We start from the raw sequence: 72089 nt of genomic DNA, 5'->3' as shown, positions 1-72089 counted from the left end.
ACAATATCTGCTCTGTCATGAGAACTATGAAGTTAAAACAATCAGGAATATCTGACTTTCCCTGAAGGATCACACAATCTTCTTAGAAATACCATACACAGAGATTCAAGCTGCTAGAGAACAGATCAATGCCATACCTAAAAGAATGTGATGGTTAATCAATCAGGGCTCAGTGCGAAGTTTTCATTTCTTTCCCTGTTCCATGACTCCTGTAGTGGGTGAAACTCTGTGTTAGTCTGTTTTTATGTTGCTGATAATGACATGCTCAAAACCGGGCAATTTGTGAAGAAAAGTAGTTTAATGGACTCACAGTTTCATCTGTCTGGGGAGGCCTCACAATCATCGCAGAAGGCAAAGGCATATCTTTCATGATGGCAGGCAAGGGAAAGAATGAGAGCCAAGTGAAAGGGGAAAGCCCTTATAAAATCATCAGATCTCATGCGAATTATTCACTACCACATATGAGAGAAACTGACCCCATGATTGAATTATCTCCCACAGGGTCCCTCCCACAGCAGGTGAGAATTATGGGAGCTACAATTCAAGATGAGATTTGGGTGGGGACACAGTCAAACCATATCACTATTTAATTTTACTTTTTCAAGAACATCTGTGCTTTTCCCGTACTATGAAGCCAATTACTTGGGTATATGGAAAAAACACAAGATGTCTTAAAACTTTTATTCTAAGGATTAAGATTTAGTGTAAAGAACCAGAAATTTTTCTCTATAAAGTGTCAGGTACTACTTTAGGCTTTGCAGGCTACAGGTCTCTGTTGCAACTACTCAACTCTGAAGCTGTAGCATGAAAGTGGCCATAGACAACATCATGAGAACACCAAGGGGGAAATCTGCCCCCGTGATCCCATCACCTCCCACCAGGTCTCTCCTCCAACACTGAGGGTTACAATTTGACATGAGATTTGGGTGGAGACACAAATCCAAACCATATCACCAGGTTATCTGATTTGTATGAAGTTTTCCAGAGGCTTCCTTGCATTTTTTGTACTTTTCCTCCATGTTATAAAATAAGTCAAAAGCAGTCTTGAAATTGAAACCTTTCAGCCAGCTTGTCTGATGTCACTTTGGTTTTTGGCATCTTCTAAGTAGTTTTCCTCATTATCTGGTGCTGGTTTGGAAGCAATCATCTCCATCAAGTCATCTTCAGTTAAATCCTCTGGTGTGGTGTCTATCAGTTCTTGAATTCTCCAAGATCTGTGTCTTGAAACCCTTCACTCCCCTTTTTTTGCCATATCTGCAGTCTCTTTCATGATTGCCTTGATCAACTTGGCCATAAATCCTGTGAAGTCATGCACACCATATAGATGCCTTTTTTATCCAGCAAGAATTTATTGCTTCAGGCTTGATAGCTTTCATGGCATTTTCTATAAAAATGATGACATCTTTAATGGCATAATTCTTCTAGATTTTTATGTTGTTCCCTCTATTGGGGCTCTCTTCCTTAGTATTGGGAATCCCTTCCATAGAATACCATGTAGAATGAACCTTAAAGGTTCTTATGACCCCCAGTATAGAGACTGAAGTAGGGAGATTGTGTTTGGGGATAAGGAGACCACATTGACGCCTTCCCATGTTGAATTATGGGGTTCTGGGTGCCCAGAAACATTGTCAATATCAAACTTTAAAAGGCAGTCATTTACTGGCAAGGTAGTTCCCAACTTTAAGGACAAAGCATTGATGGAATCAATTCAGTAAAAGGGTTCTCATTGTCCAGACTTTCTTGTTGTACAACTAAAGACTGGCAGCTGGTATTTATCTTTCCCCTAGAAGACTCAGAGATTAGCAGTTTTATAGATAAGGGCAGTCCGACAGCATTTGCACAAAACTGTAGAATTGGCCTATTCCTTCCTGCCTTAAATCCTGGTGCTTGATTCTCTTCCTTAGCAACAGACATCCTTTGTGACACTTTTATCTGTGTTAAAAATCTGTTCAGAAAGATATCCTTTGTCCTCAATGATTTTCTTAATGGCATCTGGGGATTTGTTTGTTTCCTCTTGATCAGCAGAAGCTGCTTCTCTTGTTATCTTTACATGTTTTAAGCCAGGCCTCTTTTTAAAAATATCAAGCCATCCTTTGCTGGCATTATATTACCCAGATTTGGATCCTCCACCTTCCTTTAGCATGAAGTTGTCATACAATGATTTCACTTTTTCTGGAATCACATTAGAATCTGCGAGTATGTCTTTTCCGAGCAATTCTGCACCTATGTAGAAGCTCCATTTTCAGTACAAGATAGAAAGGCATTTTGCAAGAAGTGTAAGGTTTTTGATCCCACTGGTATAGCTTCAGTGATGGTTTCACAAATTTCCTTTTCTATTTTAACATTTGTCTTTGTACCGAATTCATTTATCTTGAAATGATGGGCAGCCACAGATACAGATCTTAATCTATGGCATATATCAGAACAACTTTTTATTATAATGTCATGAGTTTTCTCTGCTTCTTGGGAGCACCTCCAGCATCACTAGTGGCAGTTTGTATGGGTTCCATGGTATTATTCAAGGTTTACAGTATTGAATTAAACTCGATTGAAAACACACAAGGACAGTGAGTGATCAGTTTTTACCGGGATATCCAGTTTACTGAAGAGATGAACTGCTCACACAGAGATAATTAGTGTCATAGGACATTTTTAAGAAGATGCTTGCAACACTTGGGCTCACCGCAATAGCAACAGGAGGGGGCTAAGAAATAATTACAGTTGTGTAGTATTACTACATTTAATTGTATGTAGTTATGATTTAATATTATATCTTCAAATTTGTTTACCTTTCTCTACACTGCAAATAGTGTCATGTATGGTTTGTATTTATATGAAATATTTACACTCATGTGAAGTGCCAAACATATAGTAAGGATTCATTAACTATTATTAGTAGTAGTATTTTATATTTCATTGCATAAACCCAAGACCAGTCCCACTCCACAACCTTAAATGTTCTGCTTATAATACTTTAATTTTCTTTTTCCCCAATATTCTATATTGCTTATTACGAGGTGGAAGCTGAGTAACAGGGAAAAAGATCATCACCAGATCAGTCATTATTGAGGCAGAGGCTGTGGAAACCAGGCCTTTATGCTTCATAGTGTCCCATTAAGCTACAACAAAATATAATTAGTTTGGAAAATTAAGCTTTTAGATATAAGTTTTTGAAAATATGATTGTCATATATATATACATATATATATATCTGGAAACAGAAACATATTGAAGTTTGCTTTTTAAATATTTTTTGTCAAAGTGCAGATTATTAAAACTGGATATAGTACAATCTAGAATGGAGAGCATGTGCTGGCATCAGTAGAAAATTTGAAACTTTAACACGCATTATGTTTTTCATTAACTTCTAATCTGCAATATAACTTTGTACAAATAAGATTTACAACTTGATGCATACTTCTACATTCATACCTAGTTGCATAAATAGGCTTATTAACGTATTGTCTTGACTCAAAAGAATGATGGCAATGCCAATCATAAATTTCATAATGCAACAATTTTATTGTTCTTTTATAAATGTTTTCTATTTTCTTTTTCGTTCTTCCTATATTTCACTCTTTTTTACTCTTTCCTCTTTTTTTACTTGGTAAGATACTTAAAATTTATTTTGTCTAAGTTAATGCCATGCTATCTTATATGAATTGTAAAATTGTATAAAATAATTTTATGTAGAAAATAGCATCAGTTACACATGGCATCATGTCGTAATAACTCAGAAAGCCAGGGCATATTCTCACATTACATCTCTGCCAAATTGGTTTCCATGCTGGTAAATGGAAGAATGATTGATCTGCTGCTGCCTAAAAATCTACAGCCTTTTTTCTGTCCTAAGGGTGACAAGATGTCTCAATAAGCAAATTTTCATTGCTAGTAAAATAATGCAGAAACTAGAATAAAAAGAACTCTGATGAGGATGATTTCACTAGACAAGAAATCAAATAAATTGCTGTGGAAGAGAGAATCAAAATAACAGATGAATCTTAAAATGCAAATGCATTATCCATGCAAAATATGTCTGGAGAGGACCAAGTCGCAGCTGGACCTGCACAGTGGCAGAAAAGGCACTTAAATCTGGAGAATGCAATAAAAGACTATTTTTACTGTATTTATCAAGTAGTGACAGACTTAAATTCTCAGACATACTGTAAGTGTTGAGATAGTATCTAAAAAGACATCAAAATCCTAAGTGAATTAACACAAGAAGAGACAATCAAATACCGCATGTTCTCACTTATGAGGTGTTCCCTCCCCCCACCCCTCACCCATAATAGGTGAATAAATGGTGATGCAGAGATGATGATGATATCCCATTTGAAAGTACCACATCCTGAGAACTAAGCTCTTGCCAGAATTGCAAAGGGCAAATTCATAAAATTCATAGGCCTCTCTTCCCTAAGGTAAACATGGAATTTTTGAAATAGATCTTTTCCTAGAAATATATCAGCTTGGAGGAAGCATTTAAAAAGGCAATTGAGAAAAACACCAGTAGAAGAAAATGCGTATTTATTTTCTGACTTTTCTAAAATATATCTTTAAATTTATCTACTTTAGCAAAATTAGAAAATATGTAGGGAAATCTGCATCATCAAATCATGTCTATACAGTATCTACCAGTATTATCCTTGCCAAACAAGGATGAAGAGAGTTGCTATAAAAAGTAGAATACTGAGAATGAGATGCAGGAAATACTAGGCAATGTAGCAATAAAATTCTATTTATAGATTCCCTTTGTATATCTTTCTCTACCTAGCATTTCATCAGATGTTTAAATCTAATTTTGTTTTTTTGAAAAACCTGAACTTTGAGTATACTAGTTAATCTCAACTATGATCACACAAATACACAAAACAAATAAATAAGCGTGTGTCTATTAATATTATACATTCATTCCTATGCAATCTAAATATATTTGGACATTAAAAAAGATATACCAAAATATTAATTTTAAAAGAGTAAATAAATGTTCAAATGGTTTTCCTACAATGACTTGTATTTTCTTAAATACTGACTGAGTTATTGCAGCCTAATTTGGAGGTTGTTATCTACCATTTGTGGGATTTAAGAAGGAGACAATCAAGATGAGACAGAAGAGGCTGTAAGGAGTGTAGGCATTTGCTGAACAGGGGTCCATAAAAATAATTAACTCTGTGTAACTAGTGAGGAGTTCACAACACATATGCTGGACTTGTTTTCCCAGACATCCCAACTTTGCTTTTCCATAGATCAAAAGATCATCTTACTTCCTGTTACCAAAGTGTGATCAAGGAGGGGGCTTAATAATCTCCTGGTATATTTAAAGGAAGTGAAGTATGTGCATGAGCAAAATTTCAGTGACATATGACTGAAATATTACTGCCCAAGTAAGTACCTACTGCTGGATTACCTAGAAAGAAATTCAAAGAACACGGGCTGATGTTTTTCCCTGCACTGATGATCTTGCATGTTCTCCAATGGCAAAACTATTTTCCAACTATTAGCTCTGCTTCCAAGTTGGCTGTAATTTAAGTCTCTCCCTAGTAAAGAGCAGCAAATAGGCTCAGCATTGTGAAGATACTAACCGTCATCTACTGTTCCCAAGTCATTATTTCTGTTTATGAACATTCAGACACACATGTCCCTGAAAATTAAGTCATATGTATATTTATCATAATTCTAACCCAAGTAACCTATTCTAGACTTCTCACTGTAAACACATAAAAATGTACTTGCTTTACTCCCTTTCCAATTCTGCTGTTAAATTAGAAACTCAGATTACCTAAATCTAAAACTAAAAGTTCCCCTTTTGTTATTATTTAATTTCCCAATCTAACAATTTAATTTTGGGCATTGTTGCCTTTACATCAGCTCCTTTATACAGATCATGAAATTTTTAAAGTTGAGCTCTTCTGTCACAGATCTAAAATAAGTTCAACACCAGAAATTATTTAAACAATGATATATCCAAATGGCTTACAGAAATCACCTACATATTTTTAAAGAGATTGGTTTATATAAGAATTTTTCCCCAGGGTATGCATAAATATAGTTTATTGAACTCAACACAAAGCAAGTGGGTGGTATTTTAAAGAGCAAATTTACATAGGTATATAAAAATCTGATGACTTAATAGACACAGTCTTTGAAAATAAAATACTGATAATGGGAGCATAAATTTTTGTCTCTTTCAAACAAATAGATTCTAGAGGACAAATATTAAAAATAAATTAGACTTCCTTACAGGAATAAAACATAGCTTTAAGCAAGAATTTCAAAATATGATCTGTAGAAAAGGGAGCAGGATTCAAAGATTTTATTATAAATTAATTCCAGATAGTGTTTTGTAGGTCTGTCTTTTCTTGAAACTTTGTGAAACATGTCTATTTAAAGCTCTGATGTTTGTTTTTACATTACAACCTGAATCTTAAAATGCTTTATTTTTACTTCAATGGTGTATTTCTTAATGTCCTAGATAGTAAAGTTATGTGTATCTTGGTTTAAGTTCCATCAAGCAAATGCAGATACATGAGGTAAAGTGCAAGAAAATGATCAATGGTGACTCTGTAAAAGGGTTCTTTCAAATTGATTACTCATTTCAATTGTGATTTAGTTGCTTTTAACAAGAAAGGCATCTACTTATTCTCCATGGAAGTGGTACCACATTTGTTGCCTTAAAAATATATAAGGAAATTGATTGTGTCCCCGCCAACATTCCACTTACAAATACTATCATTTCTGATACTCGCTTATATTATTAAATAAAGGATTTTTTTTCTGTCAAGCCCTCCATTTGTTAGATTTTGATATGTATTATTTTAAGTTATGTGCTTGTTTTATTGAAGAAAGTTGGAAGCACAGGGCATTGCAACTGGTGACAATTATTTTACTAATTTTATTCTCTCTGCCTAAATGCCTTCTCCCATACACATTAGTAATTCCCATGGCTTCCTCTCTCCCCTCTTTCAGGGCTTCTGGTTCAAATGTCGTTTTATCACTGATGTTTTTCCTGACTTCTCACTTCTAACGGCAAACTTACCCATAGGATGTTGTATTCTGACAAGCTATCCCTTTTCTGCGGTTTTCTTGATCAGAAATCGTGATTACCAAGTAGATTCTAAACTCCATTGAGCCAAATGTCTTGCATCAAATGCTTTTGTCTGAAAGCTCTTTTCTAAATTAGTTGTAGCTGCATTCATCGCTTCTCCCAACCTTGCCTCATTTCAGAGACAAGCCATGGGTGGGTGAGAGATGACAGCTGCTACTCGTCAGGAGCCCCCTGAGTTTCTCTTTACCATGGATGACTGTAGCCCCAAGTACACATTCTTTATGTGTTGATTGGGGTTGATCAGATTGAGGTTCTAGTCTCTCTTCTACTTGATACAAACAGACATCTGCTGGGCCAACATGCGGTTATGTGAACACCTTCTCTTACCCATCTCCACCCTTCCAATGCTTACTGTAAAAAGAAGAAGTAAACCAAGTTTACACATATTTATATGTGGCTATGAATAGCTGTAGACAACTATATTACCAGGACAGATACCCAGTATAAAGTCTCCACATAGGAAATAATTCTATGGTATTTTTTTCCTTTATCTATATTGATTCTCTCCCTGCTTTTATGTCTTTCTTTTATGAAGATTTTACATAAATTTGAAAAGAAAATACATTTATCAACAGTAACATTTGAAAAAGGAGAGACAATTCTCTCTGCCAGAAGTGTCAGGGAAGTATGCTGCATGAGATGAATTTCGAACATCATTTTGAAAGAAGTCAGTGTTAGAAGGAGAATTCTAAAGCTAATCTTCTCTCTTCCATATTTCATCTGGAGCTTGCCCAGTAGACAATTACATGCATTGACCAATGTGTCTGGAATGTGACTCAGACAGACATAAACTTGCCTTTGAGGGTCGGTGATGAAGACCATCAAATCTAATATGTCAGCTCTTTTATGTTGTGATTGGTCTAGTATTTACTGAAGATTTTATCTTCTGTAGATAAACAGGAATGTTTTCTAAAAGAAACAACTTGATATCTGTGGTAGTGTTTTATATACAAAAGAAACTCAATCAATAATTTTAAGCTTTCCGCTACAGTACCTGTGCAATCACCTGTAAACCTCTAAAAATTAAAAATTCTAGATACCTATATCTGTGCACGTTTGTATTTTTGCATATCTGTCAAATGTAACTCACACATATCTCACAATATTATTTGGGTTGCTATTTATCTTGTTTGAATTATGTCTGCAAACATGAGGGCCATAAAATGATAATAAACTGAGCTTTTTGAGGCTTACCTATGTCAAAATATGCTAATAAGTTATCTCTGTATTTACCAAAAAAATGCACCTTATAACTGTATGCAAGCAAAAAGAATAAGTTTAACAATATGGCAATTAGTTTAGAAAAGAGAGCAACTCTGACCCAGTCAGAATGTCTTCATATGATAAGAGGTTTGGACTTGTGAGAGTTAATGGGGCCTCTCCAGCTGTTGAGAAGATCTAATATTCACTGCCCTGGAGGGCCTCACTCCACACACACCGCCTTGTCCATTAGGCCCCTGGGAATAGCAAAGAGACATCAGGGAGCCCTGTCTCCTTAATATGCATTTTTAAATACTGTATTTATACTTTGCACTCCAATTTGTTTGCTTGATGGAAAAGGAGATTAACATAGTCTGAAAACAGGTCCAGTTGCCCATTTGCTTCAATTTTCAAAACTGGACTACCTAAGCTGACTCTCAAAGCTAGTGCTAAAATGATAGTGATGACCTCGTCATGTGAAAGAATGAGTTAAATGAGACGTTATAAGTTAAGACCTTTATTCAGCCCTTAAATATCACTAATAAATATTTTTTCTTGTTGTTACTATTGTTAAAAGTAATTTAACAACATATTACAGTGAAATTGTTTTTTCTATATGTCGAATATTGGTAGGGAAGGGTATATAAATGTATTTCATTAATTTGTTAGTGATAGATTTGCGGTAAGTTTTCCAATATTCTCCACAATATTATTAATAGAAGCATACAATTTTCCTAAAATCTTAATGTCTTTCAGGATTTAAGTAGCCTATATGAAAATGAATATGTCCCATTACCCCACATAAACATTAATATAATCTGAGTGAGAAATTTGAACCAATTCAAATTATTGAGATATCTTTTACAAGACACTTATAGGCATAGTGACAAATTCAAAAATGGAAAAGACTTAGTACTACCATTGAAAGGGCTCTTGTTTTAGCAATAAAAATGCCCAATAAAAAGCAAAAAGAACATGTTCTGTTACGTTAAGGTGAGGCTAACAGCTTGCTTCTCAATAGCTTTTACAGATATTTACTAAAATCATGGGGTTGGAACTTGCTATAAAATGGTTTCAATTCAATGTTAGGTAGGGTGATATTCTCTCACCTCTTTTCCTCTCTAGAGTTTGCTATCATTCATTCTAATCTTGCTTTCTCTCCCTCTTTCCTGATCTCTGCCAAGGTTTAGATTTAAAATTATACTCTGTGGTTATGCTTCAGTAGATTTAAAATTACTAAGCCTATATGTTATGATTTCACATGGTCAGTTATCGATGGGAGATTAGTTTATCCTCCATTACCTTCAAAGAGAACTTTGACTAAAGTATTTCTAATATAAAATCCAATGTAAAGCTACAGTTTTTCCCATTATTTTAAAAAGCTGAACACTCTTATCTTTCTCTATTAGCCACTGTTAGTTTAAATGACCTCAATACTACAGCCATAAAGACACTTCCAACAAAAGAAAAATAATTTTACTTTATGTATTTTTTCTCACTAAAATCGGATTCATTTGAACCACTTTGAAATGGGTTTAATGGTATTACCTTCAATTTCCACTTGATTTTGGAGGTTATTGTACAAAGTAAATTTATCTGATTCAAATTGCTTACAACTTTTTGAATTGGAGCTAGCTTAACCTCAAAAGTTAATATACCCTAAAATGTTCTAAAACGTTTTTCTAATTTAATAACACAACTATAAAGCATGTTCTTACAGAAGTGAATTTGTAATCTGTCTTTACAATTTACAGACTGAAAAAAGTTTGCTATAATCTCTATTGAAAATCATTGATTTTGTTTATGTAATGTCTCTCTGAATGCAAAATTTGCTCTGAGGTAAACAAAGAAATTTGTAAGTAACGAACTATTTAGACTCTAATCAAAAAAGAAATGACACTATTGTATCTGCAAATTACAAATAACCACATATCAGATTCCACTTACGTAAGCGTCTGTAGTTAATTTTTATCTCTTTTGCATAAATCAACTTATCTTATCAGGAGCATATATTATGTAGTAGAGAAAGTTTAAATAGCTCATCCAAGGGCATGGTTTTGGTAGAGTTGGAACCAGAGACTAGGCTGTCTTGCTGTATAATTCCATTAGGTTCTTAATCAACATATGCTGATTTCTAGCCTGAACATTTCCAGGCTGGTGCCCTTTCAACTAGACCAAAATACCTCTCAATTATAGTAATCAATGTGTTATATAAAAAATCCTTCAGCATTCTGATGGATTACGTCAGTAGCCAAACCCATTCAATATCTTCTAAATTATACTCGTAAGTGGTGTCTTAAAATCAACTTATTGATATACTTATGCCAACTTAGGAATAGCAGGATACTTGTTTTACCTTGCAATATTTACTTAGAGTTGTATGTCTTACAATGGCTATTATAACAAAAAGGTGGACTCGCTGGGATAATATCCAAGAAGAGTTTGCACTTCAGTCATTGCTGTGGTTTGAAAGTGTCTCTCAGACTTAATCCCCTATGTGACAGCGTTGGGAGGTGGGGCCTGCTAAGAGATTATTAGGTCATCAGGCAGAGTCCCTGTGATGGATTAATGTCCTTACCATGAATGGGTTAGCTATCAGCAGTGGGCTTGTTATAAAAGCTAGCGGGATTCCCTCTTGCTGTTGCAAACATGATCTCCTGCCCTTCCGCCTTCCACTGTGGAATGATGAGGCGAAGAGTCCTTCACGTGATGTGAGAACCCCCACCTTTGACTTCCCAGCCTCTAGAACTATAGGAAAAAATGAAATAAATGTATATTCTTTAAAAATTACCCTGTCTGTGGTGTTCTGTTATAGGAACACAAGGCAGCCAACCCATATAATTTTTTAATATGAATGTCATATTTTATTTTATTGAAACTATTTTCAGAATGTCTCCCTTAGATAAAAAGTTAAAATAATCTAATGACAAGGCTCTTCAATGATAGTCTGGTAACAGTGAATTTGCAAGCTGATATTCAAATCAAAGTGAAAAGTGCTGATGGCTGTCACTGCTGCTGATGTTACTGTATGTGTTGAAACTTGAGGGATGCAAGGTTAATATTTGTAGAAACAGGCAAATGTGACTCAATTTTTTTATCCCATTCTGTCCTCCTATATGCAGGAAATTTTAGGCATCAGCTGTTTCTGCCATTGTTGTAGTTGCCTGAAAAATGCAGTTTTTTTATACTCTGTGTATAATTGTACGAAATGACACATAGCAGTAGGTATTTGGTAATACCTCATACAAACTTCCTGCCTTCAGTTTATTGTGGATCCTTCAGAAAATTAGGTTAGCAATCTAGATGTGAGAAGGATGCAGATATAAGCAAAGGTGGTACACAGACGCACAATACCAGGACTTCCTGTTAATCTGTCTGTGTTGGTTAAATTAAGCTTGAAAATGCTACAAGCCTTGGAAATTGAGCTGCTCACTGGTTTGAAATCATTGCATATGAAATACTATAGACGGTAATTTTAAAGAAGCATTTGCTTTGAAAAGAGAGGGAAAACCCTGGCTATGTAAAGTCAGAGTAGCAGGACAAATATTTTATAACAATTAGAGAAAATTGATGGAGGTAAAATGAATTGTTGCAAACTCAAGGTATAACCATCAAGATGGGAGACTCTACACAGAAAAAAGGGGTAGCCAATAAATAAATCCTAATTTTGGTGTGTTAGGCCAGAGAGATTTTGGCTAAGTTAGAAACACTGGTGTTTACAGAAACACCAGTTGTATCCTGGAATTGGAGAATTACACTGGAGTTCAGGAAGCTAAGATTACGGATTTCTTTGAGAAATCTGCAATCACACAGAAGAATAGAGAGAATTGTTATTTACCAAGACTAAATCTAAAAATTTAAATGTAGGAATGAAATGGCCAGAGAATAAAAACACGAGGCTCATAGACAGTAACATTTGATGCTTTCAGTTGTGAATATGCATTTGAGTAATAAGAAATTATGCATCTGTCACTCATCTAAATTGAATAATTCTTTCACTCAGACACTTTATTTTTAAAAAATCCTGTTAAGAAAAACAATTATGTTGAAAATAATAGTTTGTTGTACATTGTTATGCAAACTGACAAAGTAGAGCAAGGCATGCAGTAGTGTGAAAAGGTTGCTAGAAAGCAGATTCACAACCTAAAATAAAAGGACAATTTCTGGAAATAAATATCAAAAAAACTATTATTTAAATATACATCTGTATTTTGTAATCCAAGGGGTTGGACAACACATGACATTTTCAGTGTAATTTCTTTTTACATAGTATTGTAGATATTTTTATATTTCAATGATTATGTAAGTCATAATTTTGATGGCTCTGTAGTGTGTCATTGTATCCCATAATGAATTCAATCTCATTTTTTTTTTTTTTTTTTTTTTTTTTTGAGACAGAGTCTCACTCTATCGCCCTAGTTGGAGTACAGTGTCAAAATCTCAACTCACTGCAACCTCCACCTCCCAGGTTCAAACGATTCTCCTGCCTCAGCCACCTGAGTAGCTGGGACTACAGGTGCCTGCCACCACGCCTGGTTAATTTTTGTATTTTCAGTAAAAACAGGGTTTCACCATATTGGCCAGGCTGGTTTTGAACTCCTGACATAAATTGTCCCCTTAATAGTTACCTAGTGACTATCTTTGACTCTCATAAGAATTTTGGACTGAAAGATTATTTGGTTGAATGTTAGGATAGACATTAAGGCCCTCATTTGATGACTATTTGCACAGAATATCTTTTTTTATTTTCCACCTATTTTTGTTTGTGGATCTAAAGTTAATTTCTTGTTCACAGCATATAGATGGATCATGAATTTTTAAATTCATTCTGCCAATCTCTGCCTTTTGATTGCAGTTTAATCCATTTACATTTGAAGTAATTACAATTAAGATAGGACCAAATTCTACTCTTGTTCTGTTTGTTTTCTGTATATCTCATAACTTTTCTCATTCCTCATTTCCTCCATTACTGTTATGTATTATATTAAATTGACTTTTATAATTTACCATTGTAATTCCTCTTTCAATTGCTTTTGTGTATGTTTTTAATATTTTCATAGTTATTACCATGATGATTAAAATTAACATCTTAAACTCATAATTATCTAATTTGCATTTTAACAACTTAACTTCAACAGCATACAAAAATTAAATTCTCCTATTTTTCTCCAATACTGTCCCCCACTCCCCACATTCTTATGGTCACATTTATATCTTCAAACATTTTGTGATTTTTAATATAAATTTAAAAATAATGTAGCAAATTAAAGCAGAGTACAAACTAAATATACATTAATGCTGGTTTTTATATTTGCCCATGTATTTTTCCATACCACACTTCTTTTTTTCTTTATAATGCTTTGGGTAACTGTCTAGTGTCCCTTCATTTCATCCTGAAAAACTGCCTTTACCATTTTTTTCAAGGAAGATCTACTGGCAATAATCTCCCTCAGCTTTTGTATATCTACAAGTGTCTTCATTTCTCTTTCCTATTTGAAGAATAAGTTAGATGGATACAAAATTTTCTGTTAACATTCTTTTTTCTTTTAGCAGTTTAAAAATGTCACTCCACTGTTTTCTAGCCTCCTGCTTTCGGATGACAAGCTGGCTATTAATCTCATGCAGCATTGCTTTTACGTTAGTTGTCTCTTCTCTATTGGTGCTTTAAAGAATCTTTCCATTTTTGTCTTTCAATAATTTAATTATAATATGTCTCAGAGTAGATCTTTTTGTGTTTTTCCTTTTCAGAGTTTGTTGATAATTTTGGATTACAGATTCATGCTTTTTTTCACGTTGTTGAAATTTTCAACTATTTATATTCTAATATTTTTTCTGTCCTTTTCTTTAGTCACACTTTTAGGACTCCTATTATGTGTATTTACTACACTTAATAATGTTCACTGGTCTCTTAAACTTTCTTTTTCTTTATTCTTCCTGTTGGCTCCTCAGTCTGAGTAATTCCAACTGAACTTTCTTCTAATCCACTTACTCTTTCCTCTGCATATTCAAAACTGGTATTGAAATCCTGGGGTACATTTTTCATTTCAGTTATTGTATTTCTTAGTTCCAAAATACCTGGTTCATTTTTCTATATCTTTATTCATGTTCACTATTTGTTCATACTTCATTCTCCTAGTTCATTTAGCTATTTGTCCATAATTTCTTTTTGAGCTTTTTAAGAATATTTCAGAGTTGATTTAAAATATTTGTTTAGTAAGTCCAATATCTGTGCTTCTTCAGGGTAGGTTTTGTTAATTTCTGCTGTCAGTAAGACATTATGCAATGTTTCCTGTCTTGCTTCATAATATTTTGTTGAAAATTGAACATTTTGAATTTTATATTGTCGTCATTTTCTTCAGGGTTCATTTTTGTTGTTTGCTGTGGGTTGTCACTATTTATTTAGTGACTTTTAAAATTTATTTCTGTTAAGTCTATATTTTTGGTATTATGTGGTCTCTGCAGTCTCTATTTCTTGAGATTTTGTTCAGGTGCTATTTATAGTTTTTATTTTTTTTTTAATTTTAATTTTAATTTTTTTGAATGTGGGGAGCTAAAGAAAGAAAGAAGGGAAAGAAGAAAAAAGAGAGAGAAACAAGAAATGAAAGAAAACAAAAAGAAACTTCTCTTCATTGCCTCTTGGCTTTTTTTCTGGGTCATTCCTTCAACACTTATCCGGGCTACTTAAAACTCTAACTCAGCCTTCGTTTTCTATCTGTGCTAAGCTAGAGATCAGGTAGGGGTGAAAGCTTCAGGTTCTCTCAGATCTTTTTGAGACTACATCGTTCCCTGGGCATGTGCGTGGCTTTCTAAATTTCCCACTGTATTTGGGCTGCTTTTGAATATCCTCATTTCTCATATCTTCTACTTGCTTTTCCTCTCAGGCCTTTAGTGCTTTATCATTACCTCACCTGAAATGTTTGACCTCAGGTAGCAGTGGGTTGTTCCTTTACCTTAAAGTATGTTTAAAGAATACCTCTGCTTTTTTGCCCTGACTGAGTTCTAAATGAGGCAAAACAAAGGCAAGCTGCTTGTGCCAGTCATTCAGGCAACAGCCAGAATGATCAGACACTGGAAGCACAGTTTTTTCACAGGAAGATCTGCTGTGCTCCCTGCTGACTCGGGGATTAGGGTCCCACACTGCAAATGTGGGCTCCTGTCTTCAAGATTAATTTGGAACTGGACGTGATGCAGAGAGGCAAGGGCATGGAAAATTGCACGATTTCAATCGATTTTTTAGTTGTCTTTATTTGGATTCAGTGATTTCCCTGGTTGTTGAAAACTTTAGACTGTTTTCCAGAGTTCTGACCACTGAATTTTGACAGTTTTTGCTTCATTTTTAAAGTTCTTAAAGAGGGATGGGTTTTTGGAGCTAACTACTACACCATTTTCACTGCTATCATTCTTGTTATCCATTACTGGTTACAAAAATTATGTGAAAGTATAGACACACACACACACACATATATATAAAATATGTATTGGTATACTTTATATACCAGTAATTTACATAATCTATATTGTATGGTACTAATACACATACTATAAAATATACAAACATCTATATATTATGTTTAATATATATAAAATATACATATATAAAAATATATATTAGTGTATTATATATAGTAGTAATATATAATTATATGGTAGTAATATATACTATATAATATATATACCTACATCTATATATTAAGTGTATTTAATGTATATATGTTATTGTGTATAGTCAATATTATATGTTTGACATAATTTTATATAGTAAATAATAAAATAATTTGAGATTTTGGAGACATGCTTTTAATTGTGGATCTACAATTGCCATGACATTTATGGTAAAGTGACTTCCTATTGAAAGTAGCATTTTAGTCCATTCGTTCTTTAAAATGACAGTTATTTACTTTACCTCTACATTCTACACGGCAAACATGCTGTATGTCAGAGCACTTGTGTGATCAAATTTCAGTTTGTCACTGCAGGTTTATACCAGACATTTTCAGCACCACCAACCCTTAGTTCTTAGCAGCAAATGGTGTGCTTTTGCATGGCACCATTTTAAAAGTCCATTCATTATATTACCAAATATGGAAAACAGTTTGTTCCATAGATTGGCAAAACAGAGAAGTGTTAGAGTTGCCTTTGAATTGCATGAGTCATGAAAATATGAAAACTAAGTAATGTATTCTGAATAAGCTAGTCTTAGCAGTAATGACTATTCATTTATAAATGTGGTGTGAAAAAGCCCATGCAATTCATTTAAATCCTCCTAAGTAAACTTAAAGTCTAGTTTATGTGAAACATTTTGAAATAAACTACAACATAATTTTCTATTTGAATCATCTCAGTGGTTTACTTTTCCATCTTATTGTTTTAAATTTTTACTCTATATATAAGCAGAGCAGTACCTAGCATGAAGAAATTACACAAGGAATACATATCTTGTAAAGTCATCTTTAAATCATGTCTTATTCAGAATTATGTTCCAAGAAATGAACACTGCAAAACTAAATATTAAATTCCTTTAATATTACAAAAAATTGATAGTCTATTTTAATTCCATTATTAGAGCATTTTCAAAATGTGCCATAAATAATTGACCATTGTAAGAAGCAGCCAGTTGAAATTTTGCTCTATCAACAAAAGCATGTAGTATTCATATTAGCAGTAGGATATCCACACATTTAATTATGAATAGGGCATATATGTAAGACTTGGCCCATAGTATATATCAACAAATGCCTCTGAAAGAATGAATCAATGAATTAAAAATAGGTAAACAAAGAAAACACATAATCCTTATCAAATTACTTCATACTCATAAATAAAATGTTTCCTTTATTTATCCTTTTTTTTCAAAATATTGATTTTATAGTGCTGTAAATTTTAAATTCTTTAACATTGATTAATGTATAAGGTATTGAAAATTTCGGCCGGGCGCGGTGGCTCAAGCCTGTAATCCCAGCACTTTGGGAGGCTGAGACGGGCGGATCACGAGGTCAGGAGATCGAGACCATCCTGGCTAACACGGTGAAACCCCGTCTCTACTAAAAAATACAAAAAATTAGCCGGGCGAGGTGGCGGGCGCCTGTAGTCCCAGCTACTCGGGAGGCTGAGGCAGGAGAATGGCGTAAACCCGGGAGGCGGAGCTTGCAGTGAGCTGAGATCCGGCCACTGCACTCCAGCCTGGGGACAGAGCAAGACTCCGTCTCAAAAAAAAAAAAAAAAAAAAAAAGAAAATTTCAAGAGGAATTAGACACATTTTATCTGAATTATATATGAAAATGAAATTCACTTGAGAAGTTAAACTCTCCAAAATAAAATATTAAGTATATAAGAACATAGATTTTCTGTTACATGACTATTCTATTGTGTTCAGATAGAAGAAACAAAATATTGATGGAAAAGCTATTCCATGCTATTGTTATAACTGTGTTCAATGACTTCCTTTAATTTAGAATGCAGAAATTCTAAGGCATCATTGCCCTCATGTTATTATTTTATACGCCAACAATTATTAAGGGAATTTTCTGTGTCGTCTAGTTAGTGATGAATATCTAAACATCTTCTATTTCATTAAGATGGACATTGCACTCTTAAGGGAAAAAGCTCTGTTCTTTCCACTTTAACAAGATAGATGCCATGTATGAGCAGGTGGCATATAAAGAAAATTTTCATGTCAGGAATGAAAGAAGCAAATGAGAATATAATAGATCAAAGTTCAGTTTAACTAAGGAACAGTGAGTTGATAAATGGCTAGTTTACACTAGTTATTCTAGATTTAATATATGCCACAAAATGTAATGTCATCAAAATTTATTAGTACTAAAGTTAAAGAAAGCAATGAGATACTATTGAAATATTTAAAAGTACTACTTTTTAGCTAATATACATTGAAGTATATAAAACAGAAGAGAGATAAAAAATAAAAAAAAGTCTCCCATAGTTTTATATATCAAGAGGAAGAATTCACCACTGAAAACATAATACAATTTTACATTTCATTGTCTAAAATTTTGTCTGTAAAACACTTTTGTGTACTGCTTTTTGCTTTTGATTATGTTATGCTTTTGTACTTACTAGGAGTTCATTCATTCACTCATTGCATAATATGTGTGTTTAGTACTTGCTTTGGAAAGAACCATAGATGACTAGATAGTATCTAATTTAGCCAATGACAAAAAATAAAAATAAAAAATATACAAATATTCATAGCAAAGACTAAAAATGAGATAGAATCTTTGAGCTCAAAGTTTTAAGAATCTTCAATACTTGCATCTCGCATACTTTTCCCAGAACTTCTTACCAACCTATCAAAATTAGCCAAGCCCCATTCACACTGTAACTTCAAATGCAGTCCTTCAGATCATTGAGTTTATGATTCTCTTAGCACTGACGATTATCTCAGATAATCTTGTGTATTTCATCATTTACTTCTGCATTTTCCCTCTGCTCCCATTTGGAATATAAACTCTGTATATTAGATAATCTTATTTCTCTCACTTCTGTGTGTTTAACTCCAATAAAACTTCCCAAAGCAGCCAGGTACGTCGTCTCATGCCTATAATCCCAGCACTTTGGGAGGCTAAGGTAGGAGGATTGCTTGAGCCCAGGAATTTGAGACCAGACTGGGGAACACAGCGAAACTTCGTCTCACGACATAGATGATACATTAGACATATATGATTATATATATTTATTAAATAAGTAAATATGTACTTAATATTGAAAATTAGGAAGTTGTTTTATGTATACATGATATCACATATATATGACAGCAGATCTGTTATATCTGCAGACATCTGCTGTCTTATATATATATATATATCATATATCTGTATAAAATAATTTCCTAATTTTCAACATTAAATGCATATTTACTTATTTAATAAATCAAATGAAAAATATAAGACATGCTCACATACTACCACAATACAAGAGCTTATGTATTAGTTGCTACAAAGAAACTAGAAAGTGACAGCATCTTGCAATTTCAGAGCAAGGTTTGAAACGTTTTAGCTTTACTAATACTATTCATCAATCCAGGGAGAGTTTAAATGTAGATGGTTTTGACCTACAGCAGAGCAGAAGACAGTCTGCAGAAGCGAAGAAATGAAATAATAGGTTTGAGTGTACCACTTTAAAAAGTGGGAAAGTATTTCAGGGTAGCTTTTGTGAAGAATGCAATAGTATGATAATAAAGACATGCCGACTAGGAGAGCTGAACAAAAGTGAGGGTTTAGCTGAGGCTAGACAGCCAGACTTGCTGGTAAGCACACTTTCGTTCATTTATTCAAAATGCAATGGACATCTCCTTTATTATGAACTATCCTGTCCAATTGCTTCTTTCTTTTCCAGAGTTTTAAATCTATGCCCAAATGGTCCTCATTATTTGCTAGACAGACACTCAAAAACTAAGAATATTAGACTTTATATTTGAACATAAATATGTGACAGGTGCTATACCGTGTCTTTGGAAAGGGTTCTGAAGCAATGAATGATTACTAAATAACTTTATATAGTGTATTTTTATAAGCATATCAAATTTTAGTGAGTTTATTCTTTAAAACGCTATAGAGACTCTAAAGTAGAAACGCTTGTTATCATAATTTAGCTTTACAGTTGTTTCCTTGAACATAAATGTATCTATTTCAAGGTGCCCATAAAATAAATTCATCAGTGTTCTCTCTTGTGATGTATATTTACCATTTTACGCACCGAAATAAAGAGAAGCTTGCTCAGTCTGTCTCCATCTCTTTCTCTCTGTGTGTCTTGGCGAGAGTCACATGCTGGAATAAATGGCTGGGGGGAAGCTGTACATATCACTGGATTTGGATGCTACAAATAAGAGAAATGGGAAGACTTTTTGCCGGAGAAATAGACTAAAGCATAAACATCATTTGGAAAGAAGAAATGACAAGACAGGAAGGCACAGGAGTACAGTCTTTCAGAATGACTGAAAAAGGAAAAGGTGGCAATGTTTTGTCTGGTGGGCTCAGACAATACTCAGGTATGCATATAGATAGAGTTCGATGTCCTCTCTGAACTCACATCTACTGATGCCATGTCTTTCTTCCTTTCCCGGTACTTGTTTACTCACAAGTGAATGTTTTGCAGTATTTTCCGCTACTAATTACACTGAGTTTGTTTTTGCAGGCCCGGGGATTCTCTGAAAGGAATGCTGCAACTGTCTTATACAACGTGGCCCTTATCACCTCTGAGCACTTCCCCTTGCTCCTTCCCTTGTTCATGGATCTTTCCAGAACACTGGCCTCCTTCTGTACTTAGTATATAAGAGGCGGCTTTCTATGGCCTTCTCTTCCCGCTCTCTGGAATACTCCCCTGCCAGAGAGCCACAAGACTTACTTCCCTATCCGGGGCTTCCTGAAAAAGAAACAAATGAGGGAGGGGAAGGTTAAACAGAGGAAAATACTAAAGAATGGAATATTGCTGGGGTTGCCGCTAGGCCCTGCCTAGACACGTTCAGAAGGGCTCCAAGAACTGTCTGCCTAAGTCATCCACCGGAGGCTTCCGTCTCTGGTTGGATGAAGGCTTCTGCTATGATGGAGAAGGCCCTGGCACAGAAAGTCCGACTCACAACTAGTGCTGGAGGTGAGATGCCATTAGCCAAAATGAGCCCGTCCTTGCAGACAAGTATCTGCTGCAAAAATCAGAAATGGGCTGAGGGATGCCAGAGGACTCTCTTCTCCTCCCGCACCCCTTCAGTTATGTGATCATATCTGACTGCCCTGGATAAAATCCCCGTAATCTCCGTATTCCCAGCTTCTTGCCCTGTGCCACCTCCCCCTGCTCTGTTTATCTTCCGTAGTACTTATCACCATTTTCTACCTGTCAGTGGCATACCACATTAGGGAGGCGGGGTGAGCCTGCCTGGGTACAGGCAATGAAGGGTGCAACCGTAGAAAAATTAAAGACGTGATAAAATAAAATCTTCCACTTTTCATTTTCACCATGCACTCCCAACTCTAAACAAAGTCAATGACGAAGCCTACTTTTTCTCTGGGAGATTGACCACCTCACCACTGCCTAGCCTCCTTGAGAGTCTTATTTATTCAGTTAAATTCTGTCTCACTTACTAAAATGTGCTTTCTATGAACAGATCATTTTTTGCCTATTTTTTCAGTGATGTAACATTAGGGCTTGAAAGACACTTGATGTATTCACATTTGTTGGCTGAGTGCGTGAATGTCCTGCCTCTCCTCTCCAGGCCCCACTGTCATCAGAGTTAGGCCTTGTGCTTCAGGACTGGGGCTCTCCCTTCCCTTCTGCTGGAGAGGAGCAAGTGGATGGGAGGTTGGAAGTGTCTTATTATATTTCACATTTTAAAAAGAAAAAAGAAAGAGAAATTCTAGAGTTGCTAGGAAGAATTCCTAAAAAGAGAAAAACTCCTTCTTTGTTGAAAAGTCTAGACCCAACTTATAATCTAGCCACATTTGTTTACAACAGAGAAGGGATAAAATAAGCTGTATTGCCACCGGATAGATAGGGGAGCAAAGGGAACTGGGTTCTTTGGAAAAGCAAAGAACTGGGCCCTCCTCAAAGCCACCCTTTGCACAGAGGTGCCCTGAGGACTCTCTCCTAATGCTCTCATCCTGGAGAGGTTTTGTGATGTTTCTCTATGGCCTGCATGGCTCGGCAAGAAAGAGTCCAGTGGAGCTCAGCTTTGAATACACTTGTGAGTCTTCACCAGACCCAGTGCCTGCTGTTACCATCAGAAACCAGAAAACAGAAAACAGGTTCCTCCTTCTGTCTAGAACCTGTTAAGCCTAATACTCTTCTATGATAAAATGAAGTTCAAGACCCACACAGGAAACTGATATTGAACCTCAAGCTAGCTTTGAGGTCAAACAGAATTAAAAATTCAATTTTATGTTTAAAATAAAGGTGACAATTCTTGCTTGCCAAAAGTACTAGTACAGTGAGTAAAATTTACATTCTCATCCCTTCTTTTTGTCCTCCTACATTCTCTCCTCTCCCCCTCTTTTCTTCCTTCCTTCTATATTTTCTCTTTTGCTTTCTCAAGAAATATTTTCAGAATACCTTCAATTTACTATTTTCTCATTATTTTATTTATCCATTCATCTCACAGGCTGTGGAGAAAGAAAAAAGAAAACATAAATCACCTGACCAAGTCCACGCAATGATTAAATGTTAGAAGTTGAACTCAAACCCAAGTTGCCTGGGTTCAATTTCTCCAGTCTTTCTCCTGCAGTACTTTACTTCTGCTCTGTTCTTCCATCCCTTAAATCCTATTAGTACGCAGAATATTCTTGAGCTACTTACAAAAAGCTACAGGGGAAAGCCGTTTCAAAAAATGCTGTGGCCTGGGGAAGGACTCTGGATCCCAGCCCCGATCTGTGCCATCCACCTGGAACTCTGCAGAAAGTGACTGCCCCCCTGAGTCTATCTCTACCCTCTTCTAGTACCTCTCCCTTTCCTTCTTCCTCAAAGGCCCATTGTGCTTATTCAAGGTGCAAGGTTCTCTAAGCAATGAAGACATTTATACAGGTATTCTTTTTAGCTAAATTGTCAAAGCAAACTCTAGGACTTCAAAAATCCTATTGATAAGGACAAAGCAGCGCATCATCATTGCACCGGGATGTAGACATTCCTGAAAGGCCTCCGTTTCATGGAATGTGCGTAAGCGATTGGGCAGAATCCAGTGGTGCGTGGGTTTGCCCAGGGAAACAATGTGCTCAGCTTGTCTTTACCATCTTTCTCCTCCCAGCTCGAGATAAAAGTGAGGCGTTTGAATATTATTTGTATATAGAAAACCATCATTCTCAGCAAACTATATCGCAAGAACAGAAAACCAAACACCGCATGTTCTCACTCATAGGTGGGAATTGAACAATGAGATCACTTGGACACAGGAAGGGGAACATCACACACCAGGGCCTATTGTGGAGTGGGGGGAGGTAGGGATAGCATTAGGAGATATACCTAATGTAAATGACGAGTTAATGGGTGCAGCACACCAACATGGCACATGTATACATATCTAACAAACCTGCACATTGTGCACATGTACCCTAGAACATAAAGTATATTACAAATATATAAAATAAAAAAAAAAAGAAAATCACTGTTGGTGAAAGAGAAGAAATCATAGGGAAGAGACAGTGCCAAGAGATAATCAGAGGCACTAGGAGCTGCCCATGGCTGCCATTTTATAATTCATCTCTGCTACAGAGGAGCTACTCCAAATGATTATGTATTACAGGAGAAAAAAAAAAAAAAACCATTAAATTGCATGATTCAAAGAAATATATACTTACAGTACAGTTATAACCTTTTCTGAAATTATACTAGATTCACTTAAAACTTGATTGATCAGGTCTTAACATTTCTATTCAATAACCAAAGATTGTAAGAGGAACTAAAAAATGATTTGGCCTAAATATAGCTTATTAACCATCCCCCTAACCCACCCTCCCCCCACCCACAAGACCTGCACTACACTTCCCAGCCTCTGCAAACCTTTGTTCTACTTTCTATGTCCATGAGTTCAGTTGTTTTGATTTTTGTATCCCACAAGTAAGTGAGGACATGCGATATTGGTCTCCCTGTGCCTGGCTTATTTCACTTAACATAATGATCTCCAGTTCCATCCATGTTGTTGCAGATGACTGGATCCCATTCTTTTTTTATGGCTGAATATTACTCCATTGTGTGTATGTGCACATTTTCTTTATAATAAATTAAAGAGTGTAATTGAATTGTTTGTAACTCAAACGATAAATGCTTGAGGGTACAGATACCTCATTCTCTATTATGTACTTATTTCACATTGCATGCCTGCATCAAAATATCTCTCGTACCCCATAAATATATACACTTACTATGTACCCACAAAAATTAAATAATAATAGTAAACAAAAATAACATAAATAAATTTAGCCTAACTCTTTCTTCCATTGGTGGCCCAATCAAACTAACTGATTTTAAAACACAGTATATAAACCACATATCCCTGGTGAGACAGTTTCAAAAACAATGAATGCAAAGAAATTATAAGCTCTTTCATTATTAATATTTTATCTTGAAATTATGAGATTATATATACATAAGTTAATAGGTGAATATGAATAAATTGATAAATGTATGATAGAGCAAATTAAAATTGCATTGTTAAGATTTTCAGTAGAAGAAAAAGATACAAATATAAACTCACAAAAGTCAAGTAAAAATTCAACACTTTTAAGTTTGAATTAGAAATATCTATCTAAAAATATTTTGTATATTAAAAATAAAATTATTAGCTCTGCCCACTGGAAAAGGCCAGTAGCAATAGCAATCCTAGTTAGCTATCAAAAAACAACATTGGCACTTTGGGAAGCTGAGGCAGGCGAATCACTTGAGGTCAGAAATTTGAGACCAGCTTGGCCAACACGGCGAAACCCTGTCTCTACTAAAAATACACACACAAAAATTAACTGGGCATGGTGGCTCACGCCTGTAATCCTAGCTACTCAGGAGCCTGAGGCATGAGAATCACTTGAACCTGGGAGGCTGAGGTTGCAGTGAGCCAAGATCGCACCACTGAACTCCAGCCCAGCCTAGGCAACAGGGTGAAATTTGTCTCAAACCAACAAAATAAAACAAACAAACAAAAAAACCACATTGATAAGCATATGTGATCAACCTACTATATTTAGCTTCAGTCAACTGAGCTAATTTTCAAAGTTGAAATCAAAGTTAACTTTTAATTTTAAAATCGAAAAATGATGAACTCACTTTATAAATGTTATGTTCAGAACTTAATGTATTCTGCATATCCTATTATGATTTTCAACCATCTTCAAAAATCTGTCATGTTTTATACAAATATTAACAGTTAATTTCATTGAGGTTAATATGGAAGTTTCTTGGGTTAAAAAATTGCCAATGACATTTGTTACTCCTTTGGATTTCACCTATTAACTCACATTTGCCTCTATTTCATCAATTAAATACAGCGGCACTGTCTAGTAGTAGAAATTATCTCCACAATCAATATTTCTGCACATATAGGACTTATCTTTGGCTTTTTAAAAGAATATACACAAGCTAATGAGTGAAAAAAAGCACTTTGTGATCTAAATAATGAATCTAATATTGGGACAAGCCTCATGCCAATTGCTTTTTAAATAAGCATTGTCATGCTAGGAAGTTAATTGGAGGTATTGTTCTGCTTTGCAATAAGAAGAAAAACAAAACAAAACTTCTGTAAAGCAGAAAGAGATAAAGGATTGATTATTTTGTCTATTAATCGTGTTTCCTAGTTCTCAATTTGTTTAATAACCTATTAAGACGCATTGTATTTCCAGCCTTCCTTGTTTCTCTAAGTGAAACTGTAGATAGCTTGAAAAAAATCTGCTATGAGTATCGAGGTGAAAGACTATATATCAAAAGAATGGTAGCTCAGAAAATATACAACACTGAAATCATGCAGGTATCAGATTGTCAGTATTATTTTATGACAAGAATTGGCCACTGAACTGGAGACAGGCTGCCTGGATACCCCACCTCCAGCTTTTACTAGCTGTGTGACCCTGGACAAGTAAGTTAACTTCTCTGAGTTTTTGTTTCTTCATTTCTGAAGTGGAACCTACCTGATGGGAATGTTGAAGATGCAATAGATTGACAGTGGTTGATAGAACACATTTAGAGGGGTGTCTTCCATATGGAAAATATTAGATAGGTCAATATCTCCATGTTGTCTGTGCCTTTTTTTAGTTACCATGCCTTCTTTTGCTTTGCCATTCTTTGTATTTTCAGCGTTATTGAAATGCCAGATTTACTTATTTTTTTAATTAGAATCCCCTTCTAACAAAGGGTGAAAATCACATGTGTAAAAGCTGATGTTTGACTTTTAAGTCTTATGCCAGAAGAGTGCCTGTATTTATCAATTCAATTTGTTACTAGATTCACTTGACTTTTGGAGACTAGCAAATATTCTCAGAATCAATCGCTCAAACATTCTCTTCTACTGCCGCCTTACACATACATCAAACATTGCGGCAGATGTTGACGGCACCTTCAACGACCACATTCCTGACCTGTTCACAACCACTCTTGCCCAGCTCTTATCAATCATCAGAGATGGCCTGCAGGGCAGCTGGGGTGCGGAGCCACCTTTCTCAGGGCTGGTGTGGCATCTTGCCATGCGTTCCTGCTGACCTATTTCTGAATATATCTTTGACCTTTAAAAATATTGCAGATAACTGCTTCTTCTTTCACAGGTATAATAGCATCTGAAAGTTATGCTCTTGAGTTCAACTTTAAGGTCCCCTTTTCACTTTTAAGGACAGTTGATATTTTAATAGATTGCTTTTACTGTATCACTTTGTTTTAAACCTGCTCATCCATCTCAACCCATTCTTGTTTCCACTTCAATTTTTCTTAAATGTTTTCCGGTTTTTATTAGGAATTAAAGGATTTTTTATGGTTAAATAAATCTAGGATAGGTTTGAGAATTATCATTCATTTACTATCAACTTCATATATTTGAATTCATAAATTGTATACACATTATATTGTACCTAATGGGCAATAGCACTGATTTTTTTCTTTTATATACTTGATTCTGCACATATTTATTCACCTCTCTGTACTTAATGTATTACCGCCAATACGTACCTAAGCTTTTAAACTGTACGAATCAATATATGCTCTTTGAATGTGATTTCATATTTGAATGTTATTTTGATAAGCACTTTAACTCAAATCCTGTAAAATAACAATATTTTCTTTCGAATAGGTTGAACAATAAATCAGTGGAGAGAAATTGCAGTTGGCATGAAAAACTTGGCAATTAGACAGTTCTTTAAAAGTGTGTTACCATTCTTGTAGGAAATAACTAATGATGTTCAGAAAAAAAGAATTCAAGTAGCAAACAGCGTGACACACTCTGAGACTTAGAAATTGTTAATTGTGAGTATCATGTCTCTCTGTCTTGTAAGAAAAAAGATGGCTCTATTGTTCCAGACAATGAGACAAGCCAATTATGTACCCGGTATTTTCCTCTCTGGGTCTGAGGAAGTTTGTTTGACCTTTGATGCTGGACAATTAGGCGATTGGACTTCATCTTCTTTTTAAGTGCAGAATCTGAACCACTGGGCTACAGCCTCCGCCCAAGAGCTGAATGCCTGAGGATTTTTGTCTGTTGCCCAGGCTTTACTGAAGTTCCACGTGCAGCTTAAAACAACAAAAATATATTCCCTCATGATCTTAGAGACCCAGAAATCCAAAATAAAGGTGTTGGCAGCGTCATGCTCCCTCAGAGGCTTCTCGGAAGAATGTTCTTGCTTAGAATGTTCTTGCGTAGAGTGACTGGTAGCCCTCGGTGTTCCTTGGCTGGTGGTGGCATAATTCTGATCTCTGCCTCTGACTTCTCATGGCTCTCTTCCTTCTGTTCCTCTCCCTTCTCTCTGTACCAAACTAGATATACTGAATCAGAGCCCACCGTAATAACCTCATCTTATCTTAACAATATCTACAAAGATTCTATTTCCAAATAAGGTCACCTCCCACGTGTTGAAGGTTAAGAGTTCAGCATATTATTTTAGCGGAAACAATTCAACCTAAAATACAAGACTACTTCTGATTATTTTATATCTAGCAGGATTTGAACCTTTTACAAATTAAGAATAAGATTACGGTATTGGATTACCACTAACTTTAGACTATAATGTCCTTTATATTACTCTGTTATATTTATGATGATGGGTGCATTCATTGAGTAAGAAAATATTTATTGATCAGTTATAGTCAAGCTGAGCTGAGCAGTGAACCCTATACATGTGATATAGACACAGAACTTCTTTTAAAGGAAATTACATTTTAGAGACAGAAATAAAACACGCATAAAATACCACCAACTTAAAATAAAACATACCCGGGTGCAATGGCCCATTCCTGCAATCCCAGCAGTTAGGGAGGTTAAGGCGGGCAGTTCACTTGAGCTCAGGAGTTTGAGACAAGCCTGGGCAACATGGAGAAACCTCGTCTCTACACAAAATACAAAAATTAGTCGGGTGTGGTGGCATGTGCCTGTGGTCCCAGCTACTTGAGGGGCTGACGTGGGAGAATCGTTTGAGCCCAGGAGGCCGAGGTTGCAGTGAGCTGAGATGGCACCACTGCACTCTAGCTTGGGCAACAGAGGGAGACCCAGTCTCTAAATAAATAAATAAATAATGAATACCCTAAGAGATTCAGGGTAAGATTCTAAGAGGAAGGAGAGCATTGCTAACTGATAGGTGTGGTCAAGAGAGGGGGTTTTGTCTTCCCCATCTAATTCTGAGCTTTGTGAAAAGCTTCATCACACTCCTTAAATACATCAGCCTGTAAGTCTTCAATCTGACCATGACTTAAAGCAGCGCCGCTCAAGTGTGGCCCAAGGACCAGCGCTATTCTGTGAACTGTGTAGGTCCACGGCAAGATAAATACAGAAACTGAGAGTCCGTATTTTGAAACTTGTAAAGAAATTTCAATAATTTTGAGTAAGTTGAATGTCGTAATAATAAAGAAATGTTGGTTTGGGTTTTTTATGTACTTTTTTCACATTCTTTTTCTAGTCGTTACTTTTATTATGTTTTATAGAGGTATATCATAATATATGGAAAATTTTAATTAATTATTTGCCTCATTTGAAATGCTCTGAAGCAAGGACTTTCTTCTGGAGAAGGCCCACATTTAAAAACACAACACTTGAGGGCCTCAGGCCAAATCCCTTTTTCACCCTCCCATCCCACAAGGCTGTAGCTGACAACAGCTTTGGTGACTAGCAAGAAATTTAATTATTTTTCTTCATATCCAGACTTGCTCAGAGTGTCTAGAAAGGCATCCCACGTATAAAGATAATTACTTTTTTAAACAGAGAAAATGCTTGACCTCATTATGTACAGGTCTTGAAGTCATATTCCTATATTCAAAGCAGAATGGCAGAGTTAAAAAAATAAAACACTCAACTAATTGTTGAAGGACTGGTTCCACTTTCAACTCTCTCATGTCCTAGTTGAATGACCTTGAACACTTCTGCACTCAATCTTTAAAATGTGCTACCCATCTACCACAGAGAGGTTTGTATAAAGACAAGTCTTTATGAAGAGAAGGTTTTCATATACCAAATCTTTGAGATCTGATGACAGTTTTCTGTGGCATCCAAAATTTCTTCAGACATGCAAGGAGTTAATATTTTATGGCAGGCATATTGCTGATTCTTCAGGAATATGCCAATGAGAAAAATGTTCCTTAAGTTAAATCTTAGACAAAAACGAACACATGAAGTTTTCTTGAGCCTTTCTATAATGACTTTTGAGCTAAGACATCATGAGGACTCTTAGTAAGGTAACAATTTTCACTTTTTAAAATAGCCTGAATTTAAGATAGACCTAGATATATTTTTCTACCACTCTTCAAAGATGGACTGTAAAAGCATCCTAATAACCTGATATTTCTGGACCACTTTATTTTGTTCAAACTGAAAATATATTGAATGTAGTTAAAAATTTTCCCAGAAAGGTTTTCAGAGTAAACACAGTACAGCCTGTTGGGGTCACACTATTATGTAACCAGCGTGCTCCCGAAACTACTGGGAAAGTCAATCTCCAACGGGAATCCAGAGTCCAATCATGATTCCTCTCGCACTAGGAGCGCTATAGTGAATATTGACTATGGGAATCCAGAGTCCAATCATCATTCCTCTCGCACTAGGAGCGCTATAGTGAATATTGACTATGGGAATCCAGAGTCCAATCATGATTCCTCTCGCACTAGGAGCACTATAGTGAATGTTGACTATGGGAATCCAGAGTCCAATCATGATTCCTCTCGCACTAGGAGCACTATAGTGAATATTGACTATGGTAGAATCTTGCATTTGTGAATATGTGTTTTGGTGAAAATTTGTGTTTCGGAAATGGTAGATAGCTGAGAAAAAAATCCTTAGCGTTTTTATATAGTTCTCTAAGAACTTCTGGGATGGTATAATAGGTCAGTTTAAGACCAAGAACTTAAACCAGCTTAATTCCTGTCTCTGTGTTAAACAATACTAGGACCAAGCATCCTTATTATACCAAGGTCAAGTAAAAATAGCTTATATTATTGTTCCAGGAATTACTTGTTCCTGGAAGATAAGAATATGAACCAACTAAACCACTTGTCTATTAAACTAAATTAGCTCATTAGGGCTTACTTCAAGATTCTCACTTCTTTGCTGTGCCTGCAAAACCAAAGGTATTTTATCATACAAAATTTTCCTTATTCCAACTAGCTCCACACCTTGAAATATCTACCTTTAAATCACACATCCCAGGTTCTAAAGCATCTATATACTTCCATGGTATCACTGCTTAGAGACTCCAATGAGACTCTGTTAAGGTTTTTCTTTTTTCTTACTGCTACAGTCTAACAAACTTAATTTGCTTAATCAATAGGTTTTTATGCCGGTCATGTGGGGAAAAGATAGAAAGAACAAAGTCTATCAAAATAGTTTAGTTAATATAAAATTTTACGTCAACCTATGTGGTAGCATTTTTCCACAAACAATGCCCATTTCCCTCTTATTATTCCCTATGAACCAATATTGTTAGAGATGTTGTTTCAACTATTTCCTTTTTACTTATTAACTCTCTCCCACACTGTATGAAAATTGAAAGCCTCTTTCTTAGATAACCTCCAGTATAAATGTATTCAATCTATTCATTACCGCCCCCTAAATGTTTTGGTGCCCTTCTCTTCTTATAAAACATAAGGATAAAAGGAATATACATTATGTCAATACCTGTATGTAGACACTACCTACACATAGAGAAGTTGAGTTCAGGCATGAGTCTCCCATAGAAAATGAAGTCTGTTAAAACTGTTGTTGGAGGCACCAACTGGGAGCAGCTGTAGCTTGAGATAACCAAGTAGGAAGACCATAGCCTGGAGACCCATAACCAGGATATGAGAAGCACAGTTTCTACAAGCAATGAGGCTGAGGAAGTAAGGAGCCAATGAACGGCTCTTCTGGACAATATTTGGTACATTTGTGGCCTTAGAATAGTTATTAGGATTCAGAGGTCAGAAGCCAGTAGTCCCAAAGAGCAACGGTTTTACAAATGTGTCAAATTCGAGCATGTTTTCCTAAAGAGAATTTGCCATGAATCCAGTCTCCAAGGGAAGTTTTATTATTCACAGAAGAAAATTTAAGGCCAAACTAATTTCCCAACATAGCAACAAAAGTTTATAGTCAAGGAGGTAGCTCTGTTTTAAATCTAAGAAACAACTACAACTTTAGTCCTACACCACACATTCACACAATTTAAAGGATTCGTATTAGTTAACTTGTCATTGTTTCTCATTGTTTTAGGGGTAACATTATAGGTTGTTTGAGCATAGACATTACTTTTTAAGCTTTTAATTATTAACATTACAGATCTAAGTCTTACAGCACAGGAAAAACTCGATGGGTGAGACAACACTGAACAAAAGTCAAATACTAAGAATCCTCTTAATTTTACAATTACTGTTTTGCCAGACACTGAAAAAAAAAAAAAAAAAAAGCATCCTCTTTATCTGCATGCCATTTCACTTTGTGGAGTTTATGTCTGGGAAAAAAATGAGAAAAGAAAAATATTTACACAAAATTAATTCTGAAAGTTATTAAAAGACAAATCAGCAGATATTAAAACCGCTAAAATTCTTATAAATTCAGATTTTTAATATTTGAATTAGACACATTTTTAATGGAGATATATAAATGTTCATAGTTTCATTTCTCTTGGAGAGATTTTCCAAGTATGTCTGGACACTTTGTTACTTGAGTTATGGTTGAATAACTTCATTATTTGAGAGATCAAAGACTAACTGAAATAAAGAAGCCAGACAAATAATATATTTTTAAAAATCGGATTAATTAATTAAAAACATCATCTAATGTACTTTCACTTAGGATAATTCTTTAAAATTTTCTATTAAAAGAAATACACATTTTTACCAAAATGTTTATTATCATTAACTTGTCAAATACAGTTTTTTCAATGTTAATGAATAGTTTATTCTGTATTCCTTAATGCTCATGATAGAACAAACAGAGTGCTTCCCACTAAGAACACATAGACCCAAAGTCTTCGTCTTAGTCATTATGTAGTTCTAGGTGTTCTAAATGCAAACTGTGATAAATTCACTACTGAAAGCTGTCATGATTAATTTTTTGTGTCAACTTGCCTGAACCAAAAGGTGTCCAGATATTTGGTCAAACATGATTACTGGTGTGTTTGTGAGGATGTTTCTGGATGAGATAACATTTCAATCAGTAGACTGAGTAAAGCAACTTGCTCTTTTTCATGTGGGTGGCCCTCATTCAATCAGTTAGAGATTTGGATAGTACAAAAAGCTGACTATCCCCCATGTAAGAGGAAATTCTTCTTGTTCAACTGTCCTTGAACTAGGTTGGCTTTTTTCCAGTATTTGGGCTCACACTGAAACATTGGCTCTTCTTGAGTCTGGCCTTTGAAATGTAAGGCCAGACCCACTGGCCTTTGAAATGTAACACTATCAATAGCTTTCCTGGGTCTCCAGCTTGCTGGCTTACTCTGAAAATCTTGGGACTTACCAGTCTCCATAATCACTTGAACCATTTCTTTATATTAAATCTCCCTAGAAAGACAGGTAGATAAATGGACATAGAGATAGACAGACAGACATCTTATTGGTTCTGTTTATCTGGTGAACCCTCACTAATACAGAGGTTTGCACAGAATATTATGCAATGTGTCGAAAAGATCATATACTTTATCATGGGGTGATCACAAATGACTTCTCACTGGAGTGAAAACACAATAAAAATCTTAATTTAAGTATTTTGAAGACATATCAGAATTGTAGCCTTCATCAAAGAAAAAACACAGTTCACTTTAGTATATTTTAATATAGTTAAAGACAAAAATTAAATGAGTATGATACATTTCAATAGGTAAGAAGTCTCTTTCTCCTTTACAAAGGTATTCTTCTTCCTTTTTTATGACCAGTTAAAAGATTAAGAACTCCCTATTCATTCAGTCTTCTCTACCCAGCCTGACATGGTTTGGCTCGGTGTCCCAAACCAAATCTCATCTTGACTAGTAATAAGCCCCAAATGTCAAGGGTGGGACCAAGTGGAGATAACTGAATCATGGGGGTAGTTTCCCCATACTGCTCTCGTGACAGTGAGTGAGTTCTTACAAGATCTGAGCCCTGTGCTCAGCACTCATTCTCTCCCCTGCTGCTATGTGAAGAGGTGCCTTCCTCCATAACTGTAAGTTAACTGAGGCCTTCCCAGCCATGCAGAACCTTGAGTCAACTAAACTTCTTTTCTTTCAGGGTATTTCTTCTTAACAACATGAGAACAAACTAATATATGGTCTTTCTGAGCTGTGCTGGATGTTTGTGTTGACAGCTTCGACAGAGGCTTGTTTTACAGTAATTCTCCAACAGTCATATTTTCTCCAGGCTGAGTCATCTCCACTCTTTATTTATTCTCTGGCTGCATTTGAAATTTGAATTTTGTCATTCTGCTTTCCAAAGGCAACAGATTGGGAGAACTCCAGAGTGTTAGATAATGGAACATAGGCTGCTAATCTTTGATAAAAGACTATAATCCTAGAGAACATGGTGCCAGACTTTTTTTGTTCTTTCATTTTAAATCTGAGGAAGAATGGCTGAACACACTTAACTGATCAAAGCATATAAACATACTTTTGGAATCATATTGCTTGAGTGATAAATACCATAATTTAACCTTTATTTTGGAACATGTGGCAATGAAGTCCATTTCCTTCTTTCCTGTAATTTTGTTCACTCTGATAGTCACACGATCTCCACCCTGCCATCTATACTTTTCCGTTGACAGGAAGAATAGTGATTATTCAGGTGGGTGTGTGATTAAGGTGGAGTGACACTGAAAACTGAATGTTCACACTAACAGTTAGCCCTCCACCTTTCTTCAAAATTCAGTGTTTGCATCCAAGTGTTATGAACATATAGTACAAATTTAAAAGAGAAAAGAAGTGGAAACACCCCAAAGTCATGATTCCACATAAAACCGAGATTCTAAAATCACTAATCTGAATACCACAGATAAGTTCTTTACCCCAAAGACTGCCTGTTGAATCCTGGTTTATAGACCTGAATTATATATAATATTGAAGACCTTTCTTCCAGTGGACACAGAAATAAAAGCAGACTAGGGAACATCTTAGACTAAGGCCATTTTTGCACCGTTTCTGGTCTTACCCAATTTCCACTCTGCTCTTTGCAAAGCACCTCAAAATCTGAAATAAATTCCCATTCTTTATTATACACCAACTACACAAACCTGAAGAAAATAGCACACAAAGAAAGCAATTCGACATCTATTATGTTCCATGTATATAACTTATCTCCTCCAGAAAAGGACCAAATACCTTCTTCTGTTGCCTATCTGTGGATTAGTGAACTCTATTTTGTCCTTTGACCTCTGTCAGAGCATTTCTTCCCTTGAGGCAGAGAACACAATGGCTACGGTGTGGCATTTTAGCAATATATAAAGCAGGGATTCTCAAGGGTGGTTTCTGGCCCTGCAGAAAGTAGCAGATTCAATCTTTGGATTTAATTCATTTATTCTCCCACTGTAAAATGAGGGTAGAGGATAGTTGAGCTATGAGACTTCTGCTGTACTTATGTTGATCACATTGCATGGGCACAGAGGCTGCTGTCCTGTGGTTAGGGTGTGATGTGTGATAAACACATCTTTTCATCCAACAGCTTTTAAAGCTTAAACCTGATTAACTTCTCCATATAGGAGAAATATCATTCCAGAAGAGTTCTGCCTGCTCCTTAGGGAAGCTCTCTCCTAATAACCTGTGTCACTCCAATGGATCAATAGTCTAAACAGTAAGTGAGTCAGGTCCCATGGCCTTTTCTCGACTCTGATCAAAGCTATGCATAATTGTGATAGCTGTCTGGAGAATGGGATGTTGGGTAATAAAACAGAAGCAAAGAGACTAGGCTGAGTACGATGCAGTAAACCAGGTGAGGTTCTTTGGTTGGATGGTGATGCTTTGGAGTAAGGTAATAACAGCAGAAATGGCAAGAAGTGAATGAATTTGTGCTACATTGTGAAGGTAATATTGATCGCATTGACTAATCAATAACACATTATTAATATGTCATTCCCATTCCTCACCAAGTCAGTCCTTGATGTCACAGAGAAATTGGAAGCACTACAAAAAGTAAAAGTTCACCCAAAAGTACCATAGCATTACCCTCACATCCCCTCAGTGTGGAAACAACGTTAATGTTAAGAAAAGGAAGCCTGATGGATGCTACACGTGATGTGAATTTGGCTTGAGCAATGCAGCGAACTGCGACGTCATTTGCTGAAACACAGACGGTTGGGGAAAGAAAAGTTTGTACAACTGTTGGGAAAAACCAGTTGTTCTGCTTTGTACAAGTGAACTCAGAGGCTTCTACATGACGTCCAAGTGAAGTCATTGAGTAGGCAGTCAGACATAGACTCAGGGCAGAGACACGGGGTGGAGGTGTAACACTAGGCATCACTAGAGAAGAGACTGAACGAGGGTCCTGGAACAGAGCTATGCTCATGCAGGGAAATTGTGCCGATAAGCAATATGCAACACTATAAACTCCCTCTCGTCACCAGGTCAGTCCTTATTCTCATAGAGAAATTGGAAGCACTAAAATCAGTCAATCAATCTATCATAGCCCACTCTCATGCCCCCTCAGATCACTTGGAACATTGTGAGTACTAACATACATACAAAAAACAAACACACCACGTGCCTTCTTATTTCAGCTGATGTTTAGTGTGGGGAGGAGGAGTCAAGTGAATGAATGGCATTCCAGGTATTTCTTCAACATCTGAAGCCTGGACCATTTTCCCATTGAAATTATTTCAGCACCTCCAAAAACAGCTTTCACTAGCCCCATTTTGGTATAGCTTTTGGTAACACTCAAAACACCCAAGAGTACCATAACATCACCCTCACATCCCCACAATGTGGAAACAACGAAAATATCCATTAAATGTGACAAACAGCAGTTTATAACCTAAATTCCAATTACTCTATTGTAAAATTTTGTTGCAAAACAAGACATGTGTGCCTAAAATTAAAGATACATTGTAAATTCTAGAACTGAATTTTCATGACCAGCTGCAGACAATTATTGTTACTTAGCAGGAGGTAGGGGGAAGAAGATGTGAAGAGAGTAAAAGGAATAGATTTCCAGATTTCTGAGTCCTTGAGGGAATTATTTCATCTGTGCCAACAAGTTTTTCACTGACACCTTGTGTAGATAAAACCAATTGCTTGAGATGCTGCTATAAGAATAAACTAAAAATGTAACGATTAGTAAAGTGAATTTCAGAGCATGGAATACTGTGCTCAGATCTCAATTTTGTCAACTAATTGATGTTTACGCTCAGATAACCCAGCTTCTCTCTTTTTCAAAGTGCTCACCTTGGAAATAGTTACGATAATACTGCCTAACTCATATTCCTACACAGGACCTGCCCATGGACTAGGGCTGTTCAAGCTCCCCCTCCACCTCCCCGCCGTTAATGCATATTCACTCTTGTCCGTCCCCAAAATGCCGTAGTCCCATCATTTCTCTAAGACATAACTAGAATTTATTTTTTCTTTCCCCTTCATATTTACATTTTTCTCACTTGGCATGGAATAAAATGTGCAATTCCAAAACTCAGTAAAGATGTCTAACCAGCACAAATAAAGGGAAATATTGTACTTAATTTGTATTTTACACAAATATTGTTCTCTATGTAATTTGTTTTTATCTATAAACTATAGCTTACTTGTCATTTATTATGTGTCAGACTCTTCTGCTCTGTGAACTTCATTTCATTTCGTTTTCACAGTGACCCCATGAAGTTGGTAGTATTTTCATCCCCGTTTTATCAATAAGAAAACTGAGGGATAAGTGAAAGTGTGTGTGGATGTGTCGGGAGAAAGAGAGAGTAAGTGATTGCTCAAGATAGCACAGCTAGAGAGTGGTAGAGCTGGGATTTGAACTTAGACACTCTGGCTGCAGGATTTGTGTCTTCTTAATCTCCCTGCTGTGTTGCCTCTAGTTGAAGACAAAAGACATTGTGCAGTCACTTAAAAAACCTGGTGAAAAAATAAAATGGCCTCTCTGAGCTAAAGTCTTCTCTTGTTCACTTTGGTGAAATGATACAACATCCCTCACAACACAATTTATCCTATTAGTGGTTTCAGGGTGTGATGATGTGAAGAAGCTTGCCTCATTTGCAAAGCTAGCATTTTGCAAAATAGCTACAGTTTAATTTTTAGTATGAATGTTTGTTGAGTTCACATATCTACTAGTGTTCTCAGAAACTGAGTTTAGGAAATGCTGATCCAAGTTCCCAACTCTCTTCTTTTGCAGAAATATTCTGAAAAGGAACAACTAAATCTTATTATCAAGAAACATATTTATGAAAAAATAGGAAGGGTGATTTTTAGGGGGTCCATTTCATTTGTAAAAGGGAACTTAAATATCCCTGAATAGTGGAGGTTATAAACTCAGTCCTAAATATTAACTTGAATTTGGTTAACTAGGTATTGGCAGGTTTCTGACCGTATTTATGGGGTTGGGAATTTGGAAGGTATGGTGTCTGACACGGTTTAGCTGTATGTTCCCTCCTAAATTTCACATTGAATTGTAATCCTCAATGTTAGAGAAGGGGCCTTGAGGGAAACTTTTGGGAAGGCATGATTGTGTTCTGAAATGTGACAAGGATATGAGATTTGGGAGGAGGGAAGCAGCGGAATGACAGAGGTTGGCTCTGTGTCCTCACCCAAATCTCATGTCGAATTGTAAACCTTAATGTTGAAGGAGGGACCTGGTGGCAGGTGATTGGATCATGAGGACAGATTTCACCCTTGCTGTTCTTGTGATAGTGAGTTCTCATGAGGTCTGGTTATTTGAAAGTGTGTAGCGCTTCCCACTCCTCTTCCTCTCTCTCTGTTGCTCTGGTCATGTGAAGACTGTGCCTGCTTCCCCTTTGCCTTCCACCATGATTGTAAGTTTCCTGACGCCTCGCCAGAAGCAGAAGCCTGAACAGTCTGTAGAACCATGAGCCAATTAAACTCAGCTCTGTCTTTATAACAGTGTGAGAATTGACTAATACAGTGTCTGATGAGACAAACAAGATGTGTCATCTATGTTTACACATTTTATCTGCTCTCCTGTTCCTTTTCAGGATGAATTTTGCAGTAAATCTCTCTCTCTCTCTCTCTCTCTCTCTCACACACACACACACACACACAAATTCATCTTTACCTCTGACTCTCCTCCCCAAACCACTACCTTGGTATCACAAGGTGTGCATGTGAGTCCAAACTCTATCACAGAACCAACCCTACACACTGTCCATTAGCCCAGCCCCTCCCAAGTTGAGTCCTGGCTTTCTCTGCAACCCTCTCTCAGTGTGGCTGAGTTCTTGTCTGCCTCACGTTTAAATCGTCTTTAGACACAACAGTTATGATAAAAAGACAGTTTCTTACTTTTTTGTTTTTTTGGGGGGAGTTCTTTTTTTGAATTTTGAGACAGAATTTCTCTCTTGTCACCACGACTGGAGTGCAATGGCAACTGCAACCTCCATCTCCTGGATTCAAGGGATTCTCCTGCCTCAGTCTACTGAGTACCTGAGATTAACGTGCACGCCACCATGCCTGGCTAATTTTTGCATTTTTAGTAGAGACAAAGTTTCACTGTCTTGTCCAGGCTAATCTCGAACTTCTGACCTCAGGTGATCCCCCACCTCGGCCTCCCAAAGTGCTGAGATTACAGGCATGAGCCACCGCACCTGACCGACAGTTTATCTTTTAAAATGAGATGCTATTCTGCTATATAAGAAGTTAATATTAATCTGTTCAGATGAGAGAGAACATTTTAACATCAGTGCTTACCAAACCAGAAGATTTAAAACATCTAAAATAAAAATATTGCTAATATTAAACGTTTATTGTTTACTCTGTGAGGCACCAGAATTTGCATATCAAATTCAAGGGCACACAGTTAGTATCAAACCAAAGGGCCAAGGGAAAGAAACTTTCTTATGAGATTGAGAACCTTTCTTATGATCCTATGAGATTTCTTGTTATCTCTTTTTTTAGTTTTCTTCCTGTGTAGCTGGCGTGGAGAGAGAGCTTTGTGTAGGCTGCCATTTGAGGGAAGGCTGGAAGGCTTCTGCTATAGAAAATCCTAGGGAAGGCATCCAAGGAATGTTCCACCTTACACAATATGGAACTGTTCCTGTACCTTCGTGAGGAGTTGTTCTTGGATTCATCTTTCTCTCTCTTTCTTGGATTTGGACATGAGATAATAATTGCTATTATTACAATGTAAAACAAAGAAAAAGGGGGCAAGTTAAGGGTAAATAAATTCCTGGTTTTCTGTATTGTTACAGCCCCATGTGCTAAGGTCAGATGTCCAACAGATAGATTTAGAAACAAGTCCCCCCATGTTTAATGGCTGTGTGAATTTAATGGAAAGCACCTCTCCTGTGCACCTCCCTTTGAACCTGTGGCAGCATTAACACCTGGAAATGAATTCAGCCTCTCAGGGTTCTAGTGGCTCTTCCACCTATCCATCACAGAGACAAAAAGAACCAGGATGGCTATTAAAATGCTTCTATGTGGAGAAGGTTGAGTAGCTGGGTGTGTTGTGTAACAGGGGTTGAGTTTCTGCTCAGCATCTGGGAAGAAGGTTTGGTCTGCATTAAAGACAGGGAGGGTCATTCAGGAAGTAAGGAGCTCATGTGAGGAAAAGACTGTTGTAAGACACAGCCACTATCTGCCATCTATCTAGAGGTTAATTACGTGAAGCCTCAGAAGCCTCTGGGAAAAACCAATGGGGAATTAAGTTTATGTCCTTTGGACACAATTGACACAATTGACTTTCAGGAGGCCGTAGCATGGATGGCTACCTGTTGGAACTGCTGTGATTGGCATTCACTTTCCAATCTGGTGGCATTGGCTGGTGGACCTTGGGGCAGCGAAGTGGCAAAGTTAAACAAGGATGAGTAGCACTAATGGGAGATGAATCAAGGCCAGAGGTTTCAATGTCAGTTCGGTGGAAAAACAAAATCTGCAAAAAGATGAATGAAAATAGTGCAATCTGCTACCCAGGTGAGTGGTCTTCTGGACTACATATAGGAACTCTACTGTGGGCTCTTGGGACCAACTTGTTGAACCTTACTCCGAGGGCAATTGTGACTTTCCTGTTGTCACAAGACAAAAGCCACCCTAGATTTGCATCAAGGACACTCTAAGCGGGACAAAAGCATTGGCTGAGATGAAGCTAGAAGCCTAACGACATCATAATTATGATGAGTAAATAAGTACAGCGTGGTTACCATAATTAATAATAACAACATATTGTATACTTGAAACTTGCTAAGAAAGTAGATCTTAAGAATTCTTACCACAAAATTTAAAAAGTAACTATGTGAGATGATTGATATGTTAATTTGCTTGATTGTGGTAATTATTTCACAATGTATACATATATCAAAATATATTGTGCAACTTGAATATATACAATTTTTGTTTGCTAATTATACCTCAATAAAGCCGGAAAGAAAACCTCAGAGCCATCAATTTTCTCAGTGGCTTGAATCACTTGGGAAAAAATGGCTTAGACATGCAAGTACAAAATGATACTTGTTTACATAACAGAAAAAGGCCAGGCAGGTGGATTCCGTGCATGAAAACTGCATTTAAAACAACAATGTGTTTGATATTTTTGAATATTGCAGAAATAATATATGTGGGTCATTTTTCATTCAATGGAAATAATTTGAGATAAGAAATAGAAGAAATTGGCCTGGCGCGGTGGCTCACATCTGTAATCCCAGCACTTTGGGAGGCCGAGGCGGGCGGATCATGAGGTCAGGAGTTTGAGACTAGCCTGGCCAACATAGTGAAAACCCATCTCTACTAAAAATACAAAAATTAGCCAGGCGTGGTGGCGGGTGCCTGTAATCCCAGCTACTCAGGAGGCCGGGGCAGGAGAAACACTTGAACCTGGGAGGCGGAGGTTGCAGTGAGCCAAGATTGCACCATTGCACTCTGGCCCAGGCGACAGTGACAGTGAGAGACTCTGTCTCAAAAAAAAAAAAAAAAAAAAAAAAAAAAAGAAAAGAAAAGAAAGAAATAGAAGAAATTTGATTTTATACCCTTAAGGTAAGTGAATGTTTGATGCACAATTGCTCAGGTTCATATTTTATACGCAGTTGGAAGGTGCAGAAGGGTTTTTTGAGCCTGTGGTTTGGAGTTTGAAGACAGCAGAGGGCGTGTGTCTGTAAGCACTCAGAACCACAGAGCTGAAGAGCCATCACCAATTGTCTGAAAAGAAATGGCAGCAATAAAGCAAAGCAGAACTGTCAGAAGTCCTAAGGCCAGTTTCCAGGTGTGCCTCTTTAATATGTTTGGCTTGGACCAAATTGTTTAAGTTTTCAAGCCTAAGCTTTTCTAACTGTAACTGAGGATGATAATAATTGTTTCTATTTCATAGAGTTGTTGTGAAGAGCACTTGAGATACTATATATGAAATGCTCAACACAGTGCCTGGCACAAAATTCATGCTCATTATAAATCAGCTGCTGTGGTGTAGGTTGCTAGTTGCCTAATACACATGCTACTCTTCCACTGATCTAGCAAAATCACAGTTTTGTTGGGAGTTGCATTATATCTACTAAAATCTGTTTTCCAGGCTGTTTCGCAAGAAGAGGTGACCATGTAAAATAGATATGATCAATGAGATGCCAGGTAACTTGTGGCATCCAGGAAAGCTCAAAAGGAGCAGAGGCAGTTTTTACCAGCAGCATTCATTTTGCTTTTCCCTTTCTCCCTGGCTGGAGTCATAGCTGTGTTGCATGAATGTTAGAAGCCATTTTGTGACCACGAGGCAGCCTAGAAGATAAAAGGCATGGTATTAAAACTGATGGAACAAAAATATTGAAAGGGCCACGCACCGTGGTTCACAACTGTCATCTCAACAATTTGGAAGAATGAGGTGGAAGATCACTTGAGCTCAGGAGTTTGAGACCAGCCTAGGAAACATAGCAAGACCCCATTAAAAAAAAAAAAAAAAAAGTACTGAAAGACCTTAGGTCCCTGCTGGTAGTGCACAGCTGCCATAACAACCCTCAATTGCCCACCCGTGACAACAAATTTTGTGTGTGAACTTGGCTAGGCCATGCTACCTGGATATTTGGTCAAACATGTTTCTGTGAAGAAATTCTTACAAATGAGATTAACATTGAAACCAGTAGGTTTTGAATAAAATAGATTACCCTCCATAATGTGGAGAGCCTTATCCAATCAGTTGAAGTCTTTTATAATTAAGACTGACTTTCCCTGACGATGAGGAAATTCTGTCAGCAGACTGCCGACTGCCTCTGGGCTTGAGATTTGAACTCAAACTGCAACTCTTCCCTGGACCTCCAGCCTGCCAGCCCCACTGCAGATTTGTATCTTGCCGAGTCACCATCACCACATTGGCCAATTCCAGTTAAATCTCTCTCTAGATAATCACATAAATATAGATATAAAAGCAGATACATATATAGATGTGTAAAAATATGTATATATACCATATATAATCTTTTTGGTTCTGTCTCTCTAGAGAATTCTGACTGGTAAAGCACCAGGAAATATTTCGTTTCTCATTTAGTAAAATAAAACCTAATCTATTTACAACTCATTTCCATGTTTTAGGCTTCTGTTGCTCACCATGGAGCACACTCCTTACCGGTACATTAACCATTAGGAATTGGTCCGATGTTATGAGCATCACCTTGTGTCAAAAAGACACAGTTGGTTCCATCCTTAAATCCTATTGGTGATACACTGTCTCCAGACTTCAAACATGTCACAGAAGAAAGCAGTAGAAACAATAAAAACTAAAAATAAAAAGATGGAGCCTCACTGAACTTTCTTTTGATTCTGCTGTTATTCTCAAGTCATGATTTTAAGACACCAAGGTAACACTTGTGTGTCAAAAAGTGTCAGACAACGAGGAAGACAGATGGATTCTCACTTTTAGAAACCCAGTCCCCTCTCTACATGTGCAGGCTGCATGAACAACCCTGGAATAAAACTAAGATGTTCACAAAGTTCTTTGAACTTCCTGTTTACCTGATATGGCTTAAGAGCAACGCTGCTGAACACACTGAATATTCTGGTAGTCTAATTAATGTAATACCAAAGAGTACTATTCAAATATTTTTAAGCTTCAGGTTCAGTTTTTAAGCGTAATTTTACACATTTGGTCTGTAGAGATGATGTTAAAAAGATAGCTCCGCTCTTGGGCATCTCTGACCCTGCCGTCTCCTTCTCAGTCCTAAAGAATTCTTGTGGGACCCCTAGGGCTCTGTATAGCCAAGATTGAAAAAGAAAAAAGCCTGACCTACAGTTTCCACTGAGGATATGTGTCCTTGTTCAGTATCTGAGCTTTGCAAAGACTAGAGTCAGGTCTATTTATCTTGATCCCAATTCCGTTTCATCTGCCTCATTCTATGTATTTACGACCGTCTCTATGTTTCATACACAGCTTGTACTGAAGGTTTATGTTTCCCTTTTTTGTCGCTTTTGGCAAATATTCATTCATTCATTGTTTTACTAATAGCAAAAGTGCTTTGCATGTGAAATGATTCTCATCATACAAGTAATTTCAAACAATATTGTTTACAATGAATGCTCATTGCTATGTAGAAACAATTTGGCATATCAGAAATCTGGGAATCTATTGTGAGCTACAATCATGCAAGGACAAGTTGACCAGACATTCAAAAATCATAGGTAACAGTGACCTGTTTTGATCCTTACAGACAATTCTACTCTTGTTTTTGAAAGATAATGTGAAAGTTGACTCATTGGAAACCTTGTAATTTATTTACGTATTTAATCATGTGTTGAAGAATGCTTTAAGGGTTTGGATTTATGTTTGAATATTTTAATGACCATATCAAAATACTGAGTCTGCTACCATTCAGCATTGCAAAGTTGCTCTCCTTGAGGAAAACAGGATTATTCATGTCACAACGTTATTTGAGATAACATATGGAATAAACATATGAAGATAATAAAATGTTACTCATGCGGTTTCATCCACCCAGACAGATTTATCATATAAAATACTCCATGCAATTAATTTTAAGGCATATTGTTAAATATTGGTACTATTTTCTGAAACACAGGGATATGTTACTTGGCAAATTTAATTAAGAAGTGATAAGGAGCTTCTTTGGGTTCGAACCTGGAGGCAAAACTTTAGTTTTCTATTATCTCATCTCAGAGGTCAAAAAAAGAAAAAAACACTCATCAAAAAGAAAAAAATCCCTTTTCAATAAAATAAGGAGACAGCTGGGAAGCCAGACACCGAAACAGATGGAATAGCTACCAGGGAAAACACAGATGAAGCTAGCACACAGGAAAAAGTGAAGCTAATTGACCAGTAGAGAAGACTCAGATTTAATGGATCCCCAGCAAAGACAAAGGAAGCACAACCCTCTAAAGGTGAGAAGTACACACTTACTTAAAAAAACACTAGGTTACCGTTTAGATGGTCGGTCCTAAGAAACAAGGGAGGCAGAAGCAAGTGAGGACTGATTTTTTTAAAAAATGAAGAAAAGAAAATAAAGAAAGCAGCCATTTATATGGAACGTACGCTTTCTCTAAAACAGTAAAAGAGAATCTTTGTATTCTGGGTTTGGTTTTGTAATGAGCTGTTTATCTTGTTTAAGTAGGAAGAAGGAATGCATGATCAAACTCAGACAAAAAAAAAAAGCGGATTGACGAAAACAAACAAACAATAACAATCAAAACTCCAATTAGCTTGGAACATGTCCAGACAACTACCAAAAAAAACATCACTTGCAAATAGTTGCTGTGGAAAGGAACATTTATCTCCTTCCATGATGTATAATGAAAGAGGAATAGCACAGACTTTGCAAATACACTACCTGAGAAGAAGGGAATGGAATGAAAAATAACAGATTAAGTGTCTGCAATACAAAGTCTTGCCATAGAAAAGATGAGATTGGTAATCAAAAATACAGTCAGAAATATTTTTTCAATTGGAAAAACAGCAAAAATAAGAAACATGGAGAGATAGCAAGATAACTAGAGGAACTGAAAGTGAGGCCAACAAAACACATTTTTTAAAGAAAGAAAAAAATTCCAGAAATAAGGTGAAAACTTGAGGGGAAAGGAAAAGACACCACTTCTGTAAAAACTATCAGGAACATTGGAGATAATAGTGAGAAATCCACAAGGATCTAGAACTAGAAATACCATTTGATCCAGCAATCCCATTATTGGGTATATACCCAAAGGATTATAAATCATTCTACTATAAAGACACATGCACATGTATGTTTATTGCGGCACTGTTCACAATAACAAAGACTTGGAACCAACCCAAATGCCCATCAATGATAGACTGGATAAAGAAAATGTGGTACATATACACCATGGAATACTATGCAGCCATAAAGAAGGATGATTTTTATGTCCTTTGCAGGGACATGGTTGAAGCTGGAAACCATCATTCTCAGCAAACTATCACAAGAACAGAAAACCAAACATCAAATGTTCTCACTCATAAATGGGAGATGAACAATGAGAACACATGGACACAGGGAGGGGAACATCACACACCAGGGCCTGTTGTGGGGTGGGTGGCTGGGGGAGGGATAGCATTAGGAGAAATACCTAATGTAGATGACGGGTTGATGGGTCCAGCAAACCACCATGGCATATGTATACCTATGTAACAAACCTGCATGTTCTGCACATGTACCCCAGAACTTAAAGTATAATAATAAAAAAAGAAAGCAAAGCAAAGCAGAGATAAAGAAAAAGATAAAAGTTTTTAAAGAAAAAATGTACTACATCTCATACTACTCACTGGAATGAATCCCTGGTGGATGGATGGTTATATATAAAAAACAAAAACATAAAATATTCAATGAAACTGTAGATAAGTTTATAAGAAGGACATGAAATTATGTTCATAAAAATTAACCTCCTGCATGGTAAAACCCATTGTAAGTAACACAAACACTTGGATATAATATTTGCCACTCATAGATAGCCAAAGGGCTAGCTGAAAGATGATGGTATGATCCCACTAAGCACAGCAAAGGAAATATCATCGAATGTTTAAAATGTGTTAGGCTGAAAACACAATATGTTAAATATAAATTAAAAGTTTATCGATATAACATTTTTCCTACCAATGGTCAAAAGATCTACATTTGTGGCAGTCAATATTTGGTAAATGATATAAAACACAATTGGCAGTCAATATCTGGTAAATGATATAAAACACAATTTTGTACATTGCCAGTGGAAGTTCACGTCTAGGAATTTATCCTCTAGATACAATTGTACGCCTTCAAAATAATGAACAAGTGAAGTTAATATTTCAGAATTCTTCATAATAGAAAAAGAGTATAAAGAATTTAATTGTCTAACAATAGGGGTCTTTTATAGATCTGTACAAAAATTAGACTATACAACAATTTTAAAAAGGGTATTTTTAGACAATAATATGGAAGTCTCACTAAAGGATATTAAGTAGGAAGCCATAAACGCACGGCAGTGTGTATGGTTTGGAAAAAGTGTGTGTGTGGTGTGAGGACTGGTGGAAAGAAAAGAGAAAGAGAGTGGATGAACGAATGGATGGATGGAATCAAGGGCAGATAGGTGGATAACAGAAGCACGATAGAATCACATGCTTGTATATGCATCGAATATCTGGAAATACATACAAAGAACTTGTAATGCTAATTATTTACTGCAGGTGAATCAGGTGGCTGGCACAGGGTTTAGAGGGATACTAACCATACCTTGATATGTACAACACTTACATGTTTGAACTGTGAACAATGTGAATATAATTCCAAATCAAAACCTAAATAAATTTTAAAAAAATACTGTAAGCAGTTAGTGGGTAAGTAACGTATAGGAAATTCCTGGACGATTTCAAGACAAAGAACTTTTACTTAGCTTGCAAATTATAGCAGCTCCTTCTTTTGTCCAAGCTGATATGTGAACTCTTGAGATGCATGGAGTTTGGTGTTAAACTTTCAAGAATTTATTCAGACTTAGCACCCACCAACTCTCTCTTTCCTGATGTTCTCTCTCCAGTGCTGATGTTCCACTCCGATTTCCTATGTATCTGGTTGTTTCTTCAGTTGTTCTATCTTCAGTTGTTCTATTCCAAGGAGTATCAGGCCACACAGAATCTCCACTTAATTTATTTTATTACATTTTTTCCTGTCTCTCTTTTCTTGTTTATTTGCTTCAGAGTCACTTCCAAAGGACCGAATCGTAAGACCAGTCATGTGTTCTTTTGTATTTAAGAAAGTTGAACCTAGAAAGATTAAACACTTTGTCCCAAGTTCACACAGTGTAAAAACAGAAGTGCAAAGTGCATGCCTTTTTTTTTTTTTTTTTTTGAAGACAGAGTTTTGCTCTTGTTGCCCAGGCTAGAGAGCAAAGGTGCGATCTCAGCTCACTGCAACCTCCGCCTTCTGGGTTCAAGCAATTCTCCTGCCTCAGCCTCCTGAGTAGTTGGGAATACAGGGGCCCATCACCATGCCTGGCTAATTTTTGTATTTTTAGTAGAGCCGGGGTTTCACCATGTTGATCAGACTGGTCTCGAACTTCTGACCTCAGGTGATCCACCTGCCTCGGCCTCCCAAAGTGCTGGGAATACAGGCAAGAGTAACCACGCCCGGCCGCAAACTGCTTGTCTTGAATCTCACCTTCAATATCCTTTATTTTACCTCCTATATTCTTTTAAATATGAGTCACTTTTCATCTTGCAGGAATTGTCACTATAAACAAATATTTAATTTCATTGACGTAAACAGCAATAAAATCAACTTCAAAATGTAAATAAAACATGCTTCTTTTCTTATCATTTAGGAGACATACCTTCTATGTTATGGATTAAACATCATTTTAAAGTTTCAGTAGTTTCAAATATTATATTTGGGTGGGGGGAAATAAAAAACACTTATCTTTTGCTCATATTTTACTCAGATTTTTTATACCTCAGTCAGCAGTTTGATAAAAACCACATGCTTACTTTGGTTTTAGTGCCTTTAAAAAAGAAATCTAGTTATTCCCCAAGGATGTCACGGTCTGCTGACTCCCAGATCTGACATCATAATCCTTTACTCCCACAATTTGAATTAATAAGTATATAACGTATAGAGCCATCTTGAATGTATTTATTATTTATAATCTACCACATATCCTGACTGTGTAATTATGGTCTCCTCCCTGATTTTCGCAAGGGATAAGTTATCGTTCCTTTATTCTATGCACAAGTAATTTCACCTCTGCATATATTTTCAATCAGTCGGGATTTCACCTTCTATCTATAGCTTACCTAGAGCCTAATGAAGGACGAAGCAAGACATCCTCTCCATCTGTCTTAAGTCAGTTTGCTGCTATAACAAAATACCATGAAATGGATGAATTACAAACAATGAACCTTCATTTCTCACAGTTCTGGAGACAGAAGTCAAAGACCAGAGTACTGGCAGCCTCTGGCGAGAGCCCACTTCCTGGTTTATAGATGACTCTCTTGCTAAGTCCACACATCTACACATAGTGGAAGCACTGAACTAACTCTCTGAGGTCTCTTTTATAAGGGTGCTAATTCCCTTACAAAATCCATTCATGAGGGCTCTGTCCACTTCTCAAAGGCCTCACTTCCCAATATCATCAGCTTAGGGGGAAGGATTTTAACATAGGAATTTGGGGGGCATGAAAATTCAGATTCTAGAACCACCTGATGCTTTAATGTTTCTGGTGTTATCACTTTCTTTTGCTTTCAATCAGAAATTCATCGAATGAATCATGCAATTACAATTTCTTTTTTTTTCTTTTGAGACGGAGTCTTGCTCTGTCGCCAGGCTGGAGGGCAATGGCACCATCTCGTGTCACCTCAACCTCTGCTTCCTGGGTTCAAGTGATTCTCCTGCCTCAGCCTCCCGAGTAGCTGGGACTACAGGTACGTGCCACCCCCGCAACCCCCTCAAACTAATTTTTGTATTTTTAGTAGAGATGGGGTTATCCTGACCATGTTGGTCAGGATAGTTTCAATCTCTTGACCTCGTGATCCGCCTGCCTCAGCTTCCCAAAGTGCTGGGATTACAGGCGCGAGCCACCACATTCGGCAGCAATTACAATTTCTTAAATCTCCCTTTCCCCTTCTTTTCTCAGATCTAATATTGATCAACGCCATGCATCAGAAAAAGGATCCCTTGGAGTAGAGTATGTGAACATAAATTTTTATTCTTTACTCAATCCAGTTCCTCCTCCTTCATGCTCAATTCCACATCTTCCAAAAACTTAAGTTTGGAATAGAAATTTCTCTATTTTCTGTGTATAGATGATCTATAGCTGTAATAATGTTTATATTGTATGTCTTCTGTAATCTTTTTAAATAGAAGCAATGTTATTCATTTGTGACGTCTCATTGTTTTAAAGCCAGTATAAAAAAATCATTTCCAGTCCACTAGAAAAGATATATGCTACATATTGTGGGTGATTGAAAACATTAATATGTCATATCTCTAGTTTTCAAAGCTCCCAATCTAGTTGTAGAATATCCAGATATAAAAATAGCTCCACAACAAAGCAATTGTTCTTCAGAGATGTACTATAATTACCAACAACGCCCAAGGGATGACACAGCTCATTGCATTCAGGGGAATATAAGAATGGTTAGACACTGTGTGGAATTTCAATTGTCTCATAAATTTTGCAGAATTTTACCTAAAGGCAAAAGAGGGTTAAAGAACAGAAAGTATAGGACGAATCCATTCCAACCCTGAAGGCGAACTTCAAGGGTGGAGGAATCATGACAAACCAGTATGACAAGAAAATAAAGCAGGGTAAATAAATGTCTGCAGTGAGATATTAGTCTCAAGCATAAAGACTTGGAATTTGGAGCTTAACAAAAAATGTAAGATATTTTAGTTCATGCAATGGATGAAGAATACAAGATTGTAAAAGTGCATTGCTGGCATAAGGTCACAAACATGAACAGCCTCAAATTCAGCATTTGAATCTATATTATCCGTATTCCAAGCAAGGGGTCTTTCGACATGATCACCTGCAGGCCAAAGGCACATGCTCATGAATATCAGGAGGAACCGTTTTGCCCTTGCTCTGTAATATTCTTTGAAGTCAGTAGAGATGTAAACGAAGCTATGGAAACCATATGAAATTTCCTTTACAGAGTTTTAAAAAGATTCCACTTTTTATGTGACACATTTTGATAAAATCAAGAAAAGAGACTTGATGTGAAGTGTGGCAGAAGCTGAGAATGTCATTCTAAGCCTGTAGAATGTCCAAGTATACCATTGCATGAAGGTATCTCAGCAGCAGAGGAGCAGGTCATAGCAGGCAACAGAGCAGAGGCCAAAGGAAGAGTGAAGGGCTCCAATTCCTAATAGGAGCATCAGCCACTATGAATCATTAAATCTAACGAGAGATTTAAGCAACTTCCAAGCCATGATGACCTTCTAGAGTCAGACATTTGTTATTATTATTAGTGTTGTTGTTGTTATTTATCTATAGTTACCATCACTACAGAGGGACCTTGACTATATCCACTTATTATTTCTGAATGCCCTTAAGTCCCCAAACTGCAGGTTTTTAAAAAGGGTTTAGAATTCATGTGTTGTTGTATGTTTATTTTGAGGTATGATATCTAACAAAGATTTTACATGGATTTTTAGCTACGTACATAGTCATTGAAGTTTTAAAATATCTTCACAAGAAAGCATGTCTTCAGCTGTGTTTCCATACTACTTCAAGGCATTATGAAATAGGTTTAAGATCAATCAATTTTAGAGCCTTGCTGTCTGCGCTGAAATCCTAGCTCTGCCATAACTTGTGGGACTTCTGAGCCTTAATTTTCTCACTTGTAAAATGGGGATAATTATATTAGCCCCCATCATTCAGTTGTTGTAAGGATTGCCTATTAATATATAAAGCACCTAGAATGCTGCCTAGTATGTACTAATTTTTCTAGTGTTAGTATTTTTCTATTATTATTGCCAATGTGAAGATAATCTACAGTCTTTTTATAGTAGTTGAGTGAATTAGAGCTATAGTGTATAATTCCTATGATTCTTTACCATTGTAAATAATTCAAACAGAAAAGCATAAAGATAATTATTTCAGCTGGGCAGGGTGGCTCACGCCTAAAATTCCAACAGTTTAGGAGGCCGAGGTGAAAGGATCATTTGAGCCCAGGAGTTTGCGACCAGCCTAGGCAACATAGGGAGACCCTCATCTTTATAAAAAATGTTTTAAAAAATTATTTACTTTTTTGTTTATTTATTTTGAGGTGGAGTCTCACTCTGTCACCCAGGCTGGAGTTCAGTGGTGCGATTTTGGCTCACTGCAACTTCCGCCTCCCGGGTTCAAGTGATTCTCCTGCCTCAGCCTCCTGAGAAGCAGCTGGGACTATAGGTGCATGCCACCATGCCTGGCTAATTTTTGTATTTTTAGTAGAGATGGGGTTTTGCCGTGTTGGCCAGGCTGGTCTTGAACTCCCAACCTCAGGTGATCTGCCTGCCTCAGCCTCCCAAAGTGCTGGGATTAAAGGTGTAGACACCGTGCCTGGCCAAAAAAATTTTTTCAAAATAGCCAGGCATGGTGGTGTGCACCTGTAGTCCCAGCTACTCAGGAGGCTGAGGCAGTAGGATTGCTCGAACCTAGGAGGTTGAGGCTGCAGTGAACTATGATGGCACCACTGACTCCAGCATGGGTCATAGAGTGAGACCCAATCTCAAAAATAAAAAGATAATTTATTCATAAAATGTTCAATTCATGAATTGAATTGAAATTCTGCACATTTTACAACTTCATTTTGTTTGAACACATGTGAATAACACAAAAGCATTCATACATGATTTATTTTGCCAAGTTAATTTGCAAAAAAAGAAAATATTGAACTTAGTAAGAAATTTTACTTGGATATGGAAAAAAGTTAAAGCTAAACTTCTCAATATCACAGTGAATAGCATAGTTCCCTCCATCCTTCTAGAAGAGAGAATGACCATGAATACATTAATTAACAAACTCTAGAGTAAGCAATTGCACATTTACTTTCATTGACCAATATGTAGTAGTTTTTTATTTGGTTCACTCAGAGCCTAACTACCATTTATATTGCAAATTTCTGCACATAAAGAATCAGATATTTACACACATAGATAGAAATTTACATCTCTTTTTAGGTTGAAGTATCCCAAATTAAGTGAACCTCTAGCTATCCTTTCTTTCATGACATGTATATTTTTAACCCTCTCCCCAGTTCTACCACTCATCAGCTGTTCTGCCTGCATTGTGGCCACCTACCCAAGCAGGCCCATCATTCAGCCATGGAACTGGCTGTACCCTCTAGCTTAGGCACCTCTCCACAGGTAACTGCAAAAACTTGCAAAGGAAGAGAAAACCATTTTAGTGAAAATTTTCAGAGCTACCATAATTTCAAAAATTTTTTTTTTCTTTTTTGTCACATGCCTCACTCCCAGTAAACACATTTCTTTGAAGAAATACCAATATTTTGGCCCCCAGTCTATATCTGTTAGACTTCTTCTTCCTACCTGGAAATAACACAGAAACTCTGTCACTTAGATAAAGATATGCTTGGTGTATACACAATTAAACTCTGCTTTCACTGTGTCTCCTGATATAAGGGTCCGTATGGGACCCTCTACCCTCTCCTCCCATGGTAAGACCATAGGTTACTTTTTTAAAAATTCTATTCATTTAATAGTATATCATTTTAAAACAATCTTACGTTTAAGGTTAAAAAAAAAAAAAAAAAAACCTTTGTAACTTTTGCTTTACTGTTACAAACCAAATGAAATTAAAGGTGTTAATTGTTAATGTTACAGAAAACAATTGACATTATTAGTTTTATTAACCTTATACAATTATTATAATAAACTATCTTCTGCTTCACATCAGATAATTGTCAATTTGCCATCTTAAAAAACATTGAACTAAAAATTTGTCTATTGCTTAATTCAATGGATTTACACTCATTTTAGGACCCTCGTGTTCCTCTCAATCAACAAGTGCAAGCATAGGAGACATGTGATGTGTAAATAGCAAGAAAGGAGACTGAGAGAAAAATGGATGGAATGCAGAGCTGAGGTCTCTGACATGTGAATCTCTAGCAGGAATGAATAGAGAGCCTGAGTCCAGCCTCATGCCAAAAGCAGGTGGATGCAGTGGCTAAGGAATGAATTTTTTCATCACCCTCAAATTTCCTCCTATGCCTGTGCCATGGACCACCTCTCCCCACCCCGAACCCAGGTGACCATTGATCTGTTTTCCATCACTATAGCTGTGTCTGTTCTAGAATTTCATTTACATGAACCATATAGTATTATAGAATTTATAATGTCTGGCTTCTGTCTTTTTCCACAATGTTTTTGAGATTGTAGTTGCATGCATCAGTGACTTTTTTCTCTCTTTATCTATCTATGTGTCAGTGGTTTTCTTTGTTTGTTTATTGCTGAGTATTCTATTTATAGACATACCACAATTGCTTTGTCTGTGAATTCTTGATAGCAGTGGAGGTTGTCTCCAGTTTGATGCCATCATGAGGGAAGCTGCCTTGAGCATCTGGTTACAAGCCTGTAGGCATGTTTCTGTTTCCCTTGATTACGCAACAAGAAGTGACCACACTGAGTTTGGTGACAAGTGTCTGCTGAGCTGTTTCCCAATGAGGCTCTGCCATTTTGAATTTCCACCAACTGTGAAGGAGCTTTTCAGTTTCTCACATTCCCAACTACATTTGGAAATAAATAAATAAAGTAGCTATTTTGGGGTTGTAGGGACATCTGAGTTTTAATTTTCATTTCACTGCAGATGTTGGGAATCTTCACAAGTGCTTAGCTGACTTTATGCATCTTTTGGCAAAGTGTATTTTTAAATAATCTGACCATTTACTTATTGAGTAGTTTAGTGATGAGTTAAGGAGTTCCTCAAAAGATATATGTCTTTGTGAATATTTTCTTAGTAGTTAAGAAGCTAGTGTGTCTGTGCATAATAGATATGCAATAAATATTGGAAGAATCTGATTCCAAAGATATCTGAATCTGAAAGATTGTAATTTGATTATAATTGATTACAAAAGAAGACGAAAACACTTTATAATACACACAGATACAATTTCGAAGTTGTTTAATGTACCTAGATAAAAAGTAATTCCACTGTTGCTGAATCAAATGTAGAATTAAGATATCTCTACTTTCACCAGATTTTAATAAGAAGCTGTACAGGAAAGCTGTTAGCATTACTCATTATCATTGCGGATACAACAGTGCCAAATGTGACACCTTTAAAACTTGCTTTGTGTCCCTTATTTAATCCTTCTTGTGCCTTATTTAAATTATTATGATATGAAAACGTAAGCAAAATAATGCAGCATTTAATAGCCCACACCTGGGAGTCAGATGGTCATGTGTTTCTGACTTTGACACTTGACTTAACCTCTCAAAGTCTCAGCTTGTTCATCTTCAAAGTGAAGGAAAATATCTTACCTCATAGGGTTGTTGTGAAGAAAAAAGAAAAACATCTATAAAACACTCAGGATGATGCTTGACACATAGCCAGTGCCTAAGACACCTTAGTTTGTTATTTTGATAATTATTATCAGTTTCAGTGAAAATGTGAAATATAAATATTAGCATAAATTAGTTGGAAATCTATAGAGGGAAGTAATGAGATACAAATGCAGGCTTTCATTTCTATGGTAATTTTAATATTACAAATGTGTCTGAGATTATACTGGTTCATGACACATAAACTAACTGATTTTCATCTTCTTCCCTGTCATATCCCAAATAAGCTGTGATGCCGCATCTTAGGGTGTTAGGTCAGTGGCCTTAATTTCTCTCCATTTTTTTTTTTTGTTTTTTGGACAATATGCATTCACACCATTTGTTTTCCATTCCAAAAAGGAAATGAAAAAAAAAAGAGGCTGGAGCTAATGACATTTTCTAATGCCTTTCCAATTCCTCTATATGTTATCTAATGTATGTAGAGTAAAGGAAATCACTCCTTGGACGTTATTACTGGTACATGCCCAGAGTTTAGAGCAAAGGAGTCGGGTAGGCTCCAGCGATCAGTGTGGACTGCAAATGTCATGGCGGGAACTCAAAGAACTGTGTCTGCAGACAGTGGGAGAAGAAAACTTCAGTGCTAGGGTCAAGAGCAGTAACTGTGAGCAGCACTTTCTAATGAGCAAGGTTCACACGGGTTATAGACTTTTGACCTGCAGACTGTGATGACAGCTATGGTTCAGGAGACATTCTGTACAAAAATCTGGACAAGTTATTTCATGTGGATTTGTTTGAACGACAGAAAATGATTCAGGTAGAAGAGGAAAACCTTTAACTAAAAATACATTTAAATGTATATATGTAGAAATATATCACATATAAACTACTAAGATATGCATATAACACATGTGAATTTTTAAGATGCATATTATATTATAATATATATATTGCTACTTTATGTTTCTTATACTAAATATCAATCTCATCATTCTAGCTTATTGGGACAATCAGTAGCTAAATGAGATGAAGGATTTAGGAACAGGCCATTTATCTTCTATTTTCATCTTCTGGTTCCTGGTCACTCCAGTCTGCTTATGTTAATATTATAATTATAACTATAATTAATATTGTAGTTACAATAATATTAATTATAGTTATAATTATAATATGTTGATTTAATTTCCTACCTTTCTGTCCAAATTTCTTCTCAACCTAAAACACTCTAAGTTAAATTTTGAAAGTACATGTACTTCATTAGCAATATTTGCAATGTGTAGTGATATTTAGTTTTCTCTCCTTTTGCAAGAGTATCTTTAAATGTGACCACTCCAAGGGATGTTTTGTAAATGCACTCAGGAAAAATGTCTGGTTCAAAATTTCTGTGAATTTCTGTCTGCTGTTGAAATGATAGAATTGTTAGAGCGGCACAGCATTAGCCAAGCATAGAAAAATTTTCCAACTAGTTTTCTTTTTGAACACTCTATTCGAATAAACATTAGCATTTTTTATGATCATGCCCTGTTAGTCCTTCTTCCACTCATCCAAAGTACCCTCACCACTTAAGGGTGTCTGCGCCACTGCTCAGGGCCCATCCAAACACTGGTGCTGTTTCCTACATTCAGAATTGTCAGGGAACTTGGCCTCTTTTCTTTTCCCATTTTTGTGGTTGTGTGCTTTTTGTTTTGTTTTTGTTTTTGTTTTCAAATGAAAACAAAAGAGATCTTTCAAGGAGAAGAAAGATCTGTAGGTTTTTGTCCTAATGATCTGCAAACAAATAACCTTACTGAACAATTTCTTTGGCCCATACTTTTGCAGGCCTCCTGCTGGAAACCTCCTTGAGTCTAATGTCCACCTATTCCTCCCTAAATTATTTGGAAAGACTGAATTAATGCTTGGCGTAAAGTGCTAAAATGGAAAATGTTAAATATCAATGAACAAATCTGGATTTGACGCAGTGGACATAATAACCTCAGCTAAATCAAAACCCAAGGATAATTCAAATTTAAATAAAGCTTTTGTTTGTTTGTTTGTTTCTGATCGGCAAGGAAACAAACATGAGAAATAACTGAGGTTCAGTTAAAATGTCATTGAATTTCCATTAGTAAAACCAGAGCATTTTATGCATACATTTAAAAATCTCTAGTAAATTTTGAAAACAAATGGTTGAAAATCCTGATTAAGCACAACCTCCACCCAGACAACTGCCCATGATTGGTGTTTACTGTGAGGGTTCAGCTCCCACCATGGGGTCTACCAAGAAAAACAGTACCATTGATTTAATCCCTTTCTGGCAGACCTTTAACTGAAACTTAATTATGTTGTTTTTTGTCTGCAACCTTCCCCCAAGGTTTCTGTGATATTAGAATACCTCCTTTAAGTGTTATGAAAAGAGCATTAGAGAATTTTTTCTCTGATTATTTCATAACATAACATAGCAGTTCCTTCTGCCAGCAAGCCCACACAACTGTTTTCAATAAAGCAGCTTTTTTTTTTCCATTTTATAAAATATAGATTAAACATCAATTAGTCATAGCTAAGTTTTCACATTTTCCTTTTACAATAATCTTTTTATGGCTAGTTCTCAAACAACACAAATAAGGTCCTATAATGTGTGAACAATGGCATAGTATTCTGTTTAATAAAGGGTGAGCATACTTGGTTTTGTCAATCTTGAACTGTTTTGCAATAATTTCATGCTGAGCAATTATTTCCATATTTCTTAAAAATTGGAAATTTTGAAAGCATGGAGTAGTATGTATTTTTATAGCTAGAAAATCTTACTAAATGAGTATGGCCTTCTGAATTTCTTTCCTTCCTCTTTTCTAAACTCATAAAATGGAAAGCGGTCAAATCAAATGTGTACTAACCATAGCAGCTTGCACATCTTATGGTCACCAGTGTCGATTCCTGTCATTTTTGTTTACTATTATTGGCTTGTCACAGTCTCCATATATCCAAAAATAATGGAAAATGAAAACAAACTTTTGTATGTGTCCTTCTTCTCCCCAGCAATGTGTCAGCCTGGGAAAATGCTCTCTTTGAAAAGAAAGCAGAGCTGACATATAATTGTTGCCTTTACCCCAGCTGTTACTGACATTACACGCTGAACCTTCCTTGGAGACACAAAACCAATTTTGATGTGACACTCTGAAAAGTCACCACTGGTACTTTACAAATAGTTCAAGGTCACAGAAATCTTGCCCTGGACACCTTCGTGTAAACCTCTGGAGGACTTTTCTTTCTTAGGAAAAGCTGTGTTTTTATTGATTTTGCAAATTGTAGACTTAAGGTCTAACAAAGGAAAAGCTATAAAGAGAAAAGCTAAGTATAAAATCAATGCTTTTGCATTGAAATTTTACAAAATCTATACCATGCAAATATTATTGTGAAAGAAAAGTTGAAAATATGCTTAAATTTCAAAACTTGTATACAGGAATAGACAAACTCAGTGTGAATTTGACTAATGGGACATTTGGTAAAATATTTAACTTTTATTACTTACATATAATTCAAGTTTTTTATTGCCATTTAGAGTATTCTATTCATTATATTGATATTTTGTTAGTAGTATTTTTTCTTTATTGTAACTTTTCTTATTCAATCATCAATGTGTCACTCAACAATATTCTCATCAAAACTATTTTTGCAGTATCATCTGATGAGTAACTAGTGCTGTGTGAGTTTCCTTTCTTGTCAGTAATTTCTAAGATAAAAGAATCTGCCTTCATTTCATTCTTTCCTTTGACTCCTCTTATCAAGGCTGAAATACCTTGTAGCTTCCAAAGTATTAAGTTGGCCAGTCCTCTAAGAAAAAGAGAATTGGCCACATCATTAACACAGCAAAGGATCAAGACCTCAGTGGTCTTACTCTATTTCTGAGGTTGCTGATCATCTAATCTAAACTGGCCAATAACCAAAATAGTACATTTGACTCAGAAGTAAACTGGCCTAATGCTCATGCTGTAAATTATATTTTTTCTCTCATTTCAATGCTTGAGGAAATTTACACTTACCCACATGGATTGAGTTGCTAAAGATCAATTTCCTAATAAAATGTCACTATGAATAAATATCCTTTTGAGAAATAATGAACTCTTATCTATTCTCTTTTCTTGTCATCATCTTTTAATGATATTCTCATTATATGAGAGCCTTAGGGTGAGAAGAAATGCATTTAATTTATAAAGTTTATGATTTACCTTCACATTACTGCTATTTCAAAGACAGCCATTTTTATACTTCTAGAAAATTTGCTTTATCCTAAACCAATATAGATAGATTGATGGGTAGCTGGAGAGATAGGCAATAGATCGATAGATCAATAAACAGATGACTGATAGATTTTTTTTTTTTTTTCCCTTGAGACAGAGTCTCGCTCTGTGCCAAGGCTGGAGTGCAGTGGCACGACCTCGGCTCACTGCAAGCTCTGCCTCCTGGGTTCACACCATTCTCCTGCCTCAGCCTCCCGCAACTGGAACTACAGGCACCCGCCACCATGCCTGGCTACTTTTTGCATTATTTAGTAGAGACGGGGTTTCACCATGGTCTCGATCTCCTGACTTCGTGATCCACCCGCCCCTGTAATCCAAAGTACTGAGATTACAAGCGTGAGCCACCGCGCCCGGCCAACTGATAGATTCTTTCACATTCACTACAAGAAACAAGTTACCTAACAAATTTTGATATACTTAGATTGGTAAAGACACAATGACAAATCCCATTACATTTAACAAATGCTTATTTGATGCAGGATAGAGAAAAACATTATATTTGCACTGTAATAAATAAGGAAATGATTGTGATCAGCTAACTTACACACTTTTAGTGATAATTCTAATTACAGTAATTGATTGAGTTTTTTCTAAGTGCTATGCATTGTTCTAGGTTGCCCAAGGACATGTGGGTTTTAAGTGAAATAACCATAATTTGAACCCTTGTCTGTTGGACCTAAAAAAATCCATATTTGGTATATTTGACCATACCAATCCAGGAAAGAGCTTGACAGTTATACAAATCGCTCTGTAATTGAGCAAAATGTGATCACTGTCATTTGACATATAAATATTTTTACTGATACTCACATAGATTCGTGGTCACCCGTGGCTAGGAAGGCTAGAGGGAAGGAGGGGATAGAGAGAAGTTGGTTAACAGGTATGCAATTATAGTTAGATAGGAAGAATAAGTTCTGCAACAAAGTAGGGTGACTATAGTTAACAACAATTTTCAGTGTATTTTCTAATACTGTATTTTCTAATAGATAGATGAGAGTATTTTGAATGTTCCTAATACAAACAGATAATAAATGCTTGAGGTGACAGGTATGCCAATTACCCTAATTTGATCATTACGCAACACATACATGTATCAAAATGTCACATGTACTTTATAAATATGTACAATTATGATGAGTCAATTAAATCATTAAAAAAGAAATTGATCTTACTAAGGTTGCCAATGGCCTCCACATTTCTGAATCGAAATTTTAGTTCTGACTCATCACTTTACTCTCAGAATTATCCAGCATCCTGCTACTTAATATTGTGAGCTGGATTTTTATTTATAATTTTAAAAATTGAGGTGAACAGAAGCATTTGCACAACGTAGGTGGGGTTTATTAGATCACTACTTTGTGTCTAGCTCCGCCATCATTTCACATAGTAGTGTGTGAGATGAACATATCATGAATGTGTTCTCAATTTTAGTTGCAGTTTAAATCAGAAAGAAGCACATCAAACATGCTTCACCCATTCTCTTTTCTCAACCCTGTCCAGCTATAACATAACTAACATCTTAATTAGTATCATTATTATTTTAGCTAACACCTTTGAAGGACAGAATGCAGAGTGCTAAGATAGATACTTCCTTTGGTCTCGGGCGATTTTGAAAAATTTAGGTAATGCTGCTCCTTGCTGGTCACTATTAGTACCAGCCAGTTCAATAACCTGGGAGATGCATGAACTCACTGGGCCTCTGTAAATGGTGTCAGTGAGGAAAACAATGGGAAATTACAGATTAGGTATTCATGAACTAAAGAGTCTGGATGGACGGTGGTCTGGAAGCTATGTACCAACAGTATAAATCTACAACTTTCAAAGTATATTTCATTATGGGTAACACTTTGCAAATTATTTCAACAAACCTTTTAAGCGAAAATGAACACAAATCAAATAAAATAGATGTTTCAGGGAATTTTATTTATTTAAGTTGCACTACTTGAGAAAGTTAATGATGAACTATAATTTTTATGAAGGTATTGATGATTCATTTATCATTCCCCATGAACACCATCTTAATGTCACTAACCACATGAAAACTAAAAACCGTGAATTCGCAGAAGAATTAGCATCTACTTCAAAGGGTCACATTTAGTTTAGGAGAAGCATGCCTAAAGAAAATTTGGCACATGAAGCAGAGGCTTGCTTATCCGTCACTCTGAGAGTGCCTGGTTATTAAGATCAAATGACTGTTGTTCTGACTGAATTTTGTTTAAATCCAAAACCAAATCGTATTAATTTTCTAGGGCTGTCATTAAAAAAAACAAAAACAAAACAAGTGCATGCATGCACACACACACGTGCACACACACACGTGCACACACACACGTGCACACACACACGTGCACACACGTACGTGCACACACACACACAGACTGAGTGGATTAAACAATGGAATTTTATTTTCTCCCGGTTCTGGTGCTTGGAAGTTCAAATCAAGATGGCGGCAGATTTGGTTCCTTCTGGGGCCTCTCTCCTTGGCTTGCAGATGGCAGCTTTTTTGCTGTTTCCTTACAGGCCCTTCCCTCTGTGAACACCCATCCCTGGTGTCTCCTTGTGCATCCAAATTTCTTTTTATAAGGATGCCAGTTATGTTGAATTATGCCTTCCCACCGTGTCAGGCGATTTTGACATAATCATAAAGGCCCCATCTCCAAATACAGCATGTATCTCAGTCACATGCTGAGGACCTGGGAGTGAAGGCTTCAAGATATTAATATATTTGGGGGAATAATTCTCCTCATAACATAAATTTTCTTGTACCCACATGTAAGTGACATGATTTCTACTTAACAGTTGGCTACATTAACAGAAGAATTATTTTAAAATTCAATGATGCCAGTTTAAAATCTGGTAAGCACTTGCTTCAAATTGATTTCAGTTAACTTATTACCAAAAATGGTTTATTTTGCCAGGCACAGTGGCATGCACCTATAGTATCAGCTACATAAGCATCTGAGACAGAAGAATTGCTTGAGCCTGGATGTTTCATGCCAGCCTGGGCAACATAGCAAGATCCTGTCTCTAAAAAATTGCTTATTTTTATCCGATGTATAAAATAATAAAAATAATACCGTATTGGGAAAAAAAAGCGTCAAGAAAATTCCAGTGGCCTGTGACTAAGAAACTGATTAAAGTACATAAAAATGTGTTAAGAATATTTACTGTTTATATTTTTTATATTCAAATTATAAACAAAATAATTTTTCCAAGGTACATAGCCATATGTTATTTTTATTTTTGAAAATAATTTCATTTTAAAAATCATTTTAAGTGGATTGTTTCAACATTTCACCCAATATAATGAAATTAATTTGAATACTAATTAATAAAAATTTTCATAAAACAATATCATTTTAATATGTTTAGCACTCCCTTTACTCTCAAAAGTGAAGGTGTCCTGCTTTGGGACACTTATGTGGTCATTCAATAGCATTTGACATAGATAGCATCCTTCTAAATATACTCTCTTTTCTTGATTTTCAAGTTAATGCACCCTCACTGGCCATTTGCCAGTCTCCTTTGCTTGTATCTCCCCTTCCTATGAAACTTGTAAAGTAGATTGTCCTTAGGGTCCCTCTTGTCATTTTCCCATCTGTCTCGCTCCCTCTTAGTCAATCCAGGCTTACCACATTAAACACTATCTGTAACCTAATGGTGCCAACATTTAGGTTTCCAAACAATACCTTTCTCCAAAGTCCAGACTCATATGTCCAACTGCCCACTCAGCATATTCACTAGGATGTCTAGCTCTTATCTCAAGGTTACAATGACCAAATCTGAAATTTGTATATCCCTTCCATTCAAACCTTCAACACCCACAGTATTGCCTCAACACTGTCATTTCTATTCTTTGGGAAAACACTTTGGCAAAATCCTTGACTTCCCTCTTTCACACTTCACATCTTATCCACCAGGAAATGCTCTTGGTTCTACCTTCAAACTATATCCAGGATGGCCACAGCTCACAAACTCCACTGCTACTACCATTATCTGAGGCCCCATTGTCTCTAACCCAGATTGTTGCTGTGATTGATCGACCGGTTTTCTTCCCACTGATGCAGCTCTTAGTGGAGTAGCCAGAAAAGCCTCTCTGAAATATCAGTTAATTATGTTCATCTACTGAAAATTCCTGGAATGCTTCTCATTTCACTCATTATTAAAAGCCACAAAGCTTATAGGGACACACAGGTGTTACATGATTTGTCTCTATTACTCCCTGTCCTCGTGTATTAGTCTGTTCTCACACTGGTAAAAGACATACCCAAGACTGGGTAATTTGTAAAGGAAAGAGATTTAATTGACTCATAGTTCCACATGGCTGGGGAGGCCCCAAAATCATGGTGGAAGGCAAATGTGGAGAAAGACACATCTTACATGGTGGCAGGCAACAGAGTTTGTGCAGAGGAAATCCCATTTATAAAACCATCAGATCTAGTGAGACTTACTCACTATCACAAGAACAGTATAGGGAAAATCACCCCCATGATTCAATTATCTCCACCTGGCTCCACCCTTGACAGCCTTGACATGTGGGGATTATTACAATTTAAGATGAGATTTGGGTGGGGACAGAGCCACCTAACCATATCACCTCATATCCCACCTTTTCTGTGCCTTCTCTCCACTGCCTGCTGCAGCCACAAGTTTGAACTTGGAACTTTGCCCTTGCTGGTCTCACTAATGAAATATTTTTTTTCAGATGTCTCCAGGGCTCCTTCCCTTCTCTTCTTCTAATCGTTCCTTAAATGTTGCATTTTCAGTGGTCATGCTATTAAAATTGCGATTTACCCCTCAAACAACAGTTACTTTGGATCACTCTTGCCTGGTTCTACTTTTCTTTTCATTTTCATAGCATTAGAATCACTGAATATTTTAGTTTAAAGACAATGGATTATAACTGTTGTCCTAACATAATTATAAGAAGGACAATCTTTCACTCTCCAAATGTGTCCTGTAGCGAAAAATAAGTAGTTTGTTCACCCCATATATGAAACACTTATTTACTGTATCTATTGTTTTCACACTCTAACATGAAATCTAGGGGATCAGGGAGTTCTGTGTGTTCCATTCACAGTTATGTCTAAAGTGTGAAGAATATTTTTGGCACAGAATAGTCATAATAAACATTTTTAATAATTCAATTGACTTTAGGAAAGTAAAATAAAGATGAAAAAAGCTTAAGATAATGAGGTATTTTTTTTTTAATTTATTTTTTATTATTATACTTTAAGTTGCAGGGTACATGTGCATAACGTGCAGGTTTGTTACATATGTATACTTGTGCCATGTTGCTGTGCTGCACCCATCAACTCGTCATTTACATCAGGTATAACTCCCAATGCAATCCCTCCCCCCTCCCCCCTCCCCATGATAGGCCCCGGTGTGTGATGTTCCCCTTCCTGAGTCCAAGTGATCTCATTGATCAGTTCCCACCTATGAGTGAGAACATGCAGTGTTTGGTTTTCTGTTAGTTTGATAGTTTGCTAAGAATGATGGTTTCCAGCTGCATCCATGTCCCTACAAAGGACACAAACTCATCATTTTTTATGGCTGCATAGTATTCCATGGTGTATATGTGCCACATTTTCTTAATCCAATCTGTCACTGATGGACATTTGGGTTGATTCCAAGTCTTTGCTATTGTGAATAGTGCTGCAATAAACATACGTGTGCATGTGTCTTTATAGCAGCATAATTTATAATCCTTTGGGTATATACCCAGTAATGGGATGGCTGGAGGCATCACGCTACCTGACTTCAAACTATACTACAAGGCTACAGTAACCAAAACAGCATGGTACTGGTACCAAAACAGAGATATAGACCAATGGAACAGAACAGAGTCCTCAGAAATAATACCACACATCTATAGCCATCTGATCTTTGACAAACCTGAGAGAAACAAGATATGGGGAAAGGATTCCCTATTTAATAAATGGTGCTGGGAAAATTGGCTAGCCATAAGTAGAAAGCTGAAACTGGATCCTTTCCTTACTCCTTATACGAAAATTAATTCAAGATGGATTAGAGACTTAAATGTTAGACCTAATACCATAAAAATCCTAGAGGAAAACCTAGATAATGAGGTATTTTTAAAAGCACCGTGGCCTCTCAGACTAAAGTGACCAAGTCTATTTGAGGGAGTGAAGACAGATTCTCAGAGAAGTTGACACTTGACATATGTTTTAAAGACTGATGGATTGTTTGTCACACAAGGAAATGGTAAATGCTTAAGGATGGATACCCCATTTCCCGTTTATGTGATTATTACATATTATATGCTTGTATCAAAATGTCTCATGCATGCCATAAATATATATTTATATACCAAATATGTATCCATAAACATTAAAAATGTAAATAAAGAATGACTCTGAGACAAATAAAAGAAGAGGAAGAAAAGGAAATATCAGATATTAAAAAAATCAGTACCACATGTAAAACATGATGACATAAAATGCTATTGTGTGTTCAGAAAACAATGGGAGTTTTGACATGGATGAACACAGGGTGTGGGAGGCATCATGGAGAAGATACTGGAAACAGGTTGAAAATAGAAGATAAGCTTTCGGACAACAAGAATTTTGTATCTAATACTGGGATTCAGCAAGGAAGAAGCAGGAGCTGGGGTGGTTTCCCACATTGCTCCCCACAGACTTCTTGTTCTTCCTTGGGACAGAGGGTAATATCGCAAGGCCATACTCTTTTGAAGTTAGATGTGACCATGTGACTTGCTTTGGCCAAACAATGAGCAGAAATGGTAGGTGCCACTTTCAGGCAGAAGCTTTAGGAGTCAAGGCACAACCTCGTGATCACTTTCTCCTTTCCTGGCAATCATGGATTCATGAAGGAAGAGGGAGCCTCTTGCAGCTTGGGTCGCTGAGTGTGGTTGGTATAGAGAAGAGCACCCCACCCAAGCCTGCCATAGTTGTCTGCTGCGAGAGAAATGAAGCATTCCTGTTTTAGGCCTGAGCTATGCTTTTTTTTCTTTTTTTTCAATCATAGCATAGCTTATTGCATTCTAATCTAAGTATCTTTAAACAATGAACTAAAATAATTACCCAAGCAATCATTTAATTACTCTGCAAATTGTGATGTAGAATTTCTGCATTAAAATATATGCAATATAATTACTTAACATTTTAAAAATTATTTTTGTAGTAAACCTAACTTAAAAAAAGGAAAATACATGGCTATTGACAATTTGAAGTTCTTAATCCTAAGTAACACATCAAATATGCTAAATATGCTCTAACTGAGTTAGTAAACTGTGGTGTTGCATGTGCCCACATATTTAAATAAACAAATAATATATTAGAAAGTGCTTTAATTTATACTTCACAAAAAGTGAAAAATATTATCTATGTCTTTGTTCATTTCTTGAAATCCTTATATTTCATTTATATTACATAACAAAAATTAACTGTTATTTTTTCAAGTATCTATGATTTTATGATTTAAAAAAGGCATATTCTTATTGTAATCAACATCTTTAGTACAAAATACATGTTTAATTCCCGGTTTGCTGTGCCAAGGAAATCATCAAAGTAGACAAGGGGTTGTCTGGGTATGTAATAGCTCAATAAGAGTTGGTAAAGAATGGCAGACATACAAAGGGTTGGCTGTTTTATTTTATTCCCATATAGTATGAAAAGCAATAGTGCATCAAGTATTTATGCACTGGAAAGCTAACTCCCTAGAGCTTATGTTTTTAAAGGTTCAGCAACTGAGCAGAAACAGTCTAGATCAACAAATTAAGTTATATTCACACTGATTGGCAGGGGCAGATGCAATTCCATTCTATCTTTCTACCAATGATACTGGAGGTCACATCTCAGAGGAAAATGAAAATCTCTGCATCTCAACCTGACACATTCCATTTGGTTCTCGAACATGATTCACCTAAGTAGTTATGAGTATGACACAGTTAATTTAGCAAGCACAATGGTTTGTTCAGTAACATTAACCTTCTATAAAAATATCCCCACCTGTTCCCTAGAGTAAATACTATAAGATGTAGGCACAATTAAAATGGTAGGCCATATTCTACTCTATGGAATGTCAAAACATCCAATAAAATGAAATGACATAAATATTTTTCATAAGGTATAATGAATACAAAGTTTAAATAAAGGTGCCTGCATTTTTCAGGATATGCTTTTTTATACTATGCAGAAATAGTATTTGGTGGTCAAAGGCCATTGAGACATTATTCTTAGCTAGAGGAAGATATTATGTCTCACTAAAATATTGGAACAAAATGGAAACTCTCTAACATGGCCCACAAGACTTTACATGATCTTATCCCTTTCCAATTTAATTTTATATCCTTTTGCCCTTATTTATTCTTGTTAAACCACATTGGCTTTCTATTTTCTTTAGAAATCAACTCTCATTCCCACCTGAGGGCCTCTGCTCTTTCTATTGCTTGGAATCTTTTCATGATGGACTCAGCCTTTCACTCTCCACTCCAGTGTTGCCTGAGAGAGGCTGTCGCTGACCCACCAATTGGAGGTAACTCCCTTTTTGCTCCTTTTATTCACATATAACAGTGTTGCATTTTTCTCTTATCAGTTACCAGTATCTAATACCATCATTTGTATTTTAATAGGTTATTATGTGCCTTACCTATGAAAATAATAAATATTATGAAAGCAGGAAACTTCTCTGTCTCATTAAAATGTTCCTTATATTCCACTTAAATTTGTTGCATGAGAAATGAAAGCTTCTTTTTCCCTTTAATTTCCATGAATTCATTTTATGAGCAGTGCTTAGATATATTATACTTCCTTACCTTTTACATTGAAACTACAGAAATAAAATTACATAATTTATTTTCTATAAAGGTGCTTATGTATATTTTCAAAAAGCTCATATGGCATATAATACAGGCAGGTATGTAACATTGAAATCATCAAGATAGTTTGCTACACAGATCTTTGGCCTTCTGTAGTGACCAATTTTATATCTATTTATTATCTTTATGCTGAATATTTCTATTTTAACATACTGGAAAAGAGATAGTCAGAAGGTGGGTATACCATCTAAATGTGTGATCTTAATATCGTAAATAATGATCAATGCTCAACCAATATCAATGTATTAATTTTACTATCATGCCAACTGCTTAGATTATTCTGAAAGATGGTTAGCACCATTAAATTCTGTTATGTGCTCATTATGCTTAAATGACAAAAGCGGACATTGACTCAGAACAAATGTAATAATATTCTTTAATCACTTATGATTTGTGAAGCATAAGAAGTAGCAACTATATCTTAATTATTTTATTATTTTATGAGGTAGTAAAGCAGTAAGATTAGAAAGCAGGTAAATAAAATCTTCAGAAAGTGAGAGATTTTTCTTAGTGTGCTAGTCAAAATATTTGGTAGAGTTACTTCTTTGCCTTTTTTTTTTTTTTTTTGGGGGGGGGGGAGTTTTGCTCTTGTTGCCCAGGCTGGAGTACAATGGCATGACCTCATCTCACGGCAACCTCCACCTCCCGGTTCAAGTGATTCTCTTGCCTCAGCCTCCCGAGTAGCTGGGATTATAGGCATGTGCCACCACTCCCAGCTAATGTTGTATTTTTAGTGGAGATGGGTTTTCTCCACGTTGGTCAAGCTGATCTCAAACTCCCGACCTCAATTGATCCACCCACCTCGGCCTCCCAAAGTGCTGGGATTACAGGCATGAGCCACCACACCCGGCCAAAGTTGCCTCTTAAGATTTGATCCAGAAAATACAAGATGAGATTTTGATAGATGCAAGGATGGGAATTCAATCCCTGTGGAAGAAATGTCATAAGTAAAATTATGGCAGAAAGATGAGAAACCTAGTTTATCTAGAAGATAGGTGATACATAAAGATAAAAATACAGTGAAGGTAGTTTGAAACAAGGTCCTGGATAAAACAAAACATGAAGCAAATGGGTTTTGAATTTCACTTTTCAGGAAAATGAGGTACTATTGAAGGCCTTTGAGAGAGAGAATATTGGATCAGTTTAGTGTTTTAAAATTAATAAATATGTGTGAATCAATATCTATTGAATAAATAATAAATGAAATAATGGTTCATACAAATGAATACTTCTCAATAGATTAGGAAGACTAGGAAAACCAATGTAAGAATGATATACAGGGAGAATCAGAAGAGTAATTCTAAATAATAAATATTTTTAATGAACTATTACTGTTGGAAAGAGAGTAAAGTGGTATCAAGACTTGAATTAGGATAGTGGTATTATTTATGTTTGGACTATGGGACCACCACAGCTGGGACAATGGGAAAGAAAAGTATCTGAAAGCTAGATTGGATTAGATACCACAAAGGTAAGGTAGAAGCAAAGGGAAACGAACAAGCTGTCAAACCTGGTCTCAGAGAAAAGTAGTATGAATAAAACTAGAGCAATCTCAAGCATGACTTTGGGACACCATGGTTCCTGAATGCTGCAATCACAGTGAACAGAGGACCGCACTGGGAAATCGATGCTGCAGATGCAAATCAGAAGCCTATTGAGTGACAGTTCATTCAGGGATGTTTATCCAACTACAGGAGAACTTTGGCCAGAGGATAGGGATAGGTAAAATGTAGATTACAAACCCGAGGAAACGCAACACAGAAATGACCCAAACACGAGCTGGTTTAGTGTGGGATCCCAAACCTAGCAAGAAAGCTCTGTTCTTGATAGACAAACTAGGGAGATATAGTTCAATCAGAAACCAAATTTAGAGAACTGATTCAGGTCCAGGAAATAAAATACTTGGTGGGTGCTGGGCATATGTCTGCTTGCTAGGAAAAAAAAAAAAAATATATATATATATATATATATATATATACACACACACACACACATTTCATACATATATTTTTTTCAAACATAAATATATATTTTTATATATAAAACTGTTATATATGTAACATGTTATATATATAGTTAGTAACTAACATATATAGTTAGTAACAGATATAACTATATAGTTATATATTTTATATATATATGTGTGTGTGTGTGTGTGTTAGTGCAAAATGGAACCCAGAAATACAGGCTGGCTTCCAGATCCAACATCCGTCATAAATGATGGACTTCATGACTTGATTGTGAGTATGTAGCTATTGAAATATATCCTAACTCACTAGAGACTGTTTTGAGAACTAGAATTGAGTGATGAGTAAACATTTGTGAATGATCAATGTGGAGAAAGAAAAACGTGGAAGCTGAAAATAGAGGCAGAGGATAAATGGCGGAGGAACTATGAACACATGAACAGCTGAAAGAGTCAAGTGAAGGAAAGATTTCAGTGAGGAGCACCAAGAAGACAAGATCGGTTCCATAAGGTCTTAAGTTTAGTTGATGGAAAAAGCAGACAGCAATATATGGTCAAAAGGAGGAACTGGTTTTGTAGCAAAATGTAATGAGTTAAATAATAGATAAGGTGAATGGCTTTGATTCAAATATAGCACTGTAACTATAATGACAGATCACAGCAAAAGATGAAGCTGTGTGGAATGCATGAAATTACCAAAAGAGGGAACATATCAGAAAAATATGTTTTGGGGAAAAACTTACAGAGTAACATCATTTAGAGTGTGAAGAAAGTAAGAAGTGCAAACATGGTGATAGACAAACTATGTTCAAAAAGGTAGAAAGGCAAAGCGGTGCATACAGTGTAAAAGGGGGATTTTACTCATGATTGAGTGGTCAAAACTGACGTAGTAAATGAGGACAAAACAGAAAAATTATTTTCATGTCATATTTAGAGGACAATTATTAACATGCGAAACGTGGTTTTTCTAGACTAATAGACATAATGTCAGATTTTAAAAGGTTATCAAATGAGTTTAAGATTTACAAAAGTATCGGCAGTGAGTGCGTGATTCTCTCATTGTGAGTTTGGGTATAACAGTAACAAAGGAAGACACATAAACCATATGAAGAATGTTAATCTGATAAACAACACTGGAACACGTTAGTGTACAGGAAAGGAGACAAAGTAGGTGAAAATGGAAGACTAAATGGAAGTGATATATTTAGAAGAAGGTAGGCTGGCTGAGATGGAACTAAGAACACTTAAATAAGAGTTTGCCTTAAAGAGGACAGACACATATCTACCAGAGCAGAGGACAAAGAAGAGGATGAGTGTAGATGAGCTGAATAAGCATTTTGAGGTGAGAAGAAGAAAACTTAAGCAGGTTTTTAAAACTGTCTTATTTAAGTAAGAGACAAAAAGATATTTCTCCTAAGAATTGAGAACTCAAGTTTGGGGGACCGAGGTTAAATATTTGTTTTTTTGGAGAAGCTACTTCGGGAAATTTGATAGAAAATCAATAAATGATATGTGAAACTATAGAATAGCACTTATACATTTATTGTATTTGCCATTTTTATGCAGTTATATTCAGTATATCACCCTTTACATAAACTTTTTGTTTTAAATTGTTTTATAATTCAACTGAAATAATATATGCACACATGGTTTTTAAAAAATTCTAATAGCAAGAAAATTTTAATAAAGAGTATAAGGCCCAGTTAACACCAACTCCCAGTTCCAATCTTAAAAGGCAAATATTATTAAATAATTATGAAATGCTCAACCTATTTTATTACTACATTCTGTTAACATATGTGGATTTATAACACTATATTTTCTCCTACCCCTTTTCTCCTAATTTTATTATATCAAACTTCATAGTTCACTTGCTGCTCAACTCAGAAAATTCAAAAATCAAACTTCAGCTTCTCTTTTTATTCCTTAAGAGGTAAAAATGGTTCCAAACTCCAACTTTAGAAGAAGTCTGTTGCTCCCTCCGCTTTACCTCTCTTCCTTCACTTTTCACTTCAGTGTATGTGTAA

The sequence above is a fragment of the Macaca thibetana genome, chromosome 17 (genome assembly GCF_024542745.1).
Source record: "Macaca thibetana thibetana isolate TM-01 chromosome 17, ASM2454274v1, whole genome shotgun sequence".
NCBI classification, from domain to species: Eukaryota; Metazoa; Chordata; class Mammalia; order Primates; family Cercopithecidae; genus Macaca; species Macaca thibetana.
This window is presented reverse-complemented; position numbering follows the sequence as displayed.